This window comes from Cajanus cajan, chromosome 10, assembly GCF_000230855.2.
Source record: "Cajanus cajan strain Asha chromosome 10, NIPB_CcT2T_4, whole genome shotgun sequence".
Lineage (NCBI taxonomy): Eukaryota > Viridiplantae > Streptophyta > Magnoliopsida > Fabales > Fabaceae > Cajanus > Cajanus cajan.
Window position 1 is genome coordinate 15,914,693 of NC_138526.1, and position 72,089 is coordinate 15,986,781.

Below are 72,089 nucleotides of genomic sequence, written 5' to 3' on the forward strand. Positions count from 1 at the left end.
TCACCTCTTCGCTTTCGGACAACTAAAGGTAAGGGAAGTTTGTAGATTAAATTTGATGATTTCTAGTTGTTGAAATCTGTTAAAATCTTCTATTTTGGTGGCTATACTTATTGAATCCATGAGTAGATGGAATTGGTTGAAAGTTGTTCTTGAAGGTGCATTTTAAGATGATGGTGAATTTGGTGTTTAATGATTGCATGTAGTGTTGTTGAATATATGTTGTATGTGTTGAGAGTGCATGTTAAAAATTGTTTTGCATGTTGTTTGGGTTGGTTGGAATTGCAAGTTGGAGCCATTTAATGATTTTGCTATGTGTGAAGATCATCATTGTACCAGGTGTGGGTCAAGTTAGGGCCTCTCTACCTTGATCACGCTGGGCACGGGATTAGTAGCATCGGGTGTGGGTTATGAGGAGTTCTTTGACTTGGTCATACTGGACGTAATAATGAGAGACATCGGGCATGAGTGCTCGAGGTGCTATTTGACTTGATGACATTGGGCACAAATTGAGTAGCGTCGGGTGTGATTAAGTCAGTGGGTCTCTACCTGAATGACATTGGGTGTAGGTTAAGTGGTGTCAGGTGTGAGTTAGGGAAAGGTTCTCTACTTGAGTGAGGCCGGACATGGGTTTTGACATGCCAGGAGTGAGAAACTCAGAGGTTATCTGTCTCATCCACACCAGGTGTAGGTGGATTGGCACTGGGAGTGGGTGAGACAGAAAACTCTTTATCTCAATAATGCTTGACACACAAAGAATGATGTGGGGCATGGGGTATTTGATGAAACTTGGTGAATTTTGGTGAATTCTTGAAGATCATATGAAGTGTAATGCTTTCTTACTTGCCCTATGATGTTGTATGATTATGATTCATTATGCATTGATTTAGGAGGTGTTGAGTTGATGATTTATTGGAGTTGATTAAGTTGCTTAGACATGTGGTGTTATGATGCATGTCTTAGTTGGTGTTAAGATGATAATTGATTTTCTTTAATTAAGTTGTATAAACATGTGGTGTTGTGATGCATGTCTCTTTTGAGATACATAAAAACTAAAGGAGAGAAAAAAAAATTCAAAAGTTTTCATATCCCATTGTGTGGATATTAGTTATGGAGCTTAGAGAGGTCAAAGTTGAAAACCTTTCAGTAAATGAGTTGGGTTCTGAAAAGGTAGGTGTTTTATAGGTATTTCCTCTAAGATTTATGTGCAATTGTATGGAGGCTAGGTCGATCCATACGTGTATAAAGTGACCAAATTGAGTAAGGTATGAAGTTGAGGGTTAAAATCCTTAATCAATTATTGGAAAGGTGCATAGTACTTTAAGGGTAGTCAATGAACTAATTCCATAAGAGGCTTAGTTTATGCATGCTAAGGTTATGGTAAGCTCAAACCTAAGTTTTTCTACCCTGCTAGTAGTATTAGACTTTCCTAGTTTAAGTGGAAAAACCTAAGAAATTAATTCGACCTTCGTATCATTCGTTGTTTCTAGTTTGATAACTAGTTGTTGTTTTTGGTTTTATACCAACCATTGTGATTCGAAAGGGCCAAGCCACTTAGACTGTTCATTGTTGTTATAGAAGATATCCATAAGATGTTATGTGTGATGACGCATCCATTGTTGAGTTGCTTAGCTATTACTATTGGTGGTTTAATAATTGCTCCATGTTAGCTATTGCCCGTTGTGCTTGAAGTTGTGAAGGTGTTAAGATATGTTTGAAAGTTGTTTATCATCTATACCTAATTTTTTGTATATCCTTCAAATCATTGGTGAATGATTTTAACTGATGCTTTACTTGAGTTAACTATTGTTGATCTATTATGTTAATTCTTTCACAAGCTCACCCTTTATTTTTCTCGTGGTTGGAACTACAACGATCATACTTGGTATGAGAGTAGGACAAGATTAACAAGATAGCTTGGTTAGCTGGTGGAGGGTCATGATGATGATGACCTGGTTTTGGGTGATGCTACTCTTATGTAACACGATTGTTGTATAGATGCTTGATCGACTATTAGAAATTATTTTGTATACAGTGGTGTAGGTTATATAGATTATATATATGGGCAGGATATACATGTAACCCCATAAAGGGATTTATGTTTTACAATTCATAATTTTTTTAAAAATAAATCCCACTCTTTTTTATCATCAAATATAAATTAATAGTTTAAACAAGATTATTAGCTTTTATTATTTACGTAGGATTTTAATTTTTAAATTAGTGTTTTATTTAAAATTGCTTATTATTAGTCACTTTTGATAGAATTTATTCTATTTTCAATTATTTGATTCCAGATTAAAATAAGAAAAATATTAAGTTTCCTTTTTTTTGTAATGATTAAGTTTCTCATTTTATGTTTGAGTTTATAAATAAGTCTTTTATGTAAATATTTAAGATTTTTTTATTATTATATGAAATCAATTTTTTTTTTCATGTGAAACTTATTTATTTTAAAATTTGAATTACAAGGATAATATATATCACCATAAAAAAAGTTGTATATAATTCTAACAAATATTTTAACTGCCACAAATCATAATATTTTGTAGTTGTTTTAAACCGCCACAATATTTTAAATATTTTTAATTATTATTGTGACACCTAGACAAGCTCGGTGGCCAATTGTTCAAGTTCGTGTCACGTGACTCTTCATCACTTAAAACACTTCTTTAATTAAAAAAAAACAAGTAAAATATATAAAGAAATAAAATTTTTATTCAAAAACTAAACCTAGGGCAATACTCTTCTCTCCTGATGCCCACTACATGCACTCTTCTCTACTGATGCCAACTGCATCCAATTGTGAGAACCTCTTGAGCCTTTCTTCTCCTCGCTCTTCTCCAATTGATTTGCATCTAATGACATTCCTTCATCAAATACATATGTAAGGTGAGTTTGTGATTTGCATACATTTTACTCTATTTGATTCTTTATTTTCGTGGTTAGTGAGAATGTGTTAAGTTGATGATGTTCTCAATTAGATGGTGTCGATAGAAGTCTTATTTAGTAGCGTAAGAGAATATGAGGTTATGCTCTGGTTTCTAACATTTGCTTTTGTGCATTGCATCAACTCCTTAACTTGTACCAAACATTTTAAATCACATTTTCTTCCTCCATTTCTCATCTTCGCATAAATTGTGCTCATTTATGTCGTCTAATACAAATCCTAATTATTTCTTTTTTTGATAGGTTGGTGCGAATTAATACTTAGAACAAAAGTTTTACAAAGATTTAAAAATGTGTAAGAGTAGCATTTGTAATGCATAACCTAGGACCAGTTATGTCACCCATTCTACCCCAACACACGACATAAACTAATAATAAGAATTAAATAAATAACTCTACAATAAAGGTAAAATGATTCACATAATACTTCCAAAATGTACTTTAATATCCAAATGATTCAAAACAAAAATTAGGAAAATAAAAGTTCATAAAATGTTTCAAAGAAATAAAAGTAAACTCCAAATGCAATAAAGTTCGTGTCCTAAAAGTCCCTTGTCTCGATGCCCTCTATTAGAGCACACCCATAACTCAGTTATTGGCATCTTGAATGCCACTCATGTCCAGATTTTCCTCACCTAAAAATAACCACAAGATGTACGGTCAAAAAAGAGAACATTTATATGTGAAACACACAAAGAATCTCCATAAATAGTTTCAATGCCGCATATTACACAATCACAATTTTTCCAACATCCATACATGTTAAATTTCACCAATATTAAATCAATATATTCTATCATCACATTCCAAATCACACTGATACACAAATCATCCATAGCCACCATGTCATGCAACCAAACTATGTCATGCTCATGCCATCGTTGTCACATCACACGCTCAGCGTCATGCCACACATATATTTGTGCCATGACATCACACCACAATCCACAACTCAATTCCACATCACATACAGATAAATCCACACAAAATAATGGTTCACATACCCCTCACGCAATTCACCATGAATCCACATCACATCATCATACATATATGAACTAACTCTACAACATAGTATCATAGAACTTTAAACCACTTTTCAATCCACATGATAACACCTTAGAACATCAAAACAACATGCATCTCCCTTCGAGAACTATCATAGAAAATAACATATAGAGAGTTATGCTCATCCAAATAAGCTCAAACCTATCTCAAAATAAACATAAGAGGATAATCTAAAACTCTTATTAAGACATGAAATTCTAAAAAAATCATCTACATAGCTAAAAATTTCAAAAACCGGAACAAATATAGTTCATGCTGACAACTTGACCCCTATTCACTAAAATAGTCATAATTGGAGTTCTAGATATCCTTTTTAGGTTATTCCAACGCCATTGGAAAACTAAAATCCAAGGCTACAAATTTTATGAAGACAACAAAGTCCAATTAGGAAAGCACCAAACTGCTCAGCGCTTTACCTCCAGGGATTCTCCCTTATCATGCCCCCAAAGGGCTTAGCCCTTTCAAATAGCTCAGCCATTTCAAATGGCTCAGCTCTTTTCCTCCAGGGATCTTTCCCTGTCACGCGACCCCTAAAGGGCTCAACCCTTTCAAATGGCTCAACCGTTTGATGACACTGGCCTCCACACCTAAAACTCAGAAAATTCAACATGCGACCCCTAGAATCCATCCTCACAACTATAGATTTCAGAGATTGTATCAATAATGAGCTTTTAATTCATTCAATAGTTCAATGATTCAACCAAAATCCAATGTTCTAGCTTCCCTTACGAATCCTAACTCACAAGCACATATCCAATGATTCAATCTCTCTCCTAAAACATCAATTTTAACACTCAATACTAGTAACAATTTCATACATAAATTATTAGAATCATCCCACATCCAAATAGAAACGAATATAAAATTACTAAAAAACCCTAGGGAACTTTCCCTCTACCCATTTCCTCATGTGACTTCGCATACAAAAAACTCCTTTTCCCTAGTACTTGGTTGCGTTAATAGGAATACTCTTGGTGTAGTGGAAATCATTCCTGATCTCTTCTTGGGCACTACTCCTTAGAGCTCTTGCTTTTCCTTTCTCTTTCTCTTACTCCTTCAAAAATGTCAAATGAGACTAATGAGGATTAACTTGATAACCCCCTTGTTTTACATTCCCTCAGGTCGGGTCAATCCAACTCATTACCCTTCATTTTTCTCAAAATAATTAAAAAAATACCTATAAATAATAATACAAAAACATTTTTAATTTAATAATAATAATAAAAAAATATTTCTAATCCCAAAAATATAATATTAATAATAATATTATTTTCTAAAAACTATATAAGGATGATTGTTTTAACACTTTAAATGTACATGCATAAGCCAAATTTTGTTGTCATGTTCTCTTTAATTATGATACACTAACATGTGCTTCTTTTTTGTTTAAAGAATCTATTTCATTTTCAAGCTTCAAAATTGATTGCTATGCATTATTGTTCACTTGCCATGTCAAGAAAGTATAGGAATGGAAAGATGGATATGTGGAACTATGTTTATGACCCTTCACTTGCCATTTCATTTTCAAACTACCTAACCTTAGATGATGATGATGATGACTAAAAAAAGAAGTGAAGGTTAGGTGTTTGATGAAATGTTTGAGCAGTGCTTTAGGGTTTTGGCTTGCTCCAAGGTTGATGAAGGCCACTCCTAGGGTTCACTCACTCACCTAAGGTTGATGAATCACACATTTTTTTGTAGTATGCTATAGGGAATTATTGTATGTTTATTTAGAAAATATCCCACCAATAAAACTATTCTCTAATAATTCTACATCAAATTAAATTTGTGATAGGGGAAACAATAACACAATAATCAAGAGTACCAAAGTACGCAACGGAAATAATTCTCCAACTTGCAAAAACTAACGAGGAGCAACAAAACAAATAAATGGCAAAAAATATCACAAAGAGACACAAATATTTTTAATGTGGGAAAACCTTCTCAATGTGAGATGTAAAAACCCACAAGCACAAGTCAGTTAATCAAGCTCAACTATGATCAAAGGGTATAAGAGAGTTTAATCAAATGCATAAACAAATGCTTACAACCAGCCAATATATTAAAGCAACAAGGCCTTCCAACTGAAGAATAAAGAAGAAGAAACCTCAAATTAGAGCAATTGTACAAAATTTATTTCTCCAACCAAAGACCTCCAATCCACGATCCCAACGGTCAAAATGAAGATCGCCGTGTTAAGAACCTGCTGCCAAATTTCCAGCCTAATCCAACGGTAAAAAAAAGTGGGGATCGCAATTTTACTGAAACTTCTCTGTATATGCGGACAAAATTTTCTGCTCTCTTTCTCTCTTATTTCTCTCTCTGACGGCTGTGTAATTTTCTCTCTCTTTCTCTTATTCCTTAAGAGACCCCGCTCCACTTGGTTTTTAAGTGAGAAAAAATTTAGGTTTCTTAATTTTTGGGCCTTTTCTCCACATAGGAAGGGAGTCAAATACCCAACAAATCTCCCTGTCACAACCATGTGAAGATACCCGCCAAACTAGCGATCTCACAACAAACTTCAAATTTTCCTCTTAGCAATGCTTTAGTCATCATATCAGCACCATTATCATTAGTATGAATTTTAGCCAACTCCAACAGCTTAGCATCCAAAGCATCACGTATCCAATGATACCTTACATCAATATGTTTGGACCTAGAATGGAAAGTTGGATTCTTGCCAAGATGTATAGCACTCTGACTATCAACAAATATAGGAAATTTGTCGTGCACAAAACTAAGCTCCTACAAGAATTTCTTCAACCTTAGCAACTCCTTGCATGTTTTAGTAATAGAAATTAACTCTGCCACTGTAGTAGATAATGCTACATACCTCTGTAGCCTTGATTGCCAAGTTACAGCTCCCCCTGTAAACTTAATCAAATAGCCCGAAGTGGACTTTCTAGAATCAACATCTCCAACCATATCTAAGTTTGAGTAACCCACCAAGGTAGGATTATCCCCTCCAAAACAAAGCCTTAAACCACTAGTACCATGAATATACCTCAAAATCCATTTCACAACATTCAAATTCTCTCTACCTGGATTTGATAAGAATCGACTAACTGTACCAATAACATATGCAATATCTGGTCTTGTACAAACCATTGCATACATCAAACTACCCACCGCAGATGCATAAGGAACTCCGCTCATATATGTCTTCTCAGCTTCATTTGAAAGACTCTACTTAACACTCAATTTAAAATGAGTTGCAAAAGGAGTGCTTACTGCTTTAGAATTTTCCATCTGAAATCTCTGTAATTCCTTCTTAATGTAGTGCTCTTGTGATAGCCAAAGCTTCTTCTCTTTTCTATCATGTGTGGTACTAATACCAAGAATCTTTTTAGCAACTCCCAAGTTTTTCATGGCAAATGATTCGCCTAGTTGCTTCTTTACCCTGTCAATCCTAGAAACATTTTTCCCAATAATAAGCATGTCATCAACATACAGCAATAGGATAATGAAGTTGTTAGTCCCTTAGCCTCAATTAACTTAAGAGGGGAGGGTGAATTAAGTTTACTAAATTTCCTCTTATAAAAAAAACTTTTCCAATTACTTCTTTATCAATTTATTTCCTTAGACAAATTTGAAGGAATGAATGATGATGCAAACTACACAATTATAATTAATAACAAGAAATTAAAAGTGTAGGGAAAGAAGAATTGCAAACTTCAATTTATACTGGTTCGGCCAATCTTGGCTACATCCAGTCCTCAAGTCTCCCACTTGAGATTTTCACTACTCTTGTAAACCTTACAAGAAAATGAATCTTCCAACACCTCGGAACTCCCTTTCCTTGTGTTGAGATTCAAACACCAACAAGGACAAAAACCCTTTCTCCTTTACAGATCCAATGATTTATTAAGTATTACAGAATGACTCTTGAAGAGTGGATATTACACTTTCATGATCTTTGATGAACTCTTTAGAGATTTTGCAAATGATTTTGGCCAAGTGATTTGTAAAGATTATTTTCACAATAGAGTTCATCACTTTTCTCTGAAAAATTATAGGTATTTATAGACAATTATTTCTTGGGTTATGTCTTTTCATGAAGAGTTGTAACTCTTTATAATTTTTTTTCAGAAAATAGGCTCTGGTAATCGATTACAAGACTTGGTAATCGATTACCACGGTTAAAGTTCAAAATGATTGAAATGTTGTATAATTCAAATTCAAATTTTGAAATTTTCTTTTCTGGTAATTGATTACAATCACTGGTAATCGATTACTAGGGAACATTTTAACATTTGAACTAGTTTTCTTTCTCTGGTAATCGATTACATCAAGTGGTAATCGATTACCAGACACATATCACCTAATTTGGCTTATGAAAACTTAAGATATAGAAAGCTTATATTTTCCAGTTAAAAATATTTTTGTTTAATCTTTTGAATACTCTTTTTGTTTTCTTTTCAAACAACTTATTCTTATATTCAAAAAGATTAAGTTTAGGTTTTCTTGAAATCCTTATTTTAATGGCCAAGTGAAATTTGCAAATTCTAAAAGTTCATTTTACATACTAAGCTAAGCAGTCAAGACTTATCTAGTTATTACTTGAGATCTTGCTTCTTGATCAGCTTGCTTTAACTTGACCTTTATTTTCTTCAATGCTTTGGCATCATCAAAACTTTGTGCATATTTTCTTCCACATTCTCCCCCTTTTTGATGATGACAATTCACTGTAAAGGGAAAGAAAATAAAACAATATATTTCGATCACTCCCCCTTAAACTCCCCTTTAGTAAAGCATTGATTGAAGTTCCTTTTATTTTATAAAAGGAGTTGTACTTATGTTTTGAAAAAGATTGTAGAGATCAATGTTTATATTTTTAAAACATAAGTGTCAAGTTTGGCATCAAGAATATTTTTGTCAAAATATTTTAGACAAACTTAGCCCAAAGTAATGTTAGAAAGAAAATAAACATTTTATTTTCCTTTGTGGTCTTATCTCTCCCCCTTTGGCAACATCAAAAAGCCAAGTAGAGGATTAAGATAAATGTTGTCTATTTCCTTTTGTGATTTTTATCCTTTCTCTCCCCCTTTGACAACATCAAAAATAAGATAATAACAAAATAATCCAAAGGTAAAGAGCAAGCCAAAAATTTTCCATTCCAAGCCTTATTTGTAGTGCAAGGAAAAAATTTACTCGCCCATCATGGAAATTTCAAATTCACTTTGCATATCATTAGAAAACTCTTTGCACAAGTGATCATTAGTAGCTCCAAAAATAAATCATCAACATAAATTTGCACTATAAGAATATCATTCATTTTTCTTTTGATAAATTAATGTTGTATCAACCTTTCCTCTTGTAAATTCTTTTTCCAAAAGAAATTTACCTAGTCTTTCATACCATGCCCTAGGAGCTTGTTTTAATCCATATACAACTTTTTCAACTTAAAGACATGGTTTGGAAATTATGAGTTTTCAAATCTAGAAGGTTGTTCAACATATACTTCTTCTTGAATAAAATCATTTAGAAATGCACTTTTGACATCCATTTAATATAGTTTGAAATTCATTATTGATGCATAGGCTATTAACATTTTAATGGTTTCTAGTCTTGCTACAAGTGCATATGTTTCTTCACAATCTATGCCTTCTTCGTGATTATATCCTTTAGCAACTAGTCTAGCTTTGTTTCTTATAATTATACCATGTTCATTTAATTTATTTCTAAATACCCATTTGGTTCCAATAATTAGATGATTATATAGTTTAAGGACTAGTTTTCATACTTGATTTCTCTCAAATTGATTTAACTCTTCTTGCATAGCATTTATCCAATGTTAATCATTTAAGGCTTCATCAATGATTTTTAAATTCTATTTTAGAAACAAAAACCAAATTATTGCATGCTTCTTTGAGAGAGTATCTAGTAGTTACCTCTTTTGATATGTCTCCAATGATATTTTTCAAGAGGATGATTTCTTAAGATTCTCTACTCTCTTTGAGGAATCATGTTTGTTTGATTCTCTTGAATTATAGAATCCTCCATTCCTTCATCTTCTTTGTCCTTATGAGTTCGCTCATTAATATGAGTGTCTTCAAAGTTTTCTACAATATCATCAATAATATCTTTTCTTGGAAAACCAAGGTTAGTTTCATCAGTTATAACATGAATTGATTCCTCTATTGTCATGCATTACCAAGTTTATTTTTCTCAAATTTAATCTTGTATTCATTATTTACTCTAAATCCTATTATTTTATCATGTTCATAATTTTTATGTTCAATAAGACATTTTTGTGAATCAAAAGATACAGAAAAACCTTTATCACATAATTGACTCACTTGATAAACTATGTTTAAGAACATCCACAAGACATTTTCTATGGAGGTTGAGAATTTTGTACCATTTCTTCCAATGTCAAGTATTTTTCCTTTGTTGTTGTCTCCATAGGTTACATGTCCATTTTTCTTAGGAGTAATGTCAATGAATTTTGAAGTATCTCCTATCATGTGCTTGGAACATCCACTATCAATGTACCAAGTTTGGTCTTTAGAATCCTTCAAGACAAAGAATGGATTGATTTTGGTACCCAAGTTTTCTTTGGGTCCTTAATGTTAGTTTTAACTAAAGAATCTTTTGGAATCCACATCATATTCTTAAGATTGCTAATGTTCTTTCTAACATAACATGTTGATATACTATGACCTTTCTTACCACAATAAAAACATGTTATAAAAGGAGAGGTAGAAACTTGAGAACTTGTAAAGAAATTCTTGTAATTCTTTTGTTGTTTTTGTGGGTTGTATCCTAATCCTACTTTGTCAAATCCAGATCTTTGTTTTCCTAAAAGTATATCTAGATTATTTCTACTAATGGTAAATTTTGAAAGTGTACTCCTTAAGTTGTTAATTTCTTCTTTAAATTCATGACATGATGTACATGGATGTGCAATGTTTTTAATTTTCAAGTTATTTGTAGAGAAATGATTTCCATTCTTGGAATTTAACATTTTAACTTCTAATTTAAGACTATCTAATTCTTCATTTAATTTAGTAATTTCCTTTTCCATATTTGAAACTGTTTTCTTATAGGATGATACTAGTTTTGCAAGTTTTAAAGATTCCTTGTGTAAATCATTAAATGCATCTTGCAATTCATCAAAGGTAATAAAGATATCATTGTTTGAAGAAGTTACCTCTACATCACTATCATAGTCTTTCACAATTAGTCCCAAATTCACAACTTCATTATCTGAATCACTTGTAGAGTCCATGTCATTTTCTTCCCAAGTGATATAAGTTTTCTTCCCTTTCATTTCTTTGAAGCTTTTCTTGTTGGATTTTTCCATTTTGCTTTTAAGGATCGGACATTCTAATCTCAAATGTCCTGGTTGATTGCATTCATAGCACCTTGGGGTTGAAGAAGATTCTTCTCCTTTCTTCTTTATGTTGAAATTGAATTTTCTTCTATTTCCTCTATTCCTTAGGAATTTGTGAAATCTTTTTACAAAGAGGTTGAAATCTTCATCATCATCATCATCTTCCTCAATGTTGTCATTTTTTTTCATTTTCTTCATGAGAGGATGAAGATGCTATAAGTGCTATACTTTTCTTCTTTTTGTCACTATTTTCATTTTGACTAAGTCTTATCAATTCCATTTCATGCTCTTGAAGTTTTCCAAATAGAGATGCAAGAGACATGGTTGTTAGATCTTTTGATTCAGCAATTGAAGTCACTTTCGGTTGCCATTCCCTACTCAAACATCTCAAAACTTTGTTAATAAGATCTTCGTTAGGGAACACTTTTCCTAGAGATGCAAGATGATTAATTATATGTGTAAATCTCTTTTGCATGTCTTGTATGCTTTCATTTTAATTAATTCTAAATAATTCATATTCATGAGTGAGAGTGTTTATCCTAGATCTTTTCACATCATTAGTGCCTTCATGTGTTACTTCAAGTGTATCCCACATTTCTTTAGCATTTTTACAATTTGAAATTCTAAAATATTCATCAATTCTTAAAGCAGAAGTAATTATATTTTTGGCTTTCAAATTGTATTGAACTTTTCTTCTATCATCATCACTCCATTGATCTTTGGGTAAATATTTTATTTCATGACCTACTACAATAATGGGAATGAAAGGACCATTTTCAATAGCATCCCATATGTTTAAGTCTATGGCTTCTATAAAAATTTGCATCCTAGATTTCCAATAATGATACCCTTCACCATTGAATATAGGAGGTCTATTAATAGAGTTTCCTTCGGGAAATAAAAAATTTGATAAGGCCATTTCAATTCTTGAAGCTTTTAAGCCTTATACAAGAAACCTGCTCTAATACCACTTGTTAGTCCCTTAGCCTCAATTAACTTAAGAGGGGGGGGGGTGAATTAAGTTTTCTAAATTTCCTCTTATAAAAAAAACTTTTCCAATTACTTCTTTATCAATTTATTTCCTTAGACAAATTTGAAGGAATGAATGATGATGCAAACTACACAATTATAATTAATAACAAGAAATTAAAAGTGTAGGGAAAGAAGAATTGCAAACTTGATTTTATACTGGTTCGGCCAATCCTGCCTATATCCAGTCCTCAAGTCTCCCACTTGAGATTTCCACTACTCGTGTAAACCTTACAAGAAAGTGAATCTTCCAACACCTCGGAACTCCCTTTCCTTGTGTTGAGATTCAAACACCAACAAGGAGAAAAACCTTTTCTCCTTTATAGATCCAATGATCTATTAAGTATTACAGAATGACTCTCTTGAATAGTGGATATTACACTTTCATGATCTTTGATGAACTCTTTAGAGATTTTGCAAATGATTTTGGCCAAGTGATTTGTAAAGTGTTAGTCAAGTAGCCTCGTGTAACTTAAGAGGGGGGTGAATTAAGTTATCTAATTTTTCTTCTCTTTATTAGTTTTTCTAACTTCTTTCTTATAAAATCAATATCATAAACAATTTGTACGTAATGATGCAAAAACTTCACAACAAAATTAAAAGTATAGGGATAGAGAATTGCAAACTTGATTTTATACTGGTTCGGCCAACCTTGCCTACATCCAGTCCTCAAGTCACCCACTTGAGATTTTTCACTATGCTTGTAACCTTTACAAGACTCAAATTCTCCAACACCTAGGAATTCTCTTTCCTCGTGTTGAGAATCACAGACCACCAAGGAGAACAACAATTTCCCCTTTACAGATCAATAGAAAAGATGAATGAAGTAGAACAACTCTCTTTGAAGAGTGGATTTTACACTTTGTTGATCTAATAGAACTCTTTAGATAATATTTGCAAATTATTTTTGACCAAGTGATTGTAAAGATAATTTTTCACAATTGAGTTCGTAACCTTTTTCTGAAAAATTATTGGTATTTATAGATGATTGTTTCATAGGTCATGACTTTTCATGAAGAGTTGTGTCTTTCTAAAATTTTCCAGAAAATAGGCTCTAGTAATCGATTACAACACTTGGTAATCGATTACAACAGTTTAAGTTCAAAAAGTTTGGAATGTTGTAAAATTTAAATTCAAACTTTGAAATTTTAAACTTCTGGTAATCGATTACAATAAATTGGTAATCGATTACTAGAGCACGTTTTTATAATTGAATTTTGAACATATGAGTTTTCATCCTCTGGTAATCGATTACCAGACTGTTAAAACTTAAGATATAGAAAAACTTCTATTTTCAAAAACTTATTTAAAAAAAAAATATATTTGAGTTTTCTTTGAAATTCTTTATTTTAAATGGCCAAGAATCTTATGCAATATTTCTAAAGATTTCTTTTTACATATAAAGCTAGGTTGACAAGACTTATCTAAAATACTTTGAGATTCTTGTTTCTTGATCACCTTGCTTTAACTTGACCTCTTGTTTTCTACAATTTCTTTGGCATCATCAAAATCCTTTACATACGTTCTTCCACATAAATATTATTTTCACAATAGAGTTCGTCACTTTTCTCTGAAAAATTATAGGTATTTATGGACAATTGCTTCTTGGGTTATGTCTTTTCATGAAGAGTTGTAACTCTCTATAATTTTTCAGAAAATAGGCTCTGGTAATCGATTACAAGACTTGGTAATCGATTACAAGACTTGGTAATCGATTACAACGGTTAAAGTTCAAAATGATTGAAACGTTGTATAATTCAAATTCAAATTTTGAAATTTTCTCTTCTGGTAATCAATTACAATCACTGGTAATCGATTACCAGAGAGCATTTTATTTGAACTAGTTTTCTTTCTCTGGTAATCGATTACATCAAGTGGTAATCGATTACCAGACACATATCACCTGATTTGGCTTATGAAAACAAGATATAGAAAGCTTCTATTTTCCAGTTAAAAATATTTTTGTTTAATCTTTTGAATACTCTTTTTGCTTTCTTTTCAAACAACTTATTCTTATATTCAAAAAGATTAAGTTTAGGTTTTCTTGAAATCCTTATTTTAATGGCCAAGTGAAATTTACAAATTCTAAAAGTTCATTTTACATACTAAGCTAAGCAGTCAAGACATATCTAGTTATTACTTGAGATCTTGCTTCTTGATCAGCTTGCTTTAACTTGACCTTTATTTTTTTCAATGCTTTGGCATCATCAAAACTTTGTGCATATTTTCTTCCACAGAAGTCATCATTAATAAATTTTCTAAGAAGTAGTCTTCTTGTAGCCTTGGTCACACATAAAAGACTCAAACTTCTTGTACTACTATCTTGGAGCTTGCTTCAAACCATATAAACTTTTTCTCAACCTACACACATAGTTTTCCTTGCCTTCAACAAGAAAACCATCGGGTTTCTTCATGTAAATCTCTTTCTCCAAATTACCATGAAGGAAAGTTGTTCTCACATCCATCTGCTCAACCTCTAAATCAAGAGTAGCAACTAAACTTAATACAGTTCTGATGGATGACATTTTCACCATAGGTGCGAAAATCTCATTGAAATCAACACCCTTTCACCACTAATCTGGCTTTGTACCTCGGAGATGTAGAATTACTTTCTTGTTTTATCTTGAAAATCCATCTGTTCTCTAAGGCCCTTTTTGCCTTTAGGCAACTTTACCAAGTTATAAGTGTGATTATCATGCAAAGATTTTATCTCATCTTGCATTGCATCCAGCCACTATTGCTTTTCTTCACTTTCCAAAGCCTCTTCAAAACACTCAGGTTCACCTCCATCAGTCAAGGTGACATACTCATCAGAAGAATACCTGGAAGACGATTGTCTCAACTTGGACCTCCTAGGAGGGACTTGTGGTAATTCATGAGCATTATCAAGATCATCATCATGTACCATATCATGTTCCTCTTGAGCATCATCAATTGGAACCTCTAATACATCTCCAGTTTGTTGATCATCAACATCACCATGTTTCTCATCATTTTGAGCATCAGTCTCAACATTATCTAGATTGTGAACAGGCAATCGCATGGGATTACTATCAGTCAAATTATTATCTTTCTCGGTTGTAGTCTTTTCCAGCTTGTTAATATCTTCAATGATTTGGTCTTCCATGAACAGCACATCACGGCTTCTAACAAGTTTCTTTTCAACAGGATCATACAACCTGTAGCCAAATTCATCATGACCATAAACAATAAAGATACAATGTCTTGTCTTTGTATCTAATTTGGATCTTTCATCCTTTGAAACATGAACAAATACCTTACAACCGAAGATACACAAGTAATTATAACTAACATTTTTGCCAAACCAAATTTTTTCCGATACCTCAGTATTCAAGGCAACTGCAGGACTAAGATTAATAACATGCACTACTATAAGCAATGTCTCTCCCCAAAAGTGCTTAGGCATGGTTAGTGTCACAATAAATATTTTTTCATTTCAATTTTTACTAATATTTTCTATCAGTTTCAACCAACACAAAAAGTTTTCGACTGATATAAAAAGTGACATAAGAAGTTCTGCAATAGCATTAGAAATATCACATAAATTTCAGATAAATATGATTTAAAAGGTTTTGGATATCAAAATTTGACGAAATTTAATAAGTTTTGAAAAACACAGGTTAAAGTTTTGAACGGTATTGTTTCTTTTTTTTTCTTCTTCTTCTTTTTGAAAAAAAGATTTTAATTTTGGGCAAATTTTGATGTTTCGATTAGTATATGGCAAGTAAAAAACTAATTTAATAAGTTGAATTCAAGAAAAGTTTACAGAAAAATAAAAAAGAAAATTTAAATACCTAATTAAAGAAAAAATGAGGGAAGAATATTGTGCTATAGCAATTAAGAACATAAATAAGTAAATTTAAACAAAATTGTTTTTGAGGGCCCAAATCCACACATTAATCATAGTACAAAAATCAAAGAGCAACTAAATAAAAAAATTACTTGCTACTCTAAAACTTTTCCAATGGTAGGTTCCTTTTTATTTATTTGTTATTTTCTTTTATTGTGAATGAGAAACATTGTAAAGTTAATTATTTTTTTAGGGTGTAAAAAGGAGGTATAACTTTTGGTGAACAATAAGATTTTGGTTTATATTGTTATGCCTTAATTCTTTCTATTTTATTTGATGTTTCAATGTGACGATCTTAATAAATATTTTGACTTGGCCTTGCCACTTCAATTATTATATAAAGCATAAGGAATCCCATGCACAGTGCAAACTGCATTATGAGAACCATTATGAAAATGGTTGGTCATCGAAAAGGAAAAGCTTGTGAGAAGAACCATGACGGTCACTAGTGCGTATAAAGCAAAATCCATTATCCAAAAGTTGGCGTTTGGAAGAAGTCTCCCTGAAATTAAAGGGAAGAAAGGCTAATTAATTAAAAAAAAAAGTTTTTAACTAAAATGGCTTTCAAAGTAAATCCACTTTATGCTATGCTTTTCAGACAAGAAGAAAGGCTATTTTAGTGATTGTTTTAAGACTTATCAGACCACTTATTATTAAATGATATGTAAAATGTTTATTCTGATAAATTTTATGTTTAAGATAATTTATCTTTGATAAAAGAAATTTATTTAAGATCTTACATTCATTAATAAGATGACTATTATAATGTATAAGAATAAAAAAGAAATAACTCTTATTTTACATCTTAATTTTATAAGATTAAGTTAAATTTATAATTTTTTTTTAAATTAGACGGAAAATGATACAGTAAAAATAAGCTTATTGTTGGATTAGGTTCCAAATTTATGTTCCTCCTGCCTGCGAAGATCATTAAGACCTATTTAGATAAATTTATTTCAAAAAATACTTTTAAGAGAAAAAATTAAAAAAATAAATAGGTTTTTCAACATGTTAAATTCAATTATATATAAGTTAAAAATATATATATTTTTAATCATTTTGAAAAAATCTATAAATTAACTTTAATTTATAGAAAAAATTATTTTATTTTTTTCTTATTTTTTGCTATACACACACACACACATATATATATAGGAGCATATCAAGTGAGAAAGGAATTTATTATGAAAGATAAGAGAGTTAAAATATAACCTTAGATTAATCAAGTGAGAGAAAATTTGGAGTTTAATCAAGTGAGAGGAAATTAATCTAAGGGTTATATTTTAACCTTCTCATCTCTCATAATAAATTTCCTCTCACTTGATATGATCCCTATATATATATATATATATATATATATATATATATATATATATATATATATATATATATATATATATATATATATACACCATCCCAAATACTTTTTTAACATGGTATTAATGATATTGTCTATATGAAGATTTCTTCAAACTCATCCCTACGCCTTTAAGACTTGGGACTGATGGGTAAGTGTACCTTCTCGAATGATTTTCTAAGCGGGACTTGTGATGGAAGAGATGAAGATAAGCAATCCCGACTCATGTCAAATCGAGTTGGATTCAAACTAACCTCATCAACTGATTAATAACCGACTAGGGTAATAAGAATAAGGGGAATATGATCTTAATCCAACCCCCTTTTACATAATTAGATGACTTATCAATTACGTTAAAGGTAAGTCATAATTGGTCTGACTAGGAGAATCTTCATTGAAATCTTATCCTTAATAATCCAGATAATATGTTAAGATATGACACCCAATGATAAGTTACTACCTTATCAAATCTTGAAATTCTTGAGACCTATAAACCCATAAGAATCAACTATAAAATTTATAATCCTAGAGTAAGGATAGACAAATTATACTTTTGAAGATTTTGGCTTTGTTTCAGTGACTAAATTAATCTTAAAACATTCTTGAGACCAAAATACACACACACATAGGGACAAATTAACCTGAAATAGCTACAACATTGCACGGGTCGATACGCGCAGCGCCTAGTATCCATCATTTACGGCTAGGACTACTGGGGTATCTAATCTCATTCGCTCCCCTATCTTTCGTCTCTCAGTGTTAGTGTCGGCCCAGCAGAGTGCTTTCACCGTTGGTGTTTTTTTCGATCTCTATGCATTTCACCGCTCCACCGGAAATTCCCTCTGCCCTTGCCGTACTTCAGCTTGGTAGTTTCCACCGCCTGTCCAGGGTTGAGCCCTGGGATTTGACGGCGAACTTAAAAAGCCACCTACAAACGCTTTACGCCCAATCATTCTAGATAACGCTTGCATCCTTTGTCTTACCGCGACTGCTGGCACAGAATTAGCCAATGCTTATTTCCCGGATACCGTCAACAAACCACACATATTTCCCCAATAAAATTCTTCAACTACATTTTTGTTCAGGTGACTAAACAATATTAGATCCTCACCTATCTTCAACTATCTCAATATATTTCCTATACATAATCTACATAATAGTATAAAAATTCTAATCCTAGAATAGAATGAACACATTATAACTTTGAGTGTTCTAATTTTGATCGAGTGGCTAGATTACCCTTCAAACATTCTATCCAAACCAGAACACTCACACAAACACATGGAAGGACAAATAAATTATAACTTTAAATATTCTAATTTTAGTTGATCAATTTAATTAACCCTAAAATATTATCCAAATTGAAACTCACACATAAACCTATATTTAGCTGTCTCCATAGATTTCCTATACATAATTTATGAATATTCTCTTCGTAAAAAAAAAGTGTCTTAAAACTTTTATGCCTTATTTACCATTTTTTTCTTATGAGTCAAGAAAAAATTATTTATCACTTTTAATATTTAAGATGAAATTTTGTTTTTGTCAATTACCCGGTTCTCTCCACCTTTTTTTTTTTTCAATTTATTTAAATGATAAAACTAGTATGTATTCCTTTTAAGTGAAAATGACATACGATAAATTTGATACACCATCCGTTCTAAGGTTTTTCACACAGCCCCAAAAAAACTTATTTAATTGAGAGTATCACTACAAAAACATATTAAAAGTATACGATAATTTTACTGAATTAACTTTATCATGATTTTTTATGAAAAATGTGAAACACAACAACTTTCTAAAAACATATTATTGAGAGTATCATTACAAAAAATTTTCATAGAGTGACATACAAAAAGTGTTGTTATAGATATAATATATGTACGTATATACCTATTTGAAATATAGCTATATATAATTTTAGTGTTGATTTTAAATAAGATTTAACAACATATTTTGTGTGTCACTATAGTCTATACCTATACTTTTTAACAATATACCAACATATATTATATTTATTATGTGGGTAAAAGTAGTTTTTTTTTATTAAGGTAAAAGTAGTTTTTAGTGAGACGTATTGTATCACTATAAGATGTGTGTTACTGTACGACAATTTTCTTGTAGTATATAAATAAAAATAATAAATATTATATTAAAAAATCAAAATATCATTTATTTTGAGACTTGTTTTTTCCATTTTACATAGCACTTATTACAGTATTGGGGACTATCATGTAAAAAACAATAAGCTTCATTTTATCTTTTCAATGTAATACTAATTGTTAATTTATGATTTATAGTCTTAACAATATTTTTTTAGAATATAGTTATTATATGGATTATAAAAAATGTTACATATAGTAATATATAAAAAGTTTTATCATAAATATAATATATGTAGATATAAATCTATTTAATATATGCTCATACATAATTTTAGTGTTAATTTTTTAATGATATTTAACAATATTTATTATATGTAACTATAACATATACCTACACTTTTTAACAATTAAGAGAATATAATTATAGGTATTATAGTAGTTTTTAGTGGCAAAATATTGTCTCACTATAAAGTATGTCACAATAAAAATTTTGTATAACTATATTATTTCTATTAAAGAAGATTAATAATAAGATTACTTTTATAAGATTACTATATTCTTTTATTCCATCTAGTCCTTTATATAAGATCTAAATTAAAAATGTTCTTTAGTCACTTGTATATAAGAATCAATCTAAAATATCTTTTGTGTTAATTTTTATTCTACAAGAAATACTTTTGAATAAAGTCTTCTCTCTTATTAGTGTCTCTCATTGATGTTAAGGATAGTATTAAAAAAATATAAATTTAGAATAAATTTAATATTATCAAGTAAATTAATTAATTTTCTTAAGTGTAATGATATAGGTAATTAGATCCCATGTCCTTCTTTATAAGACACTTTCCATTAAATTGTACTCTTGAAAAAAATAGTTAATTTAGTTAATAGTATTAAATTTATGAATAATTTAAACTAACTTTTCAAAATTACCTCAAGGATCTCTTAAATTAACTTTATCTTTTTTTACTTCATTATTTATCATATAATTAATTGATGTTTGGAAAGAGAATAATGTCAAACTAGATTAAAGAGATATCTATTTGTCTTTTTTTATTTTTTTGTCTCATGGGCATGATCCTCATAATATTTCAAAACTAACAATAAGGATTAATATATGTACTTATAAAATGTGTCTTTCACTGTCAAACATTATTTTAGTATTACAAAAATTAATCATAAGGCGATCAAGTTGACCTCTCATATTCCAAGACAGACCTTACAACTATTTGATCAAGAGACTTAATTTTCTATGTTTTTAGTTTATGTTCTCCAATCCTAATGAGAGAATGAGGTATATAGCCATTTAATTTTAAATTTTTATTATTCTTTTGTCTACGGTAATTGTTAATTAAATAAGGATCCCTTAAGAAAAATATGATTAATATATCTTATAAAATTTTCTAAACAAAAAAGTGACTTTTTTTGTTTTGTTTTTTTTAATATAAGAATAGAAGAAGTATATAAAAAGGACCGAAGCATTTACTAACTTTATAAAAACTTAGTACGATATTTATGTGACGATGAAAATACTTAAAAATAATAGAGGTAGTAGACTAGTAGTGACTTGTGCTTATATGAGTTGATTTAAAAATTAGTTCATATATCAAACATGTTACCAATCTAATTTTGTTATACATAAGACAAAATGACACAGGCTTCTTCAACCATATCTTGCATGTGTCATTCCCTGCAGCTATATGCCAACAAAAACGCATATAATTAAGGACACTATTTGCAAGTCAGTAACCATATGCATTCCCTCAACAACCTAACCGAAAGGGATGGAGATTTTAAATAACTAGTACTAAAGCTTTTGTTCTTGTCACATTCTTTTTCTTTATGGATATATTCATTTAATCCTTTTGAATAATATTGATACATCTCAAGGATGTTCACAAGGATCCATAAGCATTTGGTCAGCACAGTCATGAAAAAAAAAAAAAAAAGTTTAGGTGCCTAAGCTCGTTCTCAAGTTCACAGGATAAATAGATACTATCTAGAATTAAATTAGGTAAGCCCAAAAGGCAAAAAAGTGTATAGTTTCTCTTTTTCAGATACTTATCCATAGTATCAAAGAGGGATGGAGGGAGGGAGAAATAACATTTAGGCGATATGGTTTAAAGCACGCATTCAGCATCCTCCATACTCTTCCCACCTTTATTTTGCCCAACAAAATAAATAAAGCTTTCCATTTTGGTGCCAACCATGATTGTTTGCAATTTGCTACCCATAAGCACTTAGGATCATGTTTGACTTGATGTAAAAAGATGAAATAGATGGAATGGAATAAAATGGCCATAGTTATTATTGTTTATAGTGCTAGATGAAAATGGAATGAAACATGATTGAATGTGTTTCATTTCATTTTATCCAATACCTTTAATTTTATTCCCCTAGTAATTAGGATATAAGATGGGATGAAATTCAAGTATAATTCACTGATCTACTTACGATTACATCCACTTCCTTAACTACATACAGAAACTGTTTCATAATAAAATAGTCAAACAATGGCATGGTAATTTTATTCCTTAAAATTCCACCCATCATTAGATATCCAAACACAAAACCAATATCTACATCTTTATTTCATTCTTAATAACAGATGCCAGAGAATAATTTTCATCTCTCAGCCGCCTGTTTAATTAGAAATCCTCTCATCATAAGAGTGAGAATTGTGCTTCATGATCCACATTTCTTGAAGCAAGAATCTGTTTCCAGTGAGAATCAACCAAAACAAAGACTACAAATCAGCTGGTATAACATGTAAAGACATCAGAAAAATCTTCCAACCAATATGACAGTCCAAAATTTACTTACATATTACTTCATGTAAATAATCAACCTACAAAAAGGACCATCAAAATTAGTGCTACAATAACTAAAACCCAGCTTCCAACCTCGTGCTTCCCTGCAATCAAATGAGCACCACACACAGCATGTCCGAAAATACTTAAAGCATGAACAAAACATATAAATGGCAACATCCTTTTCTAACATTCCAGTTTAAGCTAAGAAGTCGTTACATGTAGCAACTTTGAAGGATAACTGGATAAGTAATTGAATACAGGACATTCTACATAATATATTCATTAGTTTCAAGCACTGATTAACTATCTCACCATTTCTTGAGCTAACTCGAGATCTTGAGATTAGGTACATTGAGGAGGATTTTGCAAATTATTTAAAATGAATTATCTCATGGATGCATGAATAAGATCACATTATATATTTTAGAGTAAAGTACACTGAAATCCCATGTAATTTCTTTGAAATTCACATGATAGCCCTTCCTTTTTACTCTTGCAATAACCCTTGTAATTGTTTGAAATATATTATCACTAGTATCCAAGAAACACATTACACTATGTACCCTATATAAGGATGGTTAATGGTTATCGTAAAGTTAGTATGGTGTAAAATTCGTACAAATCACAGTCAGTGTAATTTGCTTTACATGTTATTGATAATATGATGGTATATATATAGTAGTATATACTCACAGTATCTACAATACGGGATCACTCACTTGAAGCAGTTAATTGATGCACAAGTATTTTAGGGTTAACTCAAAGCTACAACCAGTATGAGCAAGACAAACACAGAGGTTGCAGTCAAATCAAAGCAATGGAGACAAACAATGAAAAGGATACAGATCAATCAGTACAATAAAAGGAATTTGTAATCAATGTCTTTGTTTGTTAGAATTTACAACACAACAAACATTACCGTTTGCCATAACAAAGCTAATCCATCCTAATATCATACACACTATCCCACCAAATCCATCCTAATATCATACACACTATCCCACCTAATCCATCCTAATATCATACACACTATCCCACCCAAACCCAAATCTACTAAAGAATAAAATAAATTGTGATTTTCTTTATTCTTTATTCTTTTTTTGTCTAATTGTCTATTGCCACCGTAGTTACCCACTGCAACTCGAACTTGAAGCCGAGTCTGAGTCAAGGGGATACAAATCTTCAGCAATTTCACCATCAAGCAAGAGCTTAAAAAACGCTATGGCTTTGCTCTTCCCTTTGGCGCTACCGTGTTCCTGCACGTAGGCGATGCCATCCAAAGCACCAACTTTGTCCCTAACCTCCCCAACAACTTTCTCGCTCCCACACCTCACCAAATTCAAAAGCGCCGCAACCGCATTCTCCTTCGTCCTCAAACTACAACTCCCACTCTCCGAACCCAACATCATGGCCAACACGGAAACCCCCGAAACCTTCGCAAACGCCTCCTCGCTCTCTTTGCACCCCGCAACCTGCGCGATCACCGCAGTAGCGTCCTCAATTATGCCAATCCTCCTCTTCCCGTCCTTCCCCTTCGCCACCAGGCCGAAGAGGAACGGAACAACGCCCAGCCGGATCAGCGTGACCCGGCTCGGCGGGTAAAGTGCTGCGCCGAATGACGCTTTGAGGGCGTCCTTCACGGACCTCGTCGGAGAATCAGGGTGACTGATTATGCCGACGAGGGCGTGGAGGATGTCGGGGTTTGAGCTGACGATCGGGCGGAATTCGGCAACGACAGCTAGGAGGCTGTGGAGGGTGGCGGCGGCGGCCTGGACGGAGGAGGCGGCGGAGGAGGTGGCGTGGCGGGAGAGGAGGTGGGCAAGGGCGGGGAGGAGGGCGGGAGAGGAGAGGAGAGGGCGGCGGTCCGAGATGGAGAGGTTGAGGAGGGTGGCGGCGGCGTGGTCTTGGATGGGGTGGGAGGCGGAGTAGAGGGCTGCGGCGAGGAGGGGGACAGCACCGGCGGCGGCGATGAGGGGGCGGGCTGCGGAGTCTTCGTTGGAGGTGCGGTGGAGGTGGCGGAGGGCGGCGAGGCGGGTTTGGTCGGAGGGGGAAGTGAGGGCGGAGACGAGGGTGCGGATGGTTAAACGCTTGGTGTCCATGGATTGGATGGGGTTCCGATGTTGTTTTGTGTTAAACTTTAATCTAATCCATTTGGGGAGTGAGGAACTGAAAGATAGTATTAGTTCGGATTGAGCTTGAATTTGCCGAGGTTGTTTTCATGTGTTTGATGGTTGATGGGTTTTAATAAGAGTGGAAGTTAGGTTGCGTAGTTGTTGGGTGTAGTAAGTAGTGTGGTGGGAGAAAGGGAAAAGGGGGAAGAAAACTGCAGTGGATCATAGTGCAGACATGACATTTGACAAGTGGTTTGATGGAATATTGCGGATTGACTTTGTTCAAAGCTTCGGGTGTTTGATTCAGTCAAAGTCACAAGATTTGATTCTCTACTTGTTTATTGAAGTTGGATGTCAGGTGTTTCCTATCATATGCCACGGAAAAGAATATCATACATATTGGTTGCGACTCGACTAATAATAATATAATTTTTTAATCTACTAATAATAATTTTTAAATTACACCAAATAACTTGGACTAAAGAATTAAAGAGAAAATTGAACTCATTTTTCTGGAATTTTTTTTAAATGACACATCTGTCTTTTATGATAAATACTAAATTGCTCACCTCTCTTATAATAACGTTGTTAGCTTATGTGAGAAGGAAAAAAAAATTGTTTATATTCTACTAATATGCGTCTATTATATATAGTGCGTTCTGTCTCTTAAACTCAAAACATTCATCTTTCTTCACTTCTTCTGAAAATAAAATTCTTAAACTGTTTTCTAAAAGTGTTCCTAGAAATTGGGGTTTGTTTCTATTTGCTTTAGTGATTCATTTTTTTTTTCTTTTATGGGTTTGTTACTGGGGAATAGGTCAAAAATGGAGAATTATGGGTATGATAAATCTGACCTAGGATGTGTGCGCATTTGTTAGTTCATTTTGAGAATGTAATTACGCCATTGTTCAATGTTGATCTTGATCGTTACTCGTATATTTGATTAGATTGATGATATTCATAAGTTGGCTATGGTTAGTGGGAGCAAGGATGGAGATTTGTTAATGGTTCATTAGGAAATGATAGAAAGAAAACGATTTTGTCAATGGTTGAGTCTATTACTTGTAGATTGATGGCTAGATTTCAGAAAAGATATGAAAAAGGGTGTGATTTTAAGAATATTATAACACCTAAGATTATAAATGTGCTTGACACTACAATGCAAGATCAAAGAATGTGTATAGTTACATATGCAAGTGATTGAGTTTTGAGTGAAAGATGGGTTTACCCTTTGTGGTGAACCTGAGGGTCAAAAAATGTGGTTATGGTTACTAAAAGCTATCTGGTTTACCATGCAAGCATACATGTTCATGCATTGTGTACCTGCTCAAGGGTACACTCGTAGTCTTCTTGGTAAGAAGGGCCGAACGGATACTTCAAACGGATTCTTCAGAGGGGGGAGGTATCTGCAAAAGGCACTCCGACGCTCAAGTCAGGACAAGCACAATATTCTAGGATAATTAATGAACAGTGACGTACCTCGTTACGTGTGACCTATTTATAATACCTGACATGGGCCTGAACGTGGTGGGCCTATTCTAATCTTTACCAAATTAGGTAATACGATGCTAATCAGCTAATCATGTCTTAATTAGGCACTTGTCCTTGTTAATTATGATTTGTACTATAACCCGTTTAACCTATCGGCACATTGCCGAGCCGACAGGCTAATGCTTGGGAGGTTGCATGTCTTCAACTGTTGACCGGGCCGGTAAACGTTTACTTGGTAATCTTATCGGATCGGCATTGGGCCGAGCTGATACGTAGGATGCGGGGATGCATCATGCTGTTTGCATCGGCCTTCAGCCGGGCCGATGCTAACGTCAGCCTTGGGTATGGTCCAGTTCGCATGGGTGTCTGACGGAACGGCACGTGTTGGTCAACGTGACCGATAGGGTCCTCCCGGTACACAAGCCCCCCTGCCTCGAGGAGTGAAGCGACGTAAAGGATAAATGTAAAGGGAAATAGGGTACTTTGGCTGCTGTTTTGGAGGGAAGGCCAAGGGTTACAATCGTTGGTGGGAAACGAAGGGTTGTAACCGTTGGGCACCGATGACGCATGCGAGGAGTTATGGCGGGAAACAATTGTAACCGTTGTGATAATACCAAAGGTTATAACCGTTAGGTATTAACGACGCATGAGAGGGGTTGCACACCGTGGACCGTTGGATCGAAATGATCCAACGGTGCATAGGACGGCGTCTCTTCAGATACTTACGACAAACGCCTATAAATAGGTGTATGGGGGGTGGTCCCCAAAGATACACACTTAACACTTACTCTGAGCCGAGATCGTCTGCATTTGAGCATTCCACAGCGATAGGTCAAGTTCAAAACTCAGGTACGTAATGGCTAATCTAGATGTTGATCATGTTGACTCCTCTGGGGACGAAGGGGAATCTAGGTTGAGAGCGACGCCAGACCGAGATGTTGCCTCGGCCTCGGCTTCAAATGGTGATCATACGAGATCCGTTTCTGGGTCTGAACGGTCGCGGAGTGGTGATTCTTCGTCGGCTGTGGCTTCAGATGATCATCCGAGTATGGGTGGCGGATCATCAAGGAGTTTTGCTCCCATATCGACCCTTGGATATTCGTGGGTGCACGGCGAGGTTGGTAGTGTGTATTCCCGATATACTGATAAGAAGTCTCTTGTTAACTTCGTATCGGCCACGAGATTCTTAAACTTTCCCGAAGATGAAGAGCCCTCCGCGATCTTCTTCCAGCCGTGCCGAGGTGATGGGGTGCCGAACCCGGATTTTGTATATTTGAGCCAAGGGTCGTCCAAATATCCATTCTTTTACGTGTACGATTATATGTTCCGGGATTTGAAGATATCCCTCCCTTTTGACAACTATTTTATGGGTATACTTCGGCTCTTGAACGTGGCGCCGAGTCAACTTCATCCAAACACTTGGGCGGCAATGCAAGGGTTTAGGCATCTGTGCTTGGCTCTCGGCCTTTCTCCTACCCCGCATCTATTCCTGCACTTCTATTCGTCTCGGCCTACCAAGAAGGCGAAGTGGTTGTCATTGATTCGGCACCATGATTGCCTGCTACAGCCGTTCACTACTTCCTACAAAAAATTTAAAGTGGGGTTTATGAAGGTGATGATTCGGCCAGAGACGGGCAATAAATATTTCTTTGATGCCGAAGGGAATTCACTTTTTCCCTTGTACTGGACTCGGAAGCCGAGAAAATATGACACGGTTTCTAAATCGCGTATGTCCCCGGGGGAGAATTTGAGTCTAAAATTTTTAGAGAAGCTGCCTCGGCCTCTACCATGTCGTCCTCTGGTTCGATTGTTTGAATCGGCCAACGTAGTCGAGGAGCTAATTGGTATAGTACTTTTCTTACTTGTTTACATTCTTGTGTTATCATTGATTTTGACTAATAATGTGCAGACATAATGGCGGACCACGGAGAGGACGACTTGGACATCCACACGATAATCCGCAAACAAGTGGCTGCGACCACTGGAATCAATACCCCGGCTACCGGGCAAGGGAATCCGCCAACTGTCCAAGGCGGTGGGTCGGGGCCAACGAAGCAAAGGAAACCAACTCGGCCCCATCCTGAAAAAAGAAGGCCTGACACAAGGGCCGAGGAGGAGGGCCGTCGGGCTAAGCAGCGCCGAGTGGTTAGTCCCCCTGTTCCAGAAGGCTTGGCTGCGCCAAGTTTTCTGGCCGGCAATGTCAATGCTCAGGATTTCCTGAGTCAAGACTTGACTTCCGAGGTAGGTCAAGGGATGCTGAGCCGTATGACTGCAGCTCAGAAGTGGAGCTTTTTCTGTGAGTTCCAAGTGCGCGCTGTGGCCATGGCACAAAGCATCGTCATGGAGCCGAACGGCGAGGCCGATGGACTGCGTCGGCAACTTGCTGAACAAGAAAAGTCTCTCCAAGAGACGCTAGCGGCGCTAACTGACGCTCAAACGACCAACAGCAAATATCAGGCCGAAATGGATCGCCGAGGCCGAACCGCCGACGACCTTGCTTTGAAGGTTCAGCGTCTCGAATTTGCCCTGAAGAGTGAGACCGAGAAGGTTGCAGCTCTGGGTAAGGAGTTAGATGCCGAGAAAGTGGCCTTCAGAGCTTACCAAGAGAAGGCACGTAACAAAGTCCTTACCCAGCATCAGGCGGGCTTTGCTCAGGCGGCTCAGCAAGCCAACTATTTCGGGGACTTTCCTCCTGACTTCCATTTGGATATGACCAAGGATTTTTTCCAAGGGAAGTTGGTGGACCTGGCCTCTATTCCAGCCGACCAACCAGCCGATGAAGAAGCCCCGGCTCGGCCAACTGAGCCAATTGGGGAGGAAACGGCGTATGAGGAGGGTGCGCCTGAAGACGGCCCAGTGCAGGGGGAGGCTGAGGTGCAATCTTGAAGTTTCTTCGTGTTTAGCGAGCCGACAGTGCTCTTTTAATTTTTTGCTTTTTGTATAGGTGGGCCGATAGTGCCCTTTGGTGTTTTTCCCGGCCGTTAGTGCCGTAATGAATTTGGATTTTTGATTATTGCTTATTTGTACAACTTGCTTTGCCCGCGTATTAAAATTTTGTAACAAGTTTGAACTTTAATGGCAGTGACGTCCTTGGCCGAGAGGCATCTCGGGAGGGAAGACATTTAATAAAAGTCATATCCTTGGCCAAGAGACATCTCGGGAGGGGAGACTTGTAATTTTAATAGAAGTCACATCATTGGTCGAGAGACATCTCGGGAGGGAAGACTTGTAAATTTAATAGAAGTCACATCCTTGGCCGAGAGATATCTCGGGAGGGAAGACTCGTAAATTTAAAAGAAGTCACATCCTTGGCCGAGAGACATCTCGGGAGGGAAGACTTGTAAATTTAATAGAAGTCACATCCTTGGCCGAGAGACATCTCGGGAGGGAAGACTTGTAAATTTAATAGAAGTCACATCCTTGGCCGAGAGACATCTCGGGAGGGAAGACTTGTAATTTTAGTAAAAGTCACATCCTTGGCCGAGAGACATCTCGGGAGGGAAGACAAATTTAATAGAAGTCACATCTGATGATTGCAAATTTGGTGTATATTCATTGAATTGATGCCTCGTTAAAAACCTTGCCGACCAAAAACCCCTTTTCACAATCTTATAAGGGGAAAAAAGATCGGTTCAAGGAAAAGAGTGCACCGTTTTACACATTATAAAGTAGATACAAGCTTGGTTTAACTATAATATGTCTTCAGATATGTGGAATTCCAAGTCCTCGGAATGACCTTGCCCGATAGTTCTTCCAACTTATACGCCCCATTGTTAAGTGCATGCCGTATGCGAAACGGTCCGTCCCAATTAGCTGAGAACTTGCCCTCGGAAGTATTGCGCCTGGCCGACCCGGTTGCTCTCCATACCAGATCGCCTTCCTGAAACGTTCTTGGCTTTAGATTAGAATTAAAGCGTCTACTCATGCGTTGCTTGCAGGCCTCGGCTACAATTTGTGCCCTTTCTCGCACTTCATCAAGGACATCGAGTTCGGCTCGGAGTGAATCATCGTTAGATTCTTCATGGAAGTGTTGTCGTCGAAACGAAGGTTCCCCGACTTCAACCGGAATCATTGCATCTGCGCCGTATGTTAGGCGAAAGGGTGTCTCCTTGGTTGTTGATTGTAGTGTACACCGGTATGCCCAAAGAACTTCCGGTAACTCTTCAGCCCATGCACCTTTAGCCGAACCAAGTTATTTCTTGAGCTCTATGAGGATAACTTTGTTCGCTGCTTCGGCCTGGCCGTTTGATTGGGGATGCTCGACTGATGTGAATCGGTGACGAATGCCGAGATTTTCAAGGAAGGTGTTGAACTTCTTGTCAGTAAATTGAAGGCCGTTGTCCGAGACGATGGCATAGGGAATGCCGAAGCGGGTAACCAGATTTTTCCAAACAAACTTCTGGACACTCGCTGCGGAAATGCAAGCGAGTGGTTCGACTTCTATCCATTTTGTAAAATAATCTACTGCAACCAGGAGAAACTTAACTTGCCCTTTTGCCATAGGGAATGGTCCAAGCACATCGATACCCCATAAAGCGAACGGTCATGGAGAGCTGATGCTATGCAATTCAGCAGCCGAGGCATGGATGAGATTCCCATGTCTTTGACATTGAACGCACTTTTTGACAAACTCGGCGTAGTCTCCCTTCAGAGTTGGCCAATAATAACCGGCTCGCAAGACTTTAGCCGCCAGGGTTCGCCCCCCCGAGTGAGATTCGCAAATGCCTTCGTGAATTTCCCGCATCACATAATCGGCTTGTAGGTTGTCAATGCACCTGAGCAGTGGGGTGGAGAATCCCCGCCGATAAAGCACTTCGGCTACCATGGAGTACCGCGCCGCTTGAGTTCGTAATTTCTTGGCTTCCATCGGATCGGTTGGTAATTCGTCTCAGACAATAAAATTTCGAATGGCGGTCATCCAGGTCGGCGCTTCAACTTCGGTTGACATGCACTCGGCCGTTACACTCGGGGAGGGAATCTCTAGGTGAATGGTTGTGCGCAACTATCCGGGCTTCCGGCTGCTGGTGAGCCGGGCTAACTGATCAGCTCGTTCATTGTTGCATCGTGGGACGTGCCGTACCTGAACCTCAATGAAATCGTCCCTGTGCTTTTGGAAGAGGTGGTAGTATTGCAACAAGTTGGGATCCTTGACCTGGAAGTTGTCATTGACCTGTTCGGTCACAATCTTCGAGTCAGTCCAACATATGACTTTTTTCACACCCATCTCGGTTGCCAACCGCATTCCCGCTAGCAAGGCTTCATACTCCGCTTGATTATTAGAGGCTCGGAAGCCGAAACGCAGAGATTGCTCTACAGTGATGCCCGAGGGACTAGCTAGAATTATACCTGCCCCACTTCCTTGAGCGTTAGAGGACCCATCAACATACATGGTCCACGACTCGTCTTTGAAACGGCCCGGAGGAGTGAGCTCGTTGATGAAGTCGGCTAAATGTTGTGACTTGATGGGGCCTTTCGGCTCAAAAGTTACGTCGAACTCTGAGAGCTCAACTGACCATGCCATCATCCGGCCAGCAATCTCAGGTTTCCTCAGGACTTTGGCAATTGGACAGTCGGTTCGGACAATTATCTTGTGGCTTTGGAAGTACTGCCTGAGCCGGCGGGTAGTGTAGATGAGCCCTAAGGCTACTTTTTCTATCAGCTGGTAGCGTCGTTAGGCATCCTGCAATGTACGACTGATGAAGTACACCAGCTGTTGTTCGTCTTGTTTTTCCTGAATTAAGATGGCACTGATTGATGTGTTAGAAACGGCTAAATACACAATCATGTCGAGGCCGGCGACTGGTTTGGAAAGGATTGGAGGTGCGCCCAGGTGTTCCTTGAACTGTTGGAACGATGCCTCACACTCTGGGGTCCATTTGAACCGTTCAACTTTCTTCAGTAAAAGAAGGATAGGTCTAGCTATCTCGGCCAGGCAAGGAAGAAACCGAGAGAGGGAGGTGAGTCGGCCTGCTAACTTTTGAACCTCTTTCAGAGTACTTGGACTTTTCATGTCTAGGATGGCCTGACACTTGTCAGGATTTGCCTCAATGCCTCGGCTGGACAGCATGAATCCTAAAAATTTACCGCCCGAGACTCCGAACACACACTTCTCGGGGTTGAGTCTCATTTGGTGATGCCGAAGCGCCTGAAACACCTCGGTTAAATCTTGTGCATGTGCCGACACTGTACTTGACTTCACCACCATGTCATCAACGTACACCTCCATGCTTTGGCCAATTTGATCATGAAAAATTTTATTCATTAATCGCTGATATGTGGCTCCGGCATTTTTTAAGCCGAACGACATTACTCGGTAGCAGTAGTTTGTCGTTTCAGTAATGAACGCTGTCTTCTCTTCGTCTTGAGGGTGCATACGGATCTGATTATATCCTGAGTATGCATCAAGGAAGGATAAAAATCTGTGGCCGGATGCCCCATCAACAAGTCGGTCAATGTTGGGCAATGGATATGCATCCTTAGGGCATGCCTTGTTCAAGTTGGTGTAGTCGGTGCACATGCGCCATTTCCCGTTCGGTTTCTTGACCATGACTACATTGGCCAACCATGTTGTGTAATGTACTTCTCGGATGAACCGAGCATCTAATAGCTTTCCCACCTCAGTTTCGATCGCCGCCTTCCTTTCCTCTCCGGCCTTCCGGCGCTGCTGAGCGATCGGTCTTGCCTGCTTGCTCACTGATAACTTGTGGCAAATAAAGTTGGGGTCAATGCCGGGCATATCAGACGGGTACCAGGCGAATAAGTCACTGTTTTCAAGGACCACTTGCTTAAGGGCCAGGCGCTCTTGTTCGGATAAATTGGTCCCAAGGTAGGTGACTTGAGTTCCGGACACCTCTACCTGGATGGGTTGCTTGTCTTCAATAGGCTCGACCCTCTCTTCTTGATCAATCCGGGGGTCGAGGTCTAAGGCCGACTGCTGTGATACCGAATGTACCCCTGTTGGTTTTGTTGCTTCGGGCTTCATTTCTGGTAATCGCAAACTAGCAAAGTAGCACTCTCGCGCGGTTTTTTGATCAGCGTGAACCGTGATTACTCGTCCTGAGTCGGCTGGGAACTTCATAGCCAGGTGCGGAGTGGAGACGATTGCACCGAGCCGATTTAAGGACGGCCGACCGAGCAAAATGTTATAAGACGTGTTGGCATGAACCACCACATATTTGACCGAAACGTCTCTGTATTCGGTCCCTTCAAACCCAAACCGGGTTGACAACTTGATATAACCCTTTGTTTTGACTCTTTCCCCTGAAAATCCTACCAAAGGTTCATCGTAGGGAATTAATTCGGCTTCTGGGATACCCAATTGCTTGAACGTGTTCCAATAAAGGATATCAGCGGAGCTCCCTTGATCTACCAATGTCTTGCGCACAATGCAGTTATGAATTTCAATGCTAATTACCATAGGATCATCCTGGTATGGGTCGATACCTTTGAAGTCGGCCTCGGTGAAAGTTATGGTGGGTAGGCGGCGACGAACAGTTTTGACGGCATGCACATGCCGAACGGCCAGTAAGTGTCTACGCTGCGCGGACGAAGACGAACCGCCGCCAGCGAAGCCGCCGGCAATGGTGTTGATGACCCAGCGAGGCTGCGTTGAAGGCTCTTCTCGCCTTTCTCTAGACCGACTGCGTTCTCGATATGAACGACTTTCTATTCTTTGTTCAGCCCGATCGTCCCATCGCGACCGGTGGGTGTTTCGGGATGAGTTCGAGCGGTCGAAGAAACCTTGCAAATGTCCCTGTTTGATCAGATCTTCTATCTTATCCTTCAAGGCCGCACATTCTTCTGTTGAATGCCCTCGATTGCGGTGATACCTACAAGACTTCGTTGTATCGGCCCTAGGAGGGGTCGAAGCTCGTTTCGGGACGGCCAGGACCTCCGAGGTCAACGCTTGCTCTAGCACTGCCGACGGACTGGTATTGAGCGGTGTGTATTGTGAATACCTTGGGCCACGAGGGGGCCTCTCGCGGGATGCTAATTCTTTCGGACGGCTCCGAAAATTGTTTTCAGTCGGCTTTTCCAGCTTAGCGGTTGTCTATGTTCTGGCTTGATTGCGAAACTCTGCTAATTCTTCCATTTGCATGTATTTATCGGCTCGTCGCCGCAAGTCATCCATATCGGTCGGCGGTTTTTTGCAGATGCTGTTGGCAAAGGGACCCGGTTTTAGAGCAGTGGTGAGATGATGTAGAGCCACAACAGGGTTTAGGTCTCGGATTTTGAGAGCCGCTTTGTTGAATCGGCTCATGAACGTCCGAAGAGACTCCTTTCTATCGTGACGAATTCTAACTAATGCCAACGAGGTCAACTGATGAGGGCGGCTGGTGGCGAACTGGATTGTGAACTAGGAGGCCAACGTGCCGAATGAGTCGACAGAATTGGCTGGGAGCCGAGCGAACCAACTCAGCGCTCGCCCCTTCAAGGATGTCGGAAAGATTCAGCATAGCGCGACATGATCGGTGGTGCTCAAGGTAACCTGTGTCAAAAACACATCCACGTGTTCATCTGGGTCGGTTGTACCATCGTATTTGTTAAGGGGCAGGGACTTCCAGTGGTCAAGAAGTGCCGATTGCATGATGTTCAGCGTAAATGGATGTCGGTGTGCCCCGGCCGGCATTGGCTGTGCCGGTCTTCCGATCGAAGCACGGATGCCTGGGGGTGCGACAGAGGTATGAGGAATAGAGGTGTGATGACCGTGCGAGTGGAACAATCCCTGAGTGTGGGTCGTCTCAGATGGTTTCCATGTGGGGTCTCGATATTGGTTTTTTAGAGCAACATTCTCTTCTTTCAATGCGGCCATCTCGGCGGCATCTCTCTCTCGCTGCTGTTTCATGGGGATCATTTCCTCTTTCATCTGGCGTACCATATCAGTCAAGTTTGTCTCCTCAACCGTCTCGACCCCGGACTCGTGCTCCTCTTCGGACTGTTGCCTTTCAAAATTAGTATTCCTTGTCTTTACCATGATTCTTTTACTCGTAAACTTTCGATGCTTCTACAATGCTTTCGGTTCGGCCCCACGGTGGGCGCCAAAATGTACCTGCTCAAGGGTACACTCGTAGTCTTCTTGGTAAGAAGGGCCGAACGGATACTTCAAACGGATTCTTCAGAGGGGGGAGGTATCTGCAAAAGGCACTCCGACGCTCAAGTCAGGACAAGCACGATATTCTAGGATAATTAATGAACAGTGATGTACCTCGTTACGTGTGACCTATTTATAATACCTGACATGGGCCTGAACGTGGTGGACCTATTCTAATCTTTACCAAATTAGGTAATACGATGCTAATCATCTAATCATGTCTTAATTAGGCACTTGTCCTTGTTAATTATGATTTGTACTATAACCCGTTTAACCTATCGGCACATTGCCGAGCCGACAGGCTAATGCTTGAGAGGTTGCATGTCTTCGACTGTTGATCGGGCCGATAAACGTTTACTTGGAAATCTTATCGGATCGGCATTAGGCCGAGCCGATACGTAGGATGCGGGGATGCATCATGCTGTTTGCATCGACCTTCAGCCGGGCCGATGCTAACGTCAGCCTTGGGTATGGTCCAGTTCGCATGGGTGTCTGACGGAACGGCACGTGTTGGTCAACGTGACCGATAGGGTCCTCCCGGTACACATTGCATACAAGACAGCTAATGTGGAGATGTTTTGTGATAGTGCTTACACTACTAGGACTTAATGTTTATGTTACACAAAGATCGTACATCCCATGTCTGAATTAGATTCCAATATTTGAGGTTGTTATGGGAAAATTGATCGTCGTATACTAAGGAGGCTACAAAGAAGGCAAAGAATCAATAGGAAGAGAGGCGTGACTAAAGGTCCAGTTGGTTCACGTGATGCAAGAAAATTAAGCACAATGAATTGAGGTAACTATAAGGAAATTGAACATAATATATTGGGATGTCAGAGAGATAAACTAAAAAATAGGTATGAATACAATTAAAATTATTTTTCTATTATTGTATAAATATTTATATACGTGTTATATTTGCAAAAAAAGATACAAGTGAGACAAGCAACTTCATGCCAAGTTACTTATGCCACAGAAGGAACTTCAAGCTAAGTGCTAATAAGTGATCAAGTTACTCAAGATAATACTCATTAACATTTTCAACAAGGCTTATAGATACAATCATTGTCTTTTTTTTTTTTTTTGTGAAGTAGGGAACGAGAGACACATTGTATTTTGTCCACTAGACAACAATTGAGTCACGTTTTCTGATGCAACCTCCAATGTGTAATATGCAATTAAGTCTTGCATTTTTATATGATGATAGTTTATGGTCTATTTGGATATGCTTATATATGATGATAGTTTATGGTCATCATTATGACCTTTAGTTTTAATTTTTATAGCTATCTTACATGATTGGGTTTTGTAACACCAGGTTTTTTTTTCTTAATTATGTATATTTGTGATATAAGTAATTAATAAATATATTTTATGTCGTTTGATTATTTTTAGTTTATGTGGGGTAGAAGTTAGAGTTTTGATAACTCTAAACTTAAGTTATAGAGGATATAGCTTAAGTGTGTGAAAGTTAGTCTAGGAGTGTTTATGCTCGTAATCATGCTACAATGGTGTTGGGCACCCAATTGGCCTCGTTGAGCTCTATTTGATGTTATTTTTATGTAAGTTTCTAGCTAGGCATGAACTCAATCACACTGGTACAAAGTTGTATAAAGGTTTTTAACCTCTTTGTGTCGTGTGCAATAAAGGCCTTGTCAGGTGTGATAAATTAAAAATTAGGTTTTGTTAAGATGTATGTTGTGGTGGGATACGATGATGAATGTTGTGGTGAATGTGATGAGGATGAGTTGTTAAGATGTGATGATGCATATTGTGAAAAGTACTATAATGAAATGAGATGGATAAGTCAAGTGTTGTAGGCTAACAAACGAGGAGTGAGTTATTTCATATTATGTTATTCTAATATGGTTATTGAATCCCTGCATTCATACATATGAAAGTGGTATATCACAAGTCAACTACTTATGTCCCGGGGGTGTTATGGTGGAGAAACCTCTAATGGTAATGAGAGGATACCATGGCTAGTTGTAATACTTTGACTAGACCCTGATAAACATCTCCTGGTTAAAGGTGGTTTAGAAGGGATCATTATAGATGGGTGGTACCTACACTATAGATGAGTGGTCTTGTTCCATGACTCTTAGGTTATTTTGTATAGATGATGATGAAGAGGAGATTGGTACCACATACATATAAAATTAGAAGCATGCATTGCGCGAGTTTTATTTTATAATTTAATTAAATTGTATGACTTGTTGACTTTAGATGATGAATGGATGTATGAGAATTATCATTGTAGATATATGAAAGGATGTTTACATGTAAATGAGATGTTATTGATGTTGTAAATGTGTGTGTCTATCCTTATGCTTTATATATGTTTTAGAGTGCTTTAAAATGTCATTCATGCATGCTATTTAGTCCTAGCATGTTCCATGTCATTTAAACTACTCATGTGTGACTTGTATCTTTGCACTTACTTCTAAATTTTGGCCAACCTTGATCATCATTCATCTGTGCACTTAAGTTGACAATGTTTTGCTTGATAATTTGAGGTTGAAATTTGATTTTATGCACCTATTTTACTGCTGGACCAAAATGCACAGTAAAGTCTAAAAGAAACTGAAGTTGTTGTCTCTTGAATCCATCACTAGTTGCTAAAAGGATTAATGTACTATTGATCCATTTGAGAATAAAATTCATATTTGTTCTCTTCTAAAAGTCTTAGTTCTCTCTCTTGAAGAAACTCTATCCGTGAGAACTTTTATCAAGGATTTCCTCCTTATGGTAAGTTCTTCCTCTCTTGTTCATCTTTTCTTTAGAAGTGGCATGCCTCCTCTCCTTCATCCTCCATCATTTGAGTTTTTTTTAAGCTTTGGAATCCATGGATGAAGATAGGGAGCACTATAAGCTAGCTGAAGAAATTCGACAATCTTCTTTAAGCTAGTTTCATCATATTTAGTATCAAAGCTTTAGTTCTTTTATGAAGTTTTTTTTTCTAAACTAATTTGTGTTGTCAAAGTTATTCTTAAATGTCTTGTAGTATATTTTCTACTTAGATCTAAAATTTTGCATTGTATTTTCTCTTGTGTATTTTAATTTGGTCAACAAGTTACAAATTTCATTTGGGCCTACAATTCACATTTGAATTTGATTTGGCAAGCCATGTGACCAGCCATGTGGGAGACACATATGTCTTGCCTATATCAAACTCAAATTCAACTTACATGACATGCAAATGAAGTTCTAACTCCCCTATATCTAGAAGCACATGGTACACATACCTAGAACCAGCCAAATTTGAATTTCAAATTCAAATTGGTGCCTAGCTGAACTAAGGTTAGGCTACCATGGTTCAAATTGAACCTTGGTTAACCTAGCTTACTTCATGAGCTTGCAAGGTCTATAGAAACTTAATTTTAACTTGTATGTATGAGATTCATTTTCTAAATTATCTTGATAATTCTCTCTTTAGTCTCTTATGAGAATTCATCTCCTTAAGCATTTTCATCAAGGAAACTCTCCTAATTGCAAGTTCATCCTTTCTTGCTTATCTCTTCTCTTGAAAAGTGACATTTCTACACTTTCTTCCTTCACCATTTGTGAGTTTTATTTGATGTTTGAAGTCCACAAAAGGAGCTTGATGAGCTTTAAAGTCCCTTGAAGAAATTAAGCTACCATTTTTCCAAAGAGTTTCCATCAAGGTTCATGAGAGGAAGATTTAAAGTCAGTGTGATGTTTCCCTTGAAGATTTTGACACTTTACTTGTATGGAGCCATTTTTAATGTTTTGAATGATCATAAGAGTCCGAAGAACTTGTTTGATCAAAATGAGCTTAACATGAGGTAGAGGAAGTGGATGAAACTTCTGAAAGATTATGACTTCTAGTTGATGTATCATCCTTGGAAGGCCAATATGGTTGCAAATGCACTTAGTAGGAAATCCATCCATATTTCTTCACTGATGGTCAAAAAGTTGGAGTTGATTGAAAATGTCACTACAAAAAATATGCAATTTAGCGACCACCAAAATCAATCGCTAAATTGCTAAAATTGGTAGCTATTTACCTTAGCGACCAAATTTATTCAGTCGCTAAAACCTTGGTCGCTAAGCTATTTAGTGACGGAAAAATTTTTGGTCGCTAATTCGGTCACAAAATAGTTGCAATAATTTTGGTCGTCGAAGTGTATGGGACCAAATTAGTGACCGAATAAATCGGTCGCTAAATATTTATTTTTTATTTTATTAAATTTTATAGACGTCACAAATTTGGTCGCTACGAACTACTCATATTTGGCCTCTTAAGGATTTTATTTCACAATACTTAACTTTTTAGCATGTTTTGTCTTTAATTACACAATTTTTGGAAACTTCCCAGAAGGTCACCCATCCATATATTACTCCAAGTCAAGCACGTTTAACTATGAAGTTCTGATGAAATAAGCTACCGAAAAGCAGATGCATGTTGTTAGTATAAGTAGTACAAATTAATTCATTTAAGTCATTCTCAACTACCCAATCTCATACTTATATTATCTTTGGATCCTTATCATTTTGGTGTATCCGGATTGTTATAAATATATAATAATTATATTACTAATAATAATAATTATATTATATTTAATTAATCTTTATTTATATATATACTTACTTTTATAATTAACAATCTACTTATTTCTATTTAAAATTAATTTTATGATACAATTTAAATAATTTATTATAAATTTAAAAGTTTAAGTAATAATTTATATATTTTAAAATGAGAAGAGTTATAATAACACTGATATAACTTTTACTAAGTATTACACCGCTCAATAACTTTATATTAAATGTGAATTTTGTAAATCCAACTGTTAGATTGAAAGTTCATATCACTTTATATGTTTATATCAATTTTTGTTAAAATTGAACAACAGCTTAAAAGTAATCAAAGTGCTCATATTTTATTTGAAATGTATATATTACGTCAATTTTTTTTACAAGAATGAAGTATCAAATCACCTTGAATTCATATAAAAATTTTGTATATATGATTTAAGAGTAATATTCTTTTAATCTAACGGTTGAATTTATAAAATTCACATTTAATATAAAGTTATTGAGCGATGTAATACTTAGTAAAAGTTACACCGATATTATTATAACCCTTCTCTTTTAAAATATTATTTTTATAAATTAAATTTTAACATTTTTAATAAATTATTAATTAACTTAATATATTTATTCATCTTAAATCTAAGATATAAAATTCAAAAAATGTATTTATCCTTGTTTTAGTTTCTAATTATCAACCATTAATAAAATGCTAATTTAAAATCTTATCTAGTTATATCATAATATTTTTATATTAAATTTAAAATCAGATATTAGTTATACAAAAATATTAAAATCATATAGTAAATTATTTATAAGATTCTAGTTAAATAATTTAAAATAATCAATTTTATCACACAACAATAAAGAAATACTAATAATTAAGAAAATACATTTGTACTCTTCTTATTAGAAAAAGAGAGGATGTTATAATTCTTTTTTTCTTAAGATATCACATCTCTTCTATCAATAAAATTTAAATATAAAAATTTATTTAAAAATAAATTTATCATAAGTTAGAAATATATATTATAAATATGGATCAAAATAAATAATAAATTTTAAAAAAAATCATATACTCTAATTAAAAAAATGTCTAAAAATCCAATCATAAAAAAAAACATCTAAATATTTTTTTCACATAAATAACTATTGCACTACAAGAAATGTTACATATAGTGACATACAAAAAGTGTCACTATAGGTACAATATATATAGGTATATGTCTATTTGATATATAGTTACACACAATTTTAGTGTTGATTTTGAATGAGATTTAACAACATATTTTGTGTGTCATTATAGCCTATACGCACACTTTTTAATAATATACCAACATATATTGTAATTATTGTATGGGTAAAAATAATTTTTAGTAACATGTATAGTGTCACTATAGAGTGTGTGTCAATTTTCTTGTAGTGTTGGTATTAATTATGTAGGAGTGCATACAAATATTTTTTTTATTATAAATTAATGTCTTGCTTTTACAAAAAAAGAAAATGAGATTGATACTCAACAACAATATTATCATCACTTTTAAGCAATTTATAATTTTTTTTAAGTTTTATTTAGGGACCGAATAGAATTTTGTCGCTAATTTTAACTAATATTTAGCGACCGAATAGAACTTTGTTGCTAATTTTAATTAATATTTAGCGACCGAATAGAATTCCATCACTAATTGTAACCAATATTTAGCGATCGAATTTAATTTCGTCGTTAAAAAAATCAAATTTTTTGATTTAGCAACCGAATTTAATTCCGTCGCTAATTTTAACTAATTTTTAGCGACAGAGTTTAATTTCATCGCTAAAGAAATCAAAATTTCTGATTTAGCGACTGAATTCAATTCTGTCACTAATTTTAACTAATATTTAGTGACCTAATTCAATTCCGTCGCTAAAAAAATCAAAATTTTTGATTTAGCGATCGAATTAGCAACCGAATTTAATTTTTCCGCTATAAAAATCAAAATTTCTTATTTAGCAACCGTAATAGCGACCGATTTTCTAGCGACGACTTATTTTGGTCGCTAAATTGGTTGCTATTTTGATTATTCATAATCGGTTGCTAAATCAGTCGCTAAATAGTGACTAATAGATTTCGGTTGCTATTTTGCAATTTTCTAGTAATGTGTCTAAGATTTGAATCTTTATAATAGTTAGCTTAAGATTATATTAGGTGTGGGATGACCACTATTACTAGATTTCTTGGAGCTAGTTAAGGAGAAAGTTGTGCTAGATCTAGATTTGAGAAAGACTAGATTGTTGGTAGGCATCAAGAAGGCATTAGGTTTTGATGTATGAGGAGATGAGATTTTGAGGTTTAAAGGTAGAATTTGTCTACCTTAAGATTCTGAGTTGAAGAGGATGGTTCTAGAGGAAGGCCATAAAAATTGACTTAGTCTACACCTTGGTATGACTAAGATATACAAGGAAATAGAACACATTCAAATTACAAACCAAACAAGATATAAAGTATATTAGATTTATTACACAACAAAATAGAAGTTGTAATCTAAATTGACTTTAGTAATTACCTTTTTTCACTTTATTACCAAATTGCATATATCATATCAGATTTCACAAATCAACAATATATAATATTCAAGAAAATGTTTTTTTTACTTTCTTGAAATTTTTTCATCAATTCAATATGAATAATAACAAGATATGAAGGTAAAGAGAGAAATTGCAAAGTGATTTATATTGGTTCAGCCATATATAGGCCTACATCTAATTTTAGACTTAGCTCCCCGCTAAATCCAATCTTTCTACTATAATATTTTTTACAAACACCATGTACAAACAATATTATAATCAAAAAACACAATCACCTAATTTTGATCCCACAAGATTATACAATCACTAGAATTCTTGCACCTCAAGAATCCACTTGAGAAAACCTATTTTAAGATTTCTCTTTCACTCTTTCTTGTGATACCCTTATCTCATAGAGTCGCATACCATAGCATACCCAACTATACAAAACAAAAGGTTTAAGATCATAATTGATACACCTGATGTGTAGATTGATCTTTTACAAAGAATTGTTCAACAATCTTGAATTTCTTTCAAGAATACACCTTTCTTGAATTTCTTACTCTTGAATTATTCTGAAAATATTTGATCTTGACTCAAAAATGATTTTCAGATTCTTGAAAATGATTTTATTTTTCACTCTTTGATCTTTCTAATCAAATATGTCATCTTTTCTTTTTCTTTTTCTTATATGTCATATATCTTTTAGTTTTCAAAAAGAGTTATATTTATAGGGCAAATAATATTTCAACATTAAAAAGTCGTAACAGTAGTAATCTATTACCAATATTAGGTAATCTATTACCATTTTTTAATGAGAACTGAAATATGAGAAACAAGAACAGAGGTAATCAATTATTGATCCTGGTAATCGATTATGTTGTGTTCCAAAAACCATATAACTCATTTTTCAACAAAGGTTATCGATTACTGAAGTTGCTAATCGATTATCTCAATGATTTTCCAACTTGTTTCACTCAAAAGTCACCATGGTAATCAACTACATGAATATGTAATCGATTATCACAGAGAGGATGTTAAATTCTACTTCAAAACTAAGTTTTAGTAATCTACTGCCTCACATGATAATTTGTTACATGACTTAATCATGAATTCTTTTGAATGAACCAAGTTCCCTTTTACGTCAAAACACATTGTAATCTCTTACATTATGTTTTCACATGAAATGAGAAACATTAAATTGAAATATGAGTTTTATGCCTTCTAAAACAAGATCTAATTTTGAAATCAATTCACCATAATAAGAAAACACATCCAAGCCTAAGTCTAATAACAAGCAATACAATATCCTTTTCAACATAGGCCATGAAATACAAAAAATGAATGAAGCAAACTAAAAAAAACTATACAAAACTAATGCTAATATCATAAAAACTAAAACTTCTTCAGTCTTTATAAAGATCTTCAAGAAGGGCTTCAGTAATTGACTTAGTAATTAACTCAACAATCTTTAATGAACTTAACGATCTCAACAAATTTCTGGTGGTTTGGTATGAAATGAAAGGTGGTAGAGTATGTTGTAGCTTGTCCAACTTGTCAAAAAGCTAAAGTTGAGCACCAAAAGTCAGGAGGTTTGTTGTAGTTGATAGAGATTCTAGAATGGAAATGGCATATCATTTTTATGGACTTCATATTTGGTTTACCTAGGTTTGCTAGGAACATCGATCCTATTTGGGTGATAGTTGATAGGTTGACTAAATGTTCTCATTTTCTTCCTCTCAATATTAAGTGGTCATTGGAAAAGTTTACACTATTGTATATTAGGGAGATAGTATGATTGCATGGAGTGCCTTCCAATATTATCTCAGATAGGGATTCAAGGTTCACTTCTAGATTCTGGTAGAGTTTGCACCTAATTTTGGGAACAAGATTGGGTTTGAGTTTTGCCTATCACACACACATATAAATGTATATTTGGAGAGGACCATCTAGTCACTAGCAGACTTGTTGAGAGCTTGTATTCGAGATCATCTCAATAGTTGGGAGGAGGTATTCCCTTTGGTGGAGTTTACTTATAACAACAGTTTCCGTGCTAGTATTAGTATGACACCTTTTGAGGCCTTATTTGGGAGAAGATGCATAACTCTCCTATGTTGATATAAGGAGGGTGAGTCAGTTGTGATGAGACCAAAGTTAGTTCTACAAACAATAGAAAAGATGGAGATGATTCAGGAAAAAATGAAGACTACCTAAAATAGGCAGAAATCTTATGTTGAGAAGAGAAGGGAAACTTCGGAGTTTCAGTAAGATGAGCATTTATTACTTAAGGTGACACTCCCTACTAGAGTGGGAAGGGAGATAAAGTCCAAGAAATTAACCCCTAAACTTATTAGGCCTCATCAAATCCTTTGTTGTGTAGGTTTGGTGGCTTATCAGTTGTCTTTGCCACCAATCTTGTCCAACCTACATGATGTGTTTCATGTCTCCCAATTGAGGAAGTATATCCATGACTCAAGTCATGTGATGGGACCTGATGTTGTGCAAGTCAAGGAAAAGTCGGCCTGTGAGAAGTAACCAAACTACAGTTGTGGATCATAAGGTGAAGGAGTTGAGGGGAAAGTCCATCAGATTGGTCAAGATAATTTGGGGTATGGCCATTGGTGAGGCTACATGGAAGCTGGAAGATAGGATCAGAGATCAATATCCATTTCTTTTCCCAATTCAATTTTTTAGGACAAAAATTCTTATTGTGGGAGAAAATTGCAACATTTTATGTTTAAGGCATTTTAATTAATTGTATGATTTATATTATTAATTATGGTACTATTGTTATGATTATTGGTTTAGAGCTTTGAGGGTCAAGGGGCCCTTGAGAGTTAATTTCTTTCTAATGTAGTCTTAGATAAAGTTAAGTTGGTTCAGGTTAAGGAAGGGTATATAATTTTCTTAAAATGTAAACCTGATGAATTTATGTCTTAGGATAAATGATAGACCATGGGCCAAGGGCCCAGTGACCAGAGCTATGGCTAGGAGGATACAGGAAGAGCTGGATCTAGAGAAGACTAATGGGCTTGTCAGGCCCAAGATAATCTTCACTTGGAATGCTCTATCATGAAGAGAAGGCCTTAGTTCTACTTGTTTATATTGTACAGTTTATACATAGTCTTGTGTATAGGTTATTTTTGCCTTTGTATTTGTGAGGCACTTTACTAGCTTTTTCTAGTGTTTGTATATTGATTTTGAGGTAGGTTACTTGGAGAGTTTAACTCCATTTAACCTCCCTAGTTGACACATTCATTCTTTATTTTTCAGTAGGAAAAAGGGGGTGACATTTAGCAAAGTTAGGGAGTGTGCTTAGAAATTGGGCCAGAGTTGGGCCTAGGCAAAATTTTACATATTGGACTCATTTTGCTCCTAATTTTTCATAGATTTGATTTAGCTAGGTTTCATCATCATATGATGAACCTAACTAAACCAAATCAAAGAATTTCAAATTAAATCAAGGAGTAATTTGAACCATGGGCCGCCTAGCTTGTTTCCTTCTCCTTGGCCGAATTTTTCAAGCATTCTTACTTGAGTTTGAAGCTTGTCTTGCAAGCTTCTAAACTCAAGCAAGGTTAGCTTAACCTTACCTTGGTTCCTAAAAGAATCATGGTCAAGGTTTAGCTTCTCCTAGAAGCTAGCTAAACCGTAGGAGTTTAAGTTAATCCTACCATGGTTCTTAATGAACCATGGTTAGGGATAACTTCTCCTACAAGCTACTATTCCCTATATATTTGATTTTCCTACACTTGTACTCACTTTTGAACATTTGGAGAATAAGAATTCTGATTTTTCTCTCCCACTCAAGAGTCTCAAAACCGAGAGAACTTCCACTCTAGGTTTTCTCTCAAAGTTCTTCTACTTTGAACTTGGTTCCTTAAGCTTCTACCACAAGCTAAGGAGAACCGAACCTCCTTCAAGGTCTTCCACTCCATTGAAGCTTCTTCAAAGGAGATTTCAGAGTTCCTAAGGAGTAAACCTCAAGAAGCATCACGGTCCAAGCATGGAGCTATTGAAGATCAACAATCATCTTCAATCTAGTTCCATCATTTTTGGTATCTAGAGCCTAGTGCTCTTGTGGTTTTTGTTTCTAACTTTTTGTTCTTGAATCCGTGTTGTATCTTCCTCCTTTTACATGTCTCTTTGTGTTGCTGCATGGATCTAGTTTTAATAAATATGTTGATGGATCCTTATGTCACATATGAAGTAATTGATTCATAGTTTTGCTTGTTCCTTATTCTTGAATCAATTTGTGATGTGCGCCTAGGTTCATGTACTTGTGCTTTTAATTTTTGCTTGAGTCTTCTCCATTCCTTTAACATGAGTCCGTGATTGGACATTGATAATGTTTAGTGTATATTTTGTTTTTGAATCATATGTTTTGTCTAGAGTCATGTGTAGTCCTTTGAATGTCATTGATTCCTAGACTAGCTTGTTTGACCTAATTTTTTGCTTTGTGTTTTTGTGTCCGAAAATTATTGAATATTTTCTTGATAAATCTGTACCTTACTATATGAGCTTTTGATTTACATGTTTGAGTTCCTAATTTGCTATTAGTTCTAGCAAATTTCCTAGAGTTAGGTTTCCTTTATGTCATATTAAAAGTTTTGTCAAGAAAAGTTCATAAACACTCTCCTATTAGGTTTCCTTGTGTCTTGTGTTGTGGCTGAAACTTATTGAAATTTTTTGGACCTTAAAACAGAACCAAAACAGAGGTGTGAGTGTCCTAATTGTTTGAGAAAAACAAAGAAACAAAGTGCTTAAAAATTTGACCTAAAAAAAAAATACTACAAAATAGTGAAGCACTAGTGAAAACATACTTGTGAACACCTCTTGTTTTGTGTCATAATTTTGCTGCAGTTTTTCTATATTGAAACCGAGACATATAAGTGCTTAAAAGGCATTGAAACTCCTGAACATACAAAGAAAAATAAGTGAAAAATAATTTGCAAAAGAAAAAGAAAGAAAATAGCAAAAGAAAAGCCAAAGGAGTGAAAATTTGAGAAAATATTGCTCTCGGTTTTGATCTATTTTGTGTGACATTTTTGTGTTGGTCCAGCCACATATTGTGTCTTGTTTTTGTTCATAATCTTAGCTTTTAATTTTGTAATCCATTCTAGTGCCTTTCCTAGGTTACTCTTGTGTGTACTAGCTTCCAAATTTGCCTTAATTTTTGCTTGTCAATTTGTGGAACTCTTTCTAGTCTTGTCTCATTTTCTTCTACCACTTGGTGTAGCCATTCTAAATTGTTCATTTTCAGTTTTAGCACTAATATTCAGTCTTGAAGGTGGTTGAGTGCTTCTTGAAAGGTGTAGGAGGCCAAGGCAAAGGACATCCACTTGAAGGCTTTGGTGGTTGCTTAGGGAGTTTGTTCTCTCTTGGTGGCTAGGCTCTTGGAAACACCTAGAAGTGACTAACATCAAAGTTGCTTCTAAAGAGAGGAGTGAAACACCTTGTGAGGCTGCAGTTGGTGGCTGATTTGGAGCAACAAGAAACTAAACCAATTGTGAAAATTTTTGTGAAAATTTAGAACTAAATTTAGTGACGGAAATTTTGGTTTCTAAAACCTAGTTTTTCATTACAAAATCCGTCTCTAAACTTGTTCTAAATTAGTGGCTAATTTGTTTTCCTTGAAATTAGGTGCAGCCACTAAATTCATTTGAGAGTGAATTTACATTTCATTTGGAGTGTAAATTTACATTTCATTTGAAGCAAATTTGAATTTCATTTACCTTGTAATTTTTGTTTTCTAAATTTTTGTACAAGGCCTTTATTAAGGAGTGTCTTGGAGTGCCTTTGGTGTATCTCCATCTCTCCTTAAGAACTTTTATAGTAATCCACGTGTAGTACTTGTGAGAGTGGTCCTTGAAGGTCTTTGGTGCCTTTCAAGCTCTCACTTAGGTTTACTTGCTTTCAACGCCTAGTTTATGTTTTCTTGAATTTATGTTTTAAGCAATTTATGTTTTCAGTCATTTAAGTTTTCAAGCAATTTATGTTTTCATGCTCTTTATGTTTTCAAGCATTTTATAAATTGTACACATAGGCACTTGCTTGTTATTTTCTTTAGAAAAGTTCTTTGTGAAAATTGTTTTGTGCAAGACAAAAGTACAAGGGGGTTTAGAGATTTTTACTTGAAGAGGCTTGGTTATTAAGTGGCTCTTTAGTAGCTCACCTCCCTCCAAAGTTCAATTTGTACTCTTAGACCTCTAAGTGCCAAGTCTAAAGTACTCCAAAACCTTATTTTCATAAAAACTATTTTTTGTGTGAAAAATATCTCTTGAATTAAAATGTCTCAAGATTCCTCCCATAGTGAAAGTGATGGCTCTCCAAAAAGTCTTTCTTACATTACTAAAGAGCTCAAATCACTTAAACTATGGAAAAAGCAAGAGTCCATTCAAAGAGAGAAGGAAAGAATTGAAAGAGAAGGACAACTTGCTTATCTTGAGGAAGAGTTGAAAATTTTAAGACAAGAGGAGGAAAAATTGAAAGAAGATATGAAGAAACATAAGAAAAAGAGTAGGAGCTCACATTCCCAATACACATCCCCTAATGAAAGCATGAATCAAGGGGATCACTACCAACATACTCCTAGGAGAACTACTAGGCCAAGGGAAGTCAAGGTTGACCTCCCACAATTCTTTGGCAAAGATGATGTGGAGTCTTATTTAGATTGGGAAATGAAGGTTGAGCAACTCTTTGCTTGCCATAGGGTAAGTGAAGAGAGGAAAGTACCTTTGGCTGCCCTTAGCTTCCAAGGGCATGCCATGTATTGGTGGACAGCCCTAGAGAGAGAGAGACGCCTCCACAATGATCCTCCAATTCAATATTGGAATGATCTTAAAAGTGCAATGAAGAGGAGGCACATTCCCACCTACTATGGGAGGGAGCTTATGAATAAGCTTCAAAGGCTCCAACAAAGAGACATGTCTGTAGAACAGTACAGGCAACAAATGGAGCTATTAATGATGAGGGCTTGTATTAGGGAAGAGGAAGCTACTACTGTAGCTAGATTTTTGAGTGGTCTTAATTTAGAAATAAGAGACCAAGTGGAGCTACTACCCTACAGGGACCTAAATGACTTGGTCCAACTTTGTGTAAGGGTAGAACAACAAAGAATGAGGAAATCTTACAAAAATAGCTCCAACTCTTCATTTCTAAAGAAAGATTCCAAGAAGGAGGGAAAAACTTTTGAAAAGAAGAAAACTTTTGAACCCTCCAAAAATCTAGCCACAGAAAAAGATAAGGGAAAGGGAAAGGACACTACACACACTAGTTCTAGGACTAGTGATATTAAGTGCTTTAAATGTTTAGGGAGAGGCCACATTGCCTCCCAATGCCCCACAAAGAAGGTAATGATCATGAGGGGGAATGACATTTATAGTAGCCAAGATGAGGTTACTACTTCCTCTAGTAATAGTGAGGAAGAAGCAAGTGATCAAGAGAAAGGTGTAGAGTCTACTTTTCCTTATGAAGGGGAGCTCTTAATGATTAGGAGACTCCTCAACAACCAACCTAGTGATACTCTATCACAAAGAGAGAACATATTTCATACTAGATGCAAAGTTTCAAACAGTGCATGTTCTCTCATTGTTGATAGTGGCTCATGGTGCAATTGTTGTAGCACTAGGCTGGTTGAGAAGTTGGGTTTAACTACTAATTCCCATCCTAAACCTTATCAACTCCATTGGATTAATGAGGATGGTGATTTAGCAGTTGACCAACAAGTAAAGGTCAAAATTTCCATTGGGAACTATGAAGATGAGGTGCTATGTGATGTAGTACCAATGGAAGCTTGTCACATCTTATTAGGAAGGCCATGGCAATTTGATAAGAAAACCATGCACAATGGCCTTACTAACGAGATTACCTTTACTCATAAGGAAAGAAAGTTTGTGCTTCATCCTCTTTCTCCTCAACAGGTGGCTGAGGATCAAGCACAAATGAAACTCAAAAGAGATAGTGAAAAGAGATTTAAAAAAAAAGAAGAAAAGAGAGAAAAAAAAAAAGTCTGTGAAACTTAAGGATAGAGAGGAATCTAGGGAGAAAGGAGTTCTCTCCCTAGAGGTCGTTAATCAAGAGAATAAAATTTCCAAACAAACCCTCTTGATTCAACAACCCTCTTATTTCCTTCTCTGTAAAGGAACTCTTTCTTGCACTGCCACATCTAGTGGACATGAGACTTTACCTAAGGGGGTAAAAACACTTTTAAAAGAATTTGATGATCTATTTCCTCCCGAGGGTCCAATGGGCCTTCCTCCTTCTAGAGGAATAGAACATCAAATTGATTTGGTGCCTAGGGCTAGCCTACCTAATAGGCCTGCCTATAGGACCAACCCCCAAGAAACTAAAGAAATAGAATCTCAGGTCCAAGAGTTGTTGGAGAAGGGCTGGGTTCGAAAGAGCTTAAGTCCTTGTGTTGTTCCAGTGTTGTTGGTTCCAAAGAAAGATGGCAAGTGGAGAATGTGTTGTGATAGTAGAGCCATCAACAACATCACTGTGAAGTATAGACACCCCATCCCTAGGCTTGATGACATGTTAGATGAGCTTTATGGAGCCATCATATTTTCTAAAGTTGATCTAAAAAGCGGATACAATCAAATTAGAATCAAAGAAGGAGATGAATGGAAAACCGCTTTCAAGACCAAGTTTGGATTATATGAGTGGTTAGTGATGCCTTTTGGGCTCACCAATGCTCCTAGTACATTCATGCGTCTCATGAATCATGTCCTTAGGGATTGTATAGGTAGATTTGTAGTAGTTTATTTTGATGATATTCTCATATACAGTAGGAGTCTAAGTGATCATATAGGACACTTAAGGCAAGTTTTTGATATTCTTAGGAAAAATCAACTTTTTGGAAATTTAGAAAAATGTACCTTTTGTGTAGATAGTGTAGTTTTTCTAGGGTTTATAATTAGTAAAAAAGGGGTTCATGTGGACCCCGAGAAAATCAAGGCCATCCAAGAATGGCCCACTCCTAAAAGTGTTGGAGATATTAGGAGCTTCCATGGTTTGGCAAGCTTCTATAGGAGGTTTGTTCCTAATTTCTCCACACTAGCCTCCCCATTAAATGACTTAGTCAAGAAGAATGTGGAATTTATATGGGGAGAGAAACAAGAAAATGCCTTCATAACCTTGAAGCATAAGCTTACCCATGCACCACTTCTAGCTCTACCTGATTTTTCAAAAACTTTTGAGTTAGAATGTGATGCCTCTGGAGTTGGTATAGGGGCGGTTTTGTTACAGGGTGGGCACCCTATTGCATATTTCAGTGAAAAACTCAAAGGTGCCTCCCTTAACTATCCTACCTATGACAAAGAGCTCTATGCCTTGGTTAGGGCCCTTCAAACTTGGGAACATTACCTTGTTCCCAAAGAGTTTGTCATTCATAGTGACCATGAGTCACTTAAATATTTGAGGGGCCAAGGCAAGCTAAACAAAAGGCATGCTAAGTGGGTAGAGTTCTTAGAACAATTTCCATATGTGATTAAATACAAGAAAGGGAAAAATAATGTTGTTGCTGATGCCCTTTCTAGGAGACACACTTTGTTAATCTCCCTTGGATCTCAAATCTTGGGATTTAATCACATTAAGGAATTGTATACTAATGATCTCGAATTCAAGGAAAATTATACCCAATGCTTAGCAAAGCCTCAAGGAGGTTTCTATATTTCTGAGGGGTACTTATATAAAGAGGGAAGAATTTGTATACCCCAAGGATCTATAAGAAAACTCCTTGTTCAAGAAAGTCATGAGGGTGGTCTCATGGGGCACTTTGGAGTTGAAAAGACTCTAAGTTTTCTAAAAGAAAAATTCTTTTGGCCCCATATGAGAAGGGATGTTGACAGGTTTTGCTCTAGATGTATAGCTTGTTTACAAGCAAAGTCTAAAGTAATGCCTCATGGCATCTATACACCTTTGCCTGTTGCTAACTCTCCATGGGTTGATATCAGTATGGATTTTATTTTGGGCTTGCCCAAGACCCAGAGAGGCATGGATTCTATTTTTGTGGTAGTAGACAGATTTAGTAAAATGGCCCACTTTATACCTTGCCACAAAATAGATGATGCAAGCAACATAGCAAGACTCTTCTTCAAGGAAGTGGTTAGACTTCATGGTCTACCCAAGACCATTGTTTCAGATAGGGATACTAAGTTCCTTAGCCATTTCTGGAAAACTCTTTGGAGTAGGCTAGGAACTAAATTACTTTTCTCTACTACTTGTCACCCACAAACTGATGGGCAAACAGAAGTAGTTAATAGATCCCTATCTACAATGTTAAGGGCAGTTCTTAAAGGTAACCATAAGTCTTGGGATGAGTACTTGCCCCACATTGAATTTGCTTATAACAGGGTAGTCCATAAGACTACCAAAATCTCACCTTTTGAGGTTGTATATGGTTTTAACCCTCTTACTCCTTTAGACCTAATACCCCTACCAGATTCTTCTCATTATTTTCATAAAGAAGGGGTATCGAGGGCTGAATTTGTTAAGAAATTGCATGAGAAGGTTAAAACTCAAATACAACAACAAAATGAGAGAACTGCTTTAGATAGAAGCAAGGGAAAGAAAGCCCTCATTTTTGAGGAAGGGGATTGGGTTTGGCTTCATTTGAGAAAGGAAAGATTTCCTTCTCAAAGGAAGTCTAAACTCAACCCAAGAGGAGATGGTCCCTTCCAAGTCCTCCAAAGAATAAATGATAATGCTTATAGGTTAGATCTTCCCAGTGATTATGGAGTGAGTAACACTTTTAATGTGAGTGATCTTATTCCTTTTACAGGCTATGGTGAAGAAGATGAACCTACAGATTTGAGGACAAATCCTTCTCAAGAAGGAGGGGATGATAGACCATGGGCCAAGGGCCCAGTGACCAGAGCTATGGCTAGGAGGATACAGGAAGAGCTGGATCTAGAGAAGACTAATGGGCTTGTCAGGCCCAAGATAATCTTCACTTGGAATGCTCTATCATGAAGAGAAGGCCTTAGTTCTACTTGTTTATATTGTACAGTTTATACATAGTCTTGTGTATAGGTTATTTTTGCCTTTGTATTTGTGAGGCACTTTACTAGCTTTTTCTAGTGTTTGTATATTGATTTTGAGGTAGGTTACTTGGAGAGTTTAACTCCATTTAACCTCCCTAGTTGACACATTCATTCTTTATCTTTCAGTAGGAAAAAGGGGGTGACATTTAGCAAAGTTAGGGAGTGTGCTTAGAAATTGGGCCAGAGTTGGGCCTAGGCAAAATTTTACATATTGGACTCATTTTGCTCCTAATTTTTCATAGATTTGATTTAGCTAGGTTTCATCATCATATGATGAACCTAACTAAACCAAATCAAAGAATTTCAAATTAAATCAAGGAGCAATTTGAACCATGGGCCGCCTAGCTTGTTTCCTTCTCCTTGGCCGAATTTTTCAAGCATTCTTACTTGAGTTTGAAGCTTGTCTTGCAAGCTTCTAAACTCAAGCAAGGTTAGCTTAACCTTACCTTGGTTCCTAAAAGAATCATGGTCAAGGTTTAGCTTCTCCTAGAAGCTAGCTAAACCGTAGGAGTTTAAGTTAATCCTACCATGGTTCTTAATGAACCATGGTTAGGGATAACTTCTCCTACAAGCTACTATTCCCTATATATTTGATTTTCCTACACTTGTACTCACTTTTGAACATTTGGAGAATAAGAATTCTGATTTTTCTCTCCCACTCAAGAGTCTCAAAACCGAGAGAACTTCCACTCTAGGTTTTCTCTCAAAGTTCTTCTACTTTGAACTTGGTTCCTTAAGCTTCTACCACAAGCTAAGGAGAACCGAACCTCCTTCAAGGTCTTCCACTCCATTGAAGCTTCTTCAAAGGAGATTTCAGAGTTCCTAAGGAGTAAACCTCAAGAAGCATCACGGTCCAAGCATGGAGCTATTGAAGATCAACAATCATCTTCAATCTAGTTCCATCAATAAATTAGAGAGAAGCTAACAAGAAGATCTTTAGAGCCAAAAGCTTTCTATTTCCTCTTTTTCTACTGAATCCTTTCTTCATTCTTCCCTATAGTTGGTCTGACTAACAAATTCTGAGATTCAAACTTTTAGAGTAGGAATCTCAAAGTTGGAACTGTGTAGAATTCATCTTTTTCTTCCTCAACTTTTCTCTTTTGGATTAACCATAGGTAAGGGAATGAATTGAATTATTGTTGATGAATGCTTGTGGTTTGTTGTTGGATTCATCCTTGTATGATCAAATTCGTGAAAAGTTATGAATTGAATATGTTGTAGAAAAGTGATCTCAAATGGTTTTCTTGAGTAGCTTGGAAGATCTTGAGTTTTGATCGTTGCATGTGTTGTTTTGAGTTGGTTTGATGTTGTCTATGATGTATGTATGTTATTTGTTGGGTTGCATGTTATTTGGGTTTGTGGAGAAAAGATAGACATTAAAAAGGGGTTGAATAGTTTGTATAAAAAACTCATATGTTTATAAGTAAGTGAAGTAGTATCTGCAACAAACAAGGGTTAGCAAGAGTAATTAATGAATACAGGAAATTTTTATATTGGTTCACCTCAACCACTAAGGCTACATCCAGTTCTTAATCTAACCAGATTAAGTTCCACTAACTTTCTACAAGTTACAAGTATTCTTTCACCAAGCCACTTCTGGCTCAACACAAGTGTTTTTTGACTAGCCTCTTCAAGTCACTATCTAAGTATTCTTTTTTACAAATAAGCCTTTTGATAACTTCACCGAATCACTATCAAAAGTAAACTATATTTCCCTTAAAATTTGCAATATAGGGAACAACCTAGGTCGTTCTTCACGAAGACACAAGCACATTAAATTCATATTTGTCAGAACCCAAAAAATTTTGACCTTGCCAACAGATGGTTTGGACCTCTAATTTGAAAATCTCATCAGCTTTGGATTGGCTAAAGACCAGACTAACCCTCCATCTGATGGTTTTGAAAAGAGTTCAAAGGAGTCGTCACCGATATTTTACACAAAACATCAGAAAAAGAAAAGGTTTTCGAAAAAGTCAATTTTGGCCTTCATAGCCAGAGTCGGGTTCAGGGGTCGGTTATGTGTAGAGAAGGTATTAGGCACCCCACAACGCCCAAATTCAGTATCCTATGACAAATTTAGCATAATAATAATGTAATTAAATTCCACCCATTTTACTTATTAAGCATAAAATGATTTAATTGTTTAAATTATTCCTAATTTACAACATACATTCTCCTTTATTATCTACATGATTCCTATTCTATTGCATACAATAAGAATGATAAATAAAGTGGTAAATAAAAAGAAGGATTTTTGGGAACCTCCAAAGTAAGCTTTTATAATCCTTCTTGTAAACCAACATAGGGGCACTTTTTGGCAGCCTCTTCACTCTATAAAAACTTCACTATCACTCAGAATTCTTAGGGAGTGGGAAAGGAATCAAGTGTGTGGAAGAATGAGCCCCTGAAACACTTTTATAAGCGTCTAGGGAGGGGGAACGATCGTTCCCAACACTAGAATGGTCGTTCTATGCCTTAAAAATATATTAAATTAGGTCATTAGGAATGGTCGTTCGTAATCTAGGTTTTATGTTGAAAATTATTATTGGGAACGACCGTTCCAAGGGTGAGAATGATCATTCTGAGTCTAAATTAGGGTTTCCCATATTTTTCATCCAGAAATACCTCTCGGACTTCCCGTGCTCCGTCTTAGCTCGCTTCTGTACCTTCCTTGGACCTCAAGGGTACTCCTCTTGCCTCAGAAGCCTCCCAACCCTTGTAGGAAAAGCCCAGAAAAAACCTGATGTGTATAATTGCCCCTATTTACTTGTCCTTTAGTTGCAAGATACTATGGTTGCCTCTTCCAAAGCCAAGTAAAGACGTAGACGTTTTGTTTGGGTCTTTAGCTTCCTATATTCATAGGGATGAGTGGGGGAGGCGAGTATCCTTTGTTGCTTCTCTAGGCTAGTGTAGGTATTGATGCTTAGTAAGATTTGCAAATGTCTTGTAATTGAGCGAATGAGTTCGTCTTCACCAATATTTTCCAAGCTTGCTAGGGAGTGAGTTCATCTTTTTCGAGCTTTTCCAAGCTCAACGAGTATTCTTTGCTAGCTTCTCCAAGCTTGATGAGTATTCTTTGCTAGCTTCTCCAAGCTCAACGAGTATTCTTTGCTAGCTTCTCCAAGCCTAAGAAGAGTATTCTTTGCATAGCCTCTTTATGCCTAAGGTGAGTATTCTTTGCAACCTTTCTAAGCCAATGAATATTCTTTGCATCCTCTCCAGGCCAATGAGTATTCTTTGCAGCCTCTCCAAGCCAGTGAGTATTTTTTACAGCCTCTTCAGGCTGTCTATGAGTATTATTGTGTTGACTTCTCCAGGCCGCCTATGAGTATTGTTATGTCAGCCTTTCCAAGCCACCTACGAGTATTATTGTGTTGGCCTCTCCAGGGTTCCTACGAGTATTCTTGTGTCGGCCTCTCCAAGCCACCTATGAGTATTCTTGTGCTGGCCTCTCCAAGTCGCTTACGAGTATTCTTATGTTGGCCTCTCTAGGCCATCTACGAGTATTCTTGTGTCGGCCTCTCTAGACTGCCTACGAGTATTCTTGTGTCAACCTCTCTACACCATCTACGAGTATTCTTGTGTTGGCCTCTCTAGGCTGTCTATGAGTATTCTTGTGTCAACTTCTCCAAGCTGCCTAATTTCTTCTGTTGTGGGGGTTTTCAGAGCTTTGAGTATTATTTGAGCTGAAGCCTCTCCAAGCTTGATGTGGGATGTTGGGTAATAGGCTACTCTTGAGCCAAACTCTTTGATATGTGGGTCTTGGTTACCTAGTTGGCAGTTTTTCCTATTTAAAGATCTCTGATTGTGGCAATCCTTGCCTTTTGTTTGGATCTCAGATGTTCGGTAGCCCACATGGTTGTTTAGTCTTTGCATTGACTTTGTAGTTTCCGTTGGGGGATCTTCTTTATTTATGTGGGTATATACATTTTTTAGTTTTGGCTTTTTCAATATGAATGAAGCTTGCCTTTTTCTGAGTTATATATATTTCTTTTTTAATGCTCCGGCTTTTAACACACTTGAAGCTACCCTTTTACTTTTATTGGCCTTTTCTATTTGTTTGTAGTCGCTAATGGTTAAGAGGTCCTTTCTCCATGATAATGATGAGTACTATTTTGTAGCCACTCCTGGCTTTGATGTGTATTCTTTCTATGCAACTCCTGGCTTCGACATTATGTAAGTCATCCATGGTCTCAACATTCTCTTGAATCATCCTTGATTGATCTGATTATAGAACGTCCTAGGTTCAAAGCTTGAACCATGTCATCATGGTGCCCTTGGAAAACAAATGCTCAGGATTCATTTGTTCCTTGTTTGGCCACTTGATCTCTAAGTTGGATTGTGACACCCATTATACCCTAATATACACAATAAAGTAAATTAAAGAAATATAAATTTAACATAGGTAAAATGGTTAACATATCCAAAAGAAAATACATTTCCAATATCCGATTAATTTTACATAAAGTTTAGAAAGCAAATAAGTTCGTAAATAGTTTCAAAAGAACTGTAAAATCTCCAATTATGATAAAAATTAAAGTCCTAAAAGACCTTTGCCTCGATGTCACACTATCAAAGCACTCCCATGACTCAATTATTCGCACCTTAAATGTCACCCATGTCCACATCTTCCTCACCTAAAAACAACCACAAACGTACGATGAGAAAAGAAAATATTTATATACAAAGAACATCACAAAATTCCACAAAACAATCTCAAAGCAATATAATCCATAAACACATAAATTCCATCATCTCATCATAATCCACATATTCCATCATCTCATCATAAGTCACATATGTACATATAAACAAATTGTACATATACACTGTGTCACACATCTGGCACCAGATCATGTACACGCCCCAACTAATGCATCACACGTCCAACATCATCTTACACACCCGACTATGCTAATGCATTCCACTATCGACACTAATATCACGCATATGACTATACCTGACGCATCACACATCTAGTATTGTATCATGCATACGACCACGCCCCCAAAAACGCATAAATAGCACCATATCACGTGCACGCTCTTATGGCCCAGTGTCACGCATACGACCGTGCCTAATCATCACATCACATTTCACATTTCAATTCCACATCACATGCACAATATAGATAAATCCACACAAAACAATGGTTCACATACCCCTCATGTAATTCACCATGAATTCACATCACATAATCATACATATATGAACTAACTATACAACATAATATCATACAACTTTAAACCACTCTTCAATCCACATGATAACACCTTAGAATATAAAAACAATATGCATCTCCCTTCGATAATTGTCAAAGGAAATAAAACACAGAGAGTTATACTCATTCAAATAAGTTCAAACATATCTCAAAATAAATATGAGAGAATAATCTACAACTCTTATGAAGACATGAAATTCTAAAAAATTCATCTACTTAGCTAAAAATTTCAAAATCCAAAATAGATATAATCCATGTTGAAAGCTTGACCCTTATTCACTAAAATAGCCATAACTAGAGTTCTAGACATCCTTTTTGAGTCATTTTTAAACCATTAGAAATATAACACCCAAATATACAACTTTTGTGAAGAACACAAATCCTAAAAATGTCTTTAAGGTCACCTTGGATGGTTGACAACACAAAACTTAATATTTCATACACTAGAATGGAGACTGAACTTATAACTCACATAACTCAATCAATTCTTAACATTTTTACATGATTGTAGAGTCTAAATTATATCCCCAAGTGTCTACTTTCTAACCCAACAAACTAAAATTGATTTGATTAATCACACATAACGATATTACAAAAATACTAAGGTACATCCATAAATAAAATCTCTCAATTACTCATTAATTCATATAATTAAGGGTACTCATCAATCTACAAGAACCCTAACTTACAGCACTTCCCAATAAATATAATTATCATCTAGATTATCAATTTTACCAAATAATATCACAACTATATTTATAAATCAATATAAAATCTGATTGAATCATCAATTTTGTAGAATCTTAACTCAAATAGAAAAATGCCCAATTTTTCCAAAATCTAACTCACAGATACTTTTCTACAATTTTTTTCTCTCTCCTAGATCATCATCTTCGCTACTTGTTACATATTCCAAATCCTCTATACACGTAACATTTAATGGAATCATCAATTCTTCAAACAGAAATTAATAATTATAAATTTACCAATAGCCCTATGAAATTCCTCCTCTACTCATTCCCTCATGTGAATTTGCATACAAATAAACCCTTTCCCCCCATACCTGGTTGCGTTAATCAGTATACTCTTGATGTGGTGGAAGTTGTTCTTGATCTCTTCTTGGGCACTCCTCCTTAGAGCTCTTATTTTTCCCTTCTCTTTTTCTTACTCCTTCAGAAAATGTCAAATGAGACTAATGAGGGTTAATCTCCTAACCCCTTCTTTACATTCCCTCGGGCTGGGTCAACCCAACTCTTTACGCTTCCCGACCCACTTCTCCTTTTTCTCAAAATAATTTAACAAAATAAATATAAATAATATACAAAAAAATTATTTTTCCTTTAATAATAATAATAATTAAATATTTCTAACCCCAAAATATAAGAAAGAATATAATATTAGTAATAATATTATTTTATGAAAAATAGGGTGTTACATGGGTGGCATCCTTATGTCTCATGTTGACTATAAGCTTTCTTATTCCTCCTGGACAAGTTTCGCGCCTCAAAAACACATTAAATTAGGTCATTAGGAATGGTCGTTCCCAATCTAGGTTTTACGTTGAAAATTGTTATTGGGAACGATTGTTCCAAGGGTGGGAACGACTGTTCCAAGGGTAGGAACGATTGTTTTGAGTCTAAGTTAGGGTTTCCCCTTTTTTTGTACAACAATGCATCTCGAACTTCATGTGCTCCGTCTTGGCCCACTTCTGTACCTTCCTTAGACCTCAGGGGTTGCTCCTCTTGCTTCATAAGTCTCCCAACCCTTGTAGGAAAAGCTTGGACAAAACCCGGTATCTATAGTATTTTATCATGCAGTCAGGAAGGAAATTTTTAATATTTTAATAGTATTTAATCAACAAACAAAGAATTAGGAATCGGAAATTCAATTAAAGAAGTATCGCTTCAAGATTTCAATTTACAATAAAACTTTCATAGTTCAACATTAAATCCAAATTCTTAATCAACCTAATTTAACTTGTTTTATTCAATTTTTATTTTAGAATTTATTGTATAGTATTTATAGGTCTTGTATACATGACATTTGAGTCATGCGTCCAAAGTATGCTCAAATCAAATGCAAATGAACTCTAAATCCTATTTTGGTTCATGCATAAGAAGCTAGAAGCATGTGTGGTCCCTCCTTGAAAGTTTCAGCCAAAACTAATTTGAATTTCGAATTGATTTTGGCTCCAACTTTCAAATTTGGCCGACCATGTCTCATACTTCTCTTTATAAACCTTCTCCCTTGTATTTGCTCTCCCTTGTGGATTAGGATTCTTGCTTCATCTCTTTGAAGGTTTTGGCATGCCAATTCCTTCTTCTTCTACTCTCATTTTCTTTTATTTTGTTTGGTGAAACTTATTCTTGAAGCTCAAAGAGGAAGATCAAGGTCTTAGGAAGCCATTGGAGAAGGAATCATGCTTCATCATTCAACTAGCTTCCATCAACTAATAGCCTATATAGATAGAGGTGATGGAAAGATTAAAAAAAAAACGAACCTCGTCATAATATATGTTGATATGTCTTACACTTTCTTTAGTTTTTCAATATTAATTATTATTTATGAGTATAAGATTTTAAGTTTTATGCGTGTGGAGGATTACTCTTTGGACAAACACCTTATACTAAGCTATGTATGATAATTGATGGTATACAAGATAGCCTTATAGTCATGATGTCTTTCTTAATAATACTAGATTAGGATAAGTCATTGGGTTACCTACTTGTCAAAGATATCATGCTTAATAAATGATTGCCTTACTTGTTTGACCATCTTAAGTATTAGGACAACCAAAAAGTTAGTTTCCTTTATTTATACATATTTTTAATAAATAATGTAAATTTTATTAAGTATTTATGAAAAATAAAAGCTTGAATTGAAGTGTATTTCATATTCCAATAACTAAATTTCTTATTTAATTAACAAATAAGACTATTTTAACTTTAATATTTAAGTTTGACCTATTTAATTGACAAATGAGTAATGTAAATTCTTCTTTGCAAATGTTGTGTTTTTAAATGTCGAGAACTTGCACATAAGTTTTGGATGTTGATGCTATTCATGTTTTGATTTCTAACTTTATTTATGGAGTTATGTCACTGACTTTAGTTTAATTGCTAATGACTTTTGTTATTAAGAACTTTATATTTATGACATTTGTGGGATTATATTGTTGTGAATTTGATGCCCAATCCAACATGTGATATTTATCATTTAGAATGACAATAAACTCGTCAATATTAGAAATATCTTAAATTATGTTAATTAGATTATTTTTAATTTTTTAACATAGACATGTTTTTGCATTTCAATAAGTGACTCTCTGACTTGACTACTAAACCATTAAACCATTGTCTATATTGGTTCGATGAATGTTTGATTTTCATAGCATTGCTTAGTTTAATACTAATAACTCAATAAAACAACATTGACAATTAATTGTCAACAAACAAAGGTGTCAGTAAGAGGAAATAATTTGAATTTCACCAAAATAAATGCTTTAAATCACCCCTCACTACTTTCATCACATAAATTGGCCTAAGGGTCAACCCCTCAACATAGATCAATTTTCTAGTGTTAGAGCTTTTTATGTTATTCTCCTTTGAATCATTCACCCCTACTTTTTCTCTTCCTAACCCTAAATTACCTTTAACAATAAATTGCTTTTTCAAGACTTTCAAGGTATATAACTACTCATCTTGCTATCTTTTTTTCTTGATTGATATTTTTGTGTTATTTTTTATCTAAATTTTTTGTGTCAAAAGTGTTAACATACTTTGGTAAAAAAGAACAGGAAAAGCTATGAGTGACAGAAATGGAAGCATTCCAAAACTTGAATTGAAGTTGAACCTATCCCCACCAAGGGTAGTTAGCCATAGACCTGAGTCACCAACTCTATCAACAACAATGTCACCAGCATCACCACCACCAAGCTTATGCGTATCTGTTGAGGTTAGCCAAGAGGAGGAGGACAACAACAACAACAACCTTGAACACCCCAACAATCCTGAAGCCATTTCCTTGGTGCTTGTAGGTTGCCCTCGCTGCCATATGTATGTAATGGTTGCTGAGGATAACCTCAGGTGCCTCAAATGCGGAAGCACTACTTTGCTTGAATTTGACCATGACAACAACAACAACAATCTCATCATAAGGAAGTGATAGAGTACTAGGCTACCCTATTGCCAATTCTATTGCAAGTAGGACATGTTTAGGAACTTTCTTTTATCTTATCATTTTTATCTTTTTTTTTAATCCTTTCTATGTGCAGTGCTTTTGGCATTCACTTTTTCAGAAAAGTTAATAAGGTTGCCTACTTGCAAGAATGATTGTTTCCCTATGTTGACCATGTTAAATATTATGTGGGTATATTTTCTTTATCAATATGGGTCATTAACAAATAATATAGATATGATTAAGTGATTATATAAAATAAATTTTTGAATCATAAGATATTTCAATTACCAACCATTCAATTTCTTATTTGGTTCACAAATAAGTTAGACCAATTTTATTTTGACTTTTAATATTAACCTATTATGAATATGGCATAATTTTTCATTATCAATAATTAGAATTTGATGAGCTTTTATCTCATTTTCTTAACTCCAATTCAACCTCTGGTTAAATACTAACAATTGAATTAAAAAACATAGATAATCAATTGTTAATAGACAAAGTCACAAGAAAATTAGAATGAAACTTGAATTTCATCAAAATAAATTAGATTTTTCTTTAGTTTTCAAATATTAATTATTCTTACTAACTAGATCATTCCAAGTCTTTTGAGTGTAAAGGATTAATATTTGAATGAACTCACCTTAATATATTATGTTAAACTTATTTAATTGGACTAATTGATCATCGACAAGATGCATTGTATTACAGTTTGGATTCTTAATGGCTTGTTAAGAGAAGTTAATAAGGTTGCGAGTTTGTCGGGGGAGGTTATGATCAATAAATGGATGCTTCACTAAATGAATTGTCTTAAATATTAGACCAAAAAGTCAATTTCCTCAATCAATATGAATTGTTGTAAATGATGTAAATGGAATAAATGATTCTATTTTACTTGCTACATGTTAAATAGCAGGTACCAATCATTTTTGTTTTTATCAATTAATAAATTTCACACTTTGATCCAACCTTACATTTCAAGGAAACAAACATCATGTACATATGGGCATTTTCTTTTGAAGATATCTTTATCTAGTTGACAATAATGAAATCCACACCCCTACTCTCAATAGACTCACCCAACACAATAATTTTTTAAAGGTAATTTAACATGATATGGTTGGAAAATTACCAGTCCGTATTAAGAATCACATCTAGTTGACAAATAGACTAACATATTAATGTCAATCAACAATTATTTATCATAAACAAAAATAGAACATTTTAGATATACATCTTAAGTACAAATGGAACAACTAGTTAGTGTTTCCACAATCAAATCAAATATCAAAAAAGATACAGGCAAATTCAATTTCTTAACACAAACTTGAGAAATAAATGAACGAGTTACATCAAACTCAAACTATACAAAAAAAATACATTAATAAGACATGTGCCTTGGATCAAGTGATCAGACTTTAAGGCTTCAACATCATTAAACGCAAAGACTTTCCCACTATTATTTCATTGACTAGTTTCATAGCTCTAACTACCACTATAGTTTTCCATATTATAATATCATGTTTCTAATATATATGTATATTTTTTATATATGTGTTTATGAGTGTTGTTTATGTTATTTTATGTGTTGCTAAGCATGGGTTAGTGTTGACATAACCCTATACGTAAGTTATGGATGATATAACTTAAGTGTGAGAGCTTCAGCCCAAGGAGGGCTAAAGTATAGAAAGGAATTTTGAAAAATAAGACTTCATAAATTTCATATTTCAAAAATTTAGAAAAGTTAGAAAGATGGGCTTTAGGGCTCTAGATTATTATTTGAGCTTATGATCATCCTTAAGGTTGTGGATGTTTCCTAAGGCTTGATATTGGAGCTTCTTGAAGCCAAAAGAGAATAATGGAGTTTAGTTCTTAAGAATAAAAATCATGGAACCCTTTTTGAGAGTTGTAGAAGGAGTTTCTCTTCTACCTTAATTCTTCCTCATAAGAAGCTTAATTAAGGTACACTACAACAAAATAGATTTTTAGTGACATTTAATATGGTTTTTAGTGGTAATAAAAATCGCTACAAAATCTTTTAGCGGCATTTCCACAATAGCCATTGTATGCAGTGTCACTAAAACATTTAGCAGCAATTATTCTGAATGCTGGTAAAAATCCTTATAATGGTCAGAAAAAGTGTATAACTTTCTGTGACATTTTTTACTTTTTACTCGATGTGGGACTTGTAAGATGAGAATTGTCTTTTACTTATATATTTTTTAATTGTCTTATCTCCTAATTAATTATTTTATCAATAGTCGATGTGAGATTTAAATTTTTCCCAATACACTCCCTCAAGTTTAGGGACTATTGAGTTTGGTAAAGGTGAGTAATTTGATACCAACTTAGAATAGTAAGTTATAGGTCTAACCTAACCCTACAAAACAAACTTGTAAGGTGAGAATTATCATCCATTTATATACTCTTTAATTATCTTATTTCTAATCGATGTGAGACTTAAGTTTTTCCAAATAAATATTGTCGCTAATAGTAAATTTTTGTGTGATATAAATATATTTTTAGTGGCCATTATATATTAGTCATTAATATTTTTATTATATAATAAAATAAAAATAATTAATTTATTGCCACTAAATAATTGTTGATAATAATCAATTTTGTTATAGTGGTAAAGAAAGTTTGTTGTTTATTTTTTTTAAAAATTGATTACTTTTATTTATGTTAATAATTCACTCATTGATGGTTTGAATATTGATTTTTAATGATGATTGTTTGTGAAGAAAAGACACACTAGAAGAATTAAAAGAAAACATATACTATGAAACCCTTTCAATATTTTATTTGGAGTCAAAGACGTCATAGAATCACGAGATTCTAACAAAAAGAAAATCAGCGAAAGACAACATAAACCCAATTAACACTCAAAGTTCTTCAAAAAGATTACCAAGAAACCACAAACTACAATCTAATCAACACTATCACCAAAGTTGAATCATAAAAACTAAGGAGTTATGAATTTGAAAGCATAACTAAATTAATGGAGAGACTTCATTATCATTCTACACAAACCATAGTAAAACTAACAATAAGAAATGCTATTAATAAACCAGCTAAAACTCTAACCATACTAACAACACACTTCTCTATGTACACTTTTTTATTCATTAAAATTTATTAAAAATTACATATCATTAAATAAAGTGCGAGATCCATCAAATGTGTTTTTCAATATATCCCAATCATTTATAGAAAATGTGTGTTGTTAAGGTTTCTCATAACTGCTTTACATTTGCAAACCCTCCATCAACCAAGAGATTCTCACCACTCACATATCTAGCCTCATCACTTGCGAGGAAAAGCACAGCATTAGCCACATCATCAGCAGTCAACTCTACCCCCTTCAAGTTGGCATTTCTCCCAACATAAGCCCGAAAACCAGCCAAAGCCTCCTCCTTTCTCTGCTCCTCAGCAAAATGAGCCAAAACCAAACCTGTCACCACAACATAAGGTGACACGCAATTCACTCTGATACCATGCTTCCCCAATTCAGCTGCAACATTCTTCGTGAGTCCACACACAGCGTGCTTGGACCCTGTGTATGCATGCGATCCTAACCCACCTATTGCACTTGCCGCACTGCATATAGAAATTATTGAGCCCTTCTTCTCTGGAATCATAATTCGTGAAGCGTGTTTCATCCCGTGGAACACTCCTTTCACGTTTAGGTTGAACACCTTGTCGAATTCTGATAGATCTGCATTGCGAATATCGGGACATTGAGAACCAGAGATTCCAGCGTTGTTGACTATGATGTCTAGGGTGCCAAATTTTTCCGCGGTGAAGTCCACTGCATGGGACACGTCTTCCTCTATTGTAACATCACAGTGGAAGAAAACAACGTTTGCTTCATCACCAAGGGTTTCGCATAGCAACTTTCCGAGGTTGTCTTGCACATCAACTATACAAACTTTAGCACCATGGGTGTGGAAGAGACGCACAATGCTTTCTCCAATTCCAGAAGCCCCACCTGTGACCAATGCCACCTTGCCTAATAACCTGATAAAAAGAGATAATATAATTGATATAAACAAACCCATTTTCCAATTTTTAATTTATCTATTTATTTTTAAATTTTAATTCATTTTTATTATTTTTTAGAAGGTTTAATTTAATTCTTTAATTTTTAAAGGAAAATGTTTAATATTACTCTTCCATCCAAATCGACATTAATGATGTTAATGAAATTAATTAAAATGAAAATATTGAATATTTTTTAAAAATTAGAGGATTAAATTGAATATTTAATTTTAAAAATAATAGGATTAAATTAAACTTTTTAAAAATAGTAGGAGTAAATTGTATAAAAATTTCTCTAATATTTTATTGATAATTTTTTTTTTTACTTACCTCAACAAGATTATAAATGACAACAAATTGATATATTTAATATAAGAAAATATTAAATAGGTAAAAAAAAACTCAAATTTATTTAAATGAAATAAATGTTAGATAAATTTTTGTTTTATTTAATCTTTCCATTTATAAAATATTTAATTTAGTCTCGCTATTTTTAAATAATTTAATTTTATGTTCAAATTTTTAAATAATTTTCAATATGTTACTCTTTTGTTAGATTTCATTAATATCGTTAGTGTCAATTTGAATAGAAAGATAACATTGAACATTTTTAAAAGATTAGAAGATTAAATTGAACTATTTAAAAATAATCAAAGCAAATTAAATCTTAAAAATTAATTAAAAAAACTAAAACTATAATTTAGTCATTAACAAAATAAGAGTTATATCTCACCTTTTAACACTTATGATCCGTGTAGAATGATGGAAAGAAATAAGACATAAAAATAATAAATAAATAAAAATTAGAATTAAAAAAAAAATCTTTTTACAAGAGTCAACTTTTTATATTTTTTGGTTCTTTCTATTTTAATTTGTCGACAACCAAATAAAAAAAAAATATCATTATTTTATGTTTTTTTTCTTTCTACTTTCTTTTCTTCTGACCAAATATAGGGTTATGTCAACCCATGTTCATTATTGTTATATATTCTCTCCATTAACCAACGCCTGCAATTTAATTTTTCTAAACATAAATTAAAAATAATAATAAATATAATAGTTTTTATCTAATTTTACTAAAATAATCTATCCACTTAATAAATATATTATTTTTAATAATAATAATTGAATAATATGTAAAAAAAACAAATTAAAAAAATAATATCGCATTAAAAAGCAAAAAATCATTTTTTTAAATAAATATTTTTTTAAATGTCAAAATTACTGGAAAACACAGAATATATATATATATATATATATATATATATATATATATATATATATCATATGTTAATTATGACCATTTCCAATTATTATTAAGCATTACCCCATTATTTCAGATCCAAGCCATCCGACACAAATCTGATGACATAAAAACAGGGGAGAAAAAGAAAAAAAAGAAAAGGCAAGTTGCCATGTTTGTCACTCCAAATCAGTTCAAGACTGAACATGAAAAATTACGATTAGAAATTGAATATGCATGAATAGATTCAACTATTACCTTGGCGTTGGAGTCGAAGTAGCCAGAAGTGCATTCGTAGTGGACATGGCTGCCTGCACTTTCTCTTTCTCCTCCTACACTTTGAGAACAATGAAATTTTTGTGATGATGTGAAATGATACGTATATATAATTTTATAAATGCCATGAGATGGTCAGGTTAGAATAAAAAAGTCTGCACTATTCATCCGTGGGTTCCTCGTGTTTGTATAAATATAATTCTACGTACATCATTGAAGCAGAATTATGAAGCAGCTTAATAAATCTGTAATCGCCATGACTGCATTAAACACAATTCTGCTTTATAAATCCGAACGTGCGCACATTCCACGAGTTAGTATAGAATATGGATCAAAACTGATATCCCGCATCAAACTTTTACGTTTACATATGGGTTCTATATATGGTCAACTTCTCTCTGTTAATTAATAGATAACGGAATTAACAAGTTTCATTATGTACTTTTTCTATTTTTCTTTTTATATCTAATTATTTGATTCTCTCAATTTTATTAATCAAGTTTACATATGGGTTCTATTGTCAACTTCTCTCATATTGTTAATTAATAGATAAGGGTATTAACAAGTGTCATTATGTACTTTTTCTATTTTTCTTTATATTTAATTATTTGATTCTATCAATTTTATTAATCAACTTTATATATGGGGTTCTATTGTCAGCTTCTCTCATTGTTAAATAATAGATAAGGGTATTAACCGGTGTTATTATGTACTTTTTTTTTCTTCTATTTTTCTTTATGTTCAATTATTTGATTCTCTCAGTTTTATTAATCAGGATTGTTCTTTTCCTAAGTTTATTGTCATCGTTAAGGTCATCGCATCTAAGGTATTGTCTGCTTTGGCACTCGTTGGACCATCACAGTTTTGTCCTTTAAAAGACATCTCGGTGGGTTAAGGAGGGAGGATGTTTATAAACTACCCTTAGCCTCGACTCCTAAGCGATGTGGGACTTTTAGGCATACCGGAACAAGTCTCCCAGTCGATGCTAAGGGGCAAGAGTGGCCTAGGCCCTCCTTCTAGCGCCAAATATTCCTACCGTAAGTTCACTGACATAGTTAGGGTTATCGTATCCGAGGTATTGTCGCTTTGGCGCTCGTTGGGGCGTCACGGTTTTGTCCTTTAAAAGGCACCTCGGTGGGTTAAGGAGAGAAGGTGTTTATAAACTACCCTTAGCATTGACTCCTACAAGGCTAAATTCAAACTCGACCCTTAGTAACCATGAATTATGAAAACCAAATTCAATATTAATATCATAAGGTCGATATTGGACGTAAAGTTCAAATACATCATAACCAAATTAAGCTCTATCATTTGTAAATATTTTAGGCATTTCCTTTGGCACAAGTTTTGTTTAAGGAGTACCAAAACCCTCTGTGACTAGGACCACATAAACAATGACATGTGTTAATTTTGTCAGAACTTTTATTTTTTAAGAATTTTTTAAAATTTGTTATTTAACCCTCATTAATTTATAACATTTTAAATAATAACCCTCAACCTATTTAAATATACTTTATCTTCTTCATCTCCCTACCCATTTTATTTTCATTTTTTCTCTTTCTGCTCACCTCCCATCCGCTATTCACCCCAATGTCAAGGTCCCTATAATTCAAGAACGCATTTCTGGGGCTCTTGGACACAAAAGGGATCATGTAATTGTACAACCTCTTAGCCTCGTTCGTGAAATTCGTAGCCGCACCAGGGGAAGGATCTTCCCAATTCATAGAGTATTGAATTTTGAACAAGTTCCCCTTACGGTGAGGAAACGGCATCGCATCGGAGGCAATCTCCCCCATTTTTCTCCATAGGGGTTAAACACAAGCCCCGTTTTCCCCAACTCGATCATCCTCTTCCATAACCACTCCAACTCGTCATGTGAAATGGCGTTCTAAACGTAATTAGATTTTCTTGTAGGTTTTAGAGCACCAGATGGGAGGTGAGCGGAAAGAGGAAAAATGAAAATGAAACGGGTACGGAGATGAAGAAGATAAAGCATATTTAAATAGGTTGAGGGTTATTATTTAAAATGTTATAAATTAATGAGGGTTAAATAACAAATATTAAAAAATTCTTAAAAATAAAAATCTTGACAAAATTAGCACATGTCATTATTTATGTGGTCCTAGTCACAGAGGATTTTGGTACCCGCTAAACAAAACTTGCTCCAAAGGAAATGCCAATATTTTAAGCTCTTTTGCTTTTCCAAAGCTTAGAGCTTGGGGGGCTTGCACTAGTACAAAAGAGGTGTACTACATCGGATATTTTGAGCTTTTTACATCAGAAAACATACCGACGTAAAAGCGGGAGACGTAAATTTTACGTTGGACCTGCAAAATCGACGTAAATTTACGTCGGACATTACGAAATCCAGATCCAACGTAAAAAAGTAGCAAAAAAAATATAAAAATAAACAAAATTGCAAGTAGAACGGCCCGTTCTGCTTGCAGAACAGGCCTTGCAGAACAGGTCATTCAGCTTGCAGAACAAGTCATTCTGCTTCGTAGAACAACCCAAAAGAAAACGCCCACTACTTATACAAATAGAACAACCAAAAAATCGAATAAAACAGATAGCTAGAGTAGCAATGCGAAGTAGAAAAGTCCTAACGAAACCTTGATTCACACCTGAGGAGCAGCAACAATGTGCAAATGAGTAACAAAGAGTTCATCCCTCTGCAAAAGACAAAAAAATGATTCAGTAACAAAGGAGAGGGAGAGAGTTTACAGAGAAAAAAATGAAAAGTGATGAAGAGTGAATGCGCGCGGTGTGCCTCGCGCTCTCTTATTCAAATTTGTGTCCTTTTTAACGTCGGACCTGGTAGGGTCCGACGTAAAATGTCAAATCTACGTCAGACACAACATACCTCCGACGTAGATTTGACTTTTTACGTCAGACCCTACCAGGTCTGACGTAAAAAAAGTTTGCAAAAATTACAAAAATGCCACCGCATTTTTTTTACGTCGGATTTTCGTATTTCCGACGTAAAAGGGGTGACGTAATATGCTGATTTTCCACTAGTATTGTGTACGATCCAAAAAGATAAGGTAACTGACTAACCACCAATCTCATAAATAACTACCTTCTCAATAGGTAACCACCTATCCCACAAAAGTATAGATTGATTTCGATTTTTTTAATTTGGAATTTTAATGAATCATTGACTAACTGGATCGTTGAAGTCCTCTTTGCATGTACTAAACCAGTTTTTCTAAAGAGAACTCGGAGAAGGAGATCAGAATCAAAAGAGATCAAGATGAAAGGTAGATATCAAGAACTTCATCTTAAGAAAAGATTGGAGATTCACATACTCAGATCTTGCTACATTTTGGTAAGAACAAGGATGATTAAGGATGAGAATAAATTATAAAAGATTTTTTTATAAGCCTGATTATAGTCTTTTTGTGACACCCTTACTACCCCAACACATATATAATATAATTTAGTTAAGAAGAATAAACTTTCAAAGGGTTCGTAAAAGGGTTCACATAAAACTTCGAAATTGTTCTTTCTTCAATATAAGAAAATGACTGAAAAATAAAACTTGAAAGGTAAAATTTAAGAGTTTACAATTTTAAACACATTACAATACCAAATCCATATAATATTCTGTCCTAGAAATCCTCTGCCCCGATGTCACATTATCAGAGCATTCCCATAATTTAACTGTTGGCATTCTAGATGCCACTCGTAGCCAGATCTTCTTCACCTAAAATATCCACAGTTTATACGGTGAGAAAAGAAAATATCTATATGCAAAGTACATACAAACAC

At 35.0% G+C, this 72,089-nt stretch overlaps 3 protein-coding genes and 2 non-coding genes across 5 annotated transcripts; 1 reads left to right on the top strand and 4 right to left on the bottom strand.

The window, feature by feature from the left end:
• Window positions 1-18,237: 18,237 nt before the first annotated feature.
• On the bottom strand, window positions 18,238-18,763 carry LOC145952944 (18S ribosomal RNA). Its single transcript, XR_014430449.1, has one exon. It is a non-coding gene; the product is annotated as an 18S ribosomal RNA (ribosomal RNA).
• Window positions 18,764-23,646: 4,883 nt separating this feature from the next.
• On the bottom strand, window positions 23,647-24,618 carry LOC109815884 (U-box domain-containing protein 18). The gene has a single exon (XM_020380701.1). It carries the CDS (start codon window positions 24,616-24,618, stop codon window positions 23,647-23,649), a length of 972 nt encoding a protein of 323 aa, XP_020236290.1.
• Window positions 24,619-31,123: 6,505 nt separating this feature from the next.
• On the bottom strand, window positions 31,124-31,642 carry LOC145952335 (uncharacterized). The gene has a single exon (XM_083064681.1). It carries the CDS (start codon window positions 31,640-31,642, stop codon window positions 31,124-31,126), a length of 519 nt encoding a protein of 172 aa, XP_082920807.1.
• Window positions 31,643-62,383: 30,741 nt separating this feature from the next.
• Window positions 62,384-62,743, top strand: LOC109815885 (protein GL2-INTERACTING REPRESSOR 1). Its single transcript, XR_014429955.1, has one exon. It is a non-coding gene; the product is annotated as a protein GL2-INTERACTING REPRESSOR 1 (transcript).
• A 3,053-nt stretch (window positions 62,744-65,796) lies between these two features.
• LOC109815886 ((+)-borneol dehydrogenase 2) lies at window positions 65,797-68,411 on the bottom strand. The gene is made up of 2 exons (XM_020380703.3): window positions 68,301-68,411; window positions 65,797-66,778 (listed from the first exon to the last, which is right to left on the bottom strand). Exons 1-2 carry the CDS (start codon window positions 68,345-68,347, stop codon window positions 65,995-65,997), a joined length of 831 nt encoding a protein of 276 aa, XP_020236292.2. The 5' UTR covers window positions 68,348-68,411; the 3' UTR covers window positions 65,797-65,994.
• Between the last annotated feature and the right edge of the window lie 3,678 nt (window positions 68,412-72,089).

Bases quoted from the DNA above. Each gene is read 5' to 3' on its own strand.
- LOC109815884 (XM_020380701.1), bottom strand. From the start codon at position 24,618: ATGGACACCAAGCGTTTAACCATCCGCACCCTCGTCTCCGCCCTCACT.
- LOC145952335 (XM_083064681.1), bottom strand. From the start codon at position 31,642: ATGGCATGGTCAGTTGAGCTCTCAGAGTTCGACGTAACTTTTGAGCCG.
- LOC109815886 (XM_020380703.3), bottom strand. From the start codon at position 68,347: ATGTCCACTACGAATGCACTTCTGGCTACTTCGACTCCAACGCCAAG. The intron at 66,779-68,300 runs GTAATAGTTGAA...TCTTTTTATCAG, and splicing joins ACTTCGACTCCAACGCCAAG to GTTATTAGGCAAGGTGGCAT.